Source organism: Toxotes jaculatrix, chromosome 7 (genome assembly GCF_017976425.1).
Source record: "Toxotes jaculatrix isolate fToxJac2 chromosome 7, fToxJac2.pri, whole genome shotgun sequence".
In the NCBI taxonomy this organism is placed as follows: Eukaryota; Metazoa; Chordata; class Actinopteri; family Toxotidae; genus Toxotes; species Toxotes jaculatrix.
This window is the reverse complement of record NC_054400.1, coordinates 5,250,871-5,322,959: the sequence shown is the minus strand read 5'-3', so window position 1 is coordinate 5,322,959 and position 72,089 is coordinate 5,250,871. Positions and strand designations below refer to the sequence as shown.

Sequence of the window (72,089 nt, the reverse complement as noted above, 5' to 3'; positions counted from 1 at the left end):
ATGAAAGAATGAGGCTTTGAAATCCTTGTAGATGAAATGAGAAGTTAAAACTGCTGTGTGTGTGTGTGTGTGTGTGTGTGTGTGTGTGTGTGTGTGTGTGTGTGTGTGTGTGTGTGTGGGTAGGAGGACAGTGGGGGGTGGAAGTGCCTTGAAGTCCCACTAAGCACAGACTTTTTATTCCTACTTTTGAAGTCCAGAAGTCTCAGCACCTTGTAATCACTGAGTCATTGGTATTGATCAACAACCCCATTAACAGTGTCCCCTTCAACATATGTTACAAACATTTGGCGCAATGGGGCAGTAAAAACCGTTCTTATCGCCACTTAAAGGAGTTTTCATTTGTCTGAAAGGGGACTTTTACCAGTGGCAACGCCTGCAAATTAAATAACCCCAAGATTATGTTCTCTGGAAAATGAAGATCTCAAATGCAGGCTCAGCCTTAGTGGAAAGTTGGTGAACTAACTGGGTGTTCCTTATGTGAACTGCATAAATATTAAGTTTCTTGTCCTCAGAAGTGTGTGGCAAAATGTTGTGAATTCGACCTGTCAACACCTTCTGTAAAGTATTATTAGAGATGCTTTTTTTACTCCTCTGAACTCTGAGGTCATGGTAAGGGCTAGAGATAATGACGTCTGTGATATTTTAAGTCTATTCTTAAGATTTTAGTATTTTGCTGTCGGCTATTGTCCGTAACATTTATGATGAAAAGGGAACATGACAGTTGTTCTTTCTGTTTTTGCCCCTGACGAACTATTCTGTCATGCATATTGTTTGAGCAGGACTCAAGACATTAACATCATGTCTGTCATGCAGCAAGGCTTGACTATTTTGTAAGAAATGTCCGTCAATGCCTGCTTCACTTGCATATAGAAATCAACTGATCTAGCCATGTTTTTCTGCAAAATCCCTCCGATATCAGTCAGCTTATAGTCTCATAGCTGTCTGTGTGTAATAGCTCGGGCTCAAATAGGGGTAATACATGCATGCCTCTGAAACAATCAGTCTTGTTTATCCAGAGCCCTTGAACCTCCGGGATCAGAAAGTTTCTGCAATGAATTCTGATTTGCTAAATCCCTGTCCAATAAATTGCCTCAACTCTGCACAAACATCAAAACAAACTCTCTCTTTTTGTGCCACCAGCTGAGAATAACAGAAAGAAATGGTTGGATGATAGAGACATGGAGGATTCGCAATTTGTTTATTAATATCTCTTTCCTTCTCACCCTGTCTCTGCTTCCCTCCCCTTTATTTCCCCTCTCCTGAAAAATCTTTGCATCTGCACTGCAGAGCTTGCTAACTGCGAGGGAACAGTAAAATTTTGATAGAGACCTTGCAGGGTGCCTTAGCAGGTGGATTCATTTGAAAGTTTCCTTGGATGAGTCTCCTGCCACACTCAAGAGTTATATTTGGTGTTAGTGAAATTCTGTTTCCTGAATGTCTATGAAGTTGTTATAAGGAGACTGAGCAGTGTGGGTTCAGAGCACGACTGAATAATTTGTATCTCAGGTGCTCATTGAAGTTCACTCGCTTGGCTGGAGTCACAGCTTTGCCCGAAGTGTAAAATCTCAGTTTATGGTGCATCTGTCCTTTTCCAGCCTTGATGAAAGTAGATGGAAAATGGAATTAAGAGTCAGATTTAGGACTCAGGAAGTGATTAATTGCTCAAAACCACAGTTGCTGTGTGGACATCTGCTTACTTCTTATTGACTTTAATTAAAATGATAAACAATTTGTAATGCAAATATGTATCCCTTTGAATTTTGGGGGCAATGTAAACTAATTTGGCTGGACACATAGACTGACTGTGATCTGCTAAATAAAATAAATTCTACTAGTGTCTGTTTGACTCAATGGATGAAAACAGGACAGTCTACATGCCACGCTCTGTGTGTTGTTGAAATATTTCAGTCTGGACTAAGGTGGTGGACAGACCAACGCTACCAGCCCTGAAGGCATGTCCCTACCGCAGCTAAAAAAAGACTGAACATCCAGTCATGGGGTGTAGGATTAAGATTAAAATGTCAATATTTAGCACACAAGCTGTGATATAAACCCTACTAATGCTGTCTTTAACTTTCAGTAACAGCCCTGCCATGCAGGAACTTTCTAACAACTTTGAATTCTCCATTTTGTGCTTGGTTTGATCTTTTGCTAGACCCTGCGTGTCAGATGTTTTGGATGGGATTCAACAACCTTTTTGATCTGAAGATGGCAATGGCTGTACATAGATGTAAAACTTCAGGAAGAGCATATCATTCTTATTCTCATCACAACACTGTTTTCTTTGAACATCCTGGGGAAATTTAGCAAAATTCTTCTTATATTTTATTTATTTTTATTTTATTGTATTTATTTTATTAATGGTGTCTAGATACAACACCTTAGTAGATTAGATAACACTGAAGAAAAAATGCAGTTAAGAGGAGACACTCTGGCTGTGAAGTGATATACTGCATATCAGTCCATACAAACCTCTCAGATTACGCTTTTTAATCACATATCCACACCAGCAGGGAATTAGGCGGTGGATCTCATTGCAATGACGAAGCATTACATTAGGACTTCAGTTGGATATTCCATCACTAAATTTCCCCATTGCTGTCCAGAAGACCTCTCTGCTACCACGTTTATCATAACAGCTTGAGAGTAGATGACCCGCCAGATGTTTGTAATCTCACACCGAGAAGCTTGTGACTGCGGTCGCAATCAGATAAGGGAACATAGGAAGGGATTATAAATGGTGACAGTGGGGAAAAGGCTATAGACTCCACCATAATCGCTGATAGATTGCAAATGTCCTCTTTTACCCCCATCACAGGCTAGTCAGTGTATGCACCAACCCGATATCTGAAAAATATGCCTGTTTATTTTCCAGTTTATTTAAAAAAATACCCCTCGTGATTATGTTGATGTAGCTGTGAATAAAGTGAGGGAATTTAGAGCTCACACACAAGGCGCAAGCTCATTCCTTCTTGCTAGTTTGTAAGGCTCCATTGAGAGTGTATGGTTGTGTGGGCAGGTTAATGATATCAGCTTGAGAGTAGTTTTTAATCACGAACAGAGTAATGAGATAGGTTGGGCTGGAGTTACTCCAGCAATAAACAGCATCACCAGTCTCTCCCTCCCTGCCTACCTCCCTCCATTTCTCTCTTTCTCTGTTTTTCTTTCTACTTTCTTCTTTGTCTAAACCCAGGAATGAAGAGATTTAGGAGAAACGGAGCGACGAACGAGTACACAATGGTGCAGATTAAAAAGAATCAGTCATATTTACAGGATTGAACAGCAGGACAGATTCCCCCTGTTGTGAGGCACTAGCAGGTTATTGGCAGTAGAGGAACAGAACTGAGATGAAAAATACCAAAAAATATTAATAATAATAATAATAATAATAATACACTTACAAACATGTCCTGACTCTCCTGATGGAGAAGGCTTTGTCTGCATGTCCTAGATCAGACGTGTCCAAACTGTTCCACAAAGGGCCGTGTGGCTGCAGGTTTTTGTTCCAACCAATGAAGAGCACACAGTGTGACCAATCAACTGTCTGAAGACTGAGATCAGTTGATTAAATGAGTCAAGTCTGGTGTGCTGCTGCTTGGTTGGAACAAAAACCTGCAGCCACATGGCCCTTTGTGGAACAGTTTGGACACCCCTGTCCTAGATTAATAAAAATTAATGACATTAACAGGATTTAAGATTGAAAAAATAAAGTAAAGCTTTGGTTAAATGGCTTCAAAAGATTAAAAAACACTGTCATTTATTCACAGAATTATTCATAGTAAATAAACAGAAGAAAAGAGATCCATTTATCTTTTTACTGTTTTGTGACTTTACAGCCCTGCAGTGCTTTTCTTTTTCTTTTTGAACTCCTTAGTACTGAAGCATGTTTCACTCCATTAGAGAGTGAAAATTGGAGCCATGGAAGTGTAAAGAATTGGACATCAGTCCCCCTAAGCCCCTGAGGTACATCAAGAAATGTTGGCTTGCCAAGCTCACCCAGTAAAGAGCATGTTCTGCCCGTGAAGATGGCTTTCGCAGTAGAGAGTACATTAATGCAACATGTTACTCCATGCCGGCTGAGTCCCGCGGTAATATTTCATCCTCTAACTTACAGGTTTGGATGATGGCTGGTCTTAATGAAAAGACTCACACGTTTCAATCCAGTAGACCTGTTTAAAGAGATAATCCGTGGCCTTTTCGTAGAAATAACTTATTTTTGCACCTCGCTATCGCTGACTGAGATAAGGCTTAGTGATTCAGCCCATACATAAATATAATTTATGAGTGCTGTAGCTTGGCTTTTTTAAACATCCAGTGATGTTAGGCAGAAATAGTGATTTTCACAGTAAATAGCAACTCCAAAAATGAATAGAAGAACTGAGTTTTAGGCAGGAGCAACTTAATAAGTCCTCCAACTTGAACGATCATATAGGTTGCATGCCCTTACCTTCAGATATGACCCATAGGAACATAATGGTGGCTGGTGTACCGGACAGCCATCGTCATGGTTACAATAATACACATGGGGTTCAGACTGTGGAGCAGTCATGGACAAATGAAATAATACTATCACACAAGAAATTAACAGTAGTCTCAAGTGTGTAAACCCTATGTTTTGTTAACCATCCATCCACATCAACCTCCACCTAACCTCCTCCTTTGCTCCTATCATAATTACTACAGCTGCGAGAGGTGACCCAACCATAAAACATAACTATGGATCGTAATAAGCTGCTTGCACAGATGACCTATGGGCTTGTTTTTTTTCTTTTCTTTTCTTTTTTTACAGGACTGTCTCGTACGAGCAGTGATGTGTTTAACATCCGTTCTTCATTTTTACAGTTTAGTAATGGGGGCAAAAAGTGATGTGGCTATTTCCGTTCCAAACAAAGGAAATATGTCATGTTTACATGCTTTAACGATATTGACAGGCTAATATAAAGTCTGGGAAATTCACAATGTCCATTATGTGAAGAGAAAAGACCCATTAGCAGTCTGTTAATGTCAGTCACTCACCCTCCGTTGCAGTGATTGACTTTTGTTTCTGTCAGCTTGTAAATGTCAGTGGTACACATGCGTTTCTTTTTTTTTTTTTTTTTGTCCTTTGTAAAGTTTCATTAAGGTTTTGTGACTTTATCAGCTTTCATTCTGTGCCATATTCTATATTCTTCCATCCTCCTTCCAGGTTTGGTTTACAACTGTTTTGGTTTGTTGTTGATGCTACGCTAAAAAGAGAAACAGAATAAATAGATATTGGGTTATATAAATAAAATTGACCTGAAATTGTAAACAGCATCATAAATGAACTAAAGATAGATGTTGGGACTGGTGATAAAAAGGAAAATAGTGTAAATTGGTGTAAATTCTGGTTCCTGAAACATGTATTGAACTTTCTTCCTGAGCAGACATGGAAAGTGTCACAATGGCAGCAGGAAAGGGCATGTTGGACCCAAACGCAGACACACAAAGGCAGGCTGATGCTGTGAAGACACTTCAATAGATAGAAAACCGCTTACAGGCAGATGGGTGCATGAACAGACCAGTGAGTAGCTGAGCAGGCAGGCAGGCAAATGAGCAGGAAGAGGCAACAGGAAACAAAAACTCTGGAAACTGGCACAAAGGAAAAACATTAGGAAACAAAATCAGGTCGCAGATGCACAAGGAAACGCTCAGGAACAAACACAGACAAACTGACAAAGAGTGAGGGGAGTACAAGGAAACAAGGAAGGCAAACAAGGAAACAAGGAAGGCAAGGGTAATTGGGATCAGGTGAAACTAATCGGGACAGGGCAGGCAATCACACCGGTGGGAAACACACAAGTGTTGGAAGTAAAACAACCAAAGACACAGGTGATTTCAAAATAAATCAGGAAGCACAGAAAACATTTCCAAGAACAAGAAAATATATGATCACAGGTGCAGGGCAGGACTTAACACCGTCACAGTACGGGGTACACAAGTCATTTTATTTGCAGTGCACACCTTCCCAACAGTACTATTAACACCAAAGAAACTGTGAGGAGAGGAATTAAAAAAAAAAAAACAAAAACAAGAATTACAAATTCATAAATAAGTACATGAATATACAGATTATCACTTTACATTCATCCCACTTGGTTTGAGTTTGTGTGTTATGTCATGGTGGATTAGCCGCTCTGAGTGCTGGTTGGTATTTTTCAGAAGGCGTGGTGTGAGTCCAGCTCTTGGATTGTGGACATTTAGTTTGGAGCAGATTATGTGATTGTGTGTGTGCTGTTGGCTTTGTGAGGATAACCACACATCAGCACAGATGCACGAACTGGATAATGTGAAGCACCCTGGGTAATGCACTGTGTTTGTGTGTGCACGTGCGTGCGTGCGTGTGTGTGTGTCAGCATACTTATCCAATAGTGGTCCTTCCTGTCATGACACACTCACCAACAGTGGACCAGTGATCCAACAGTGTAACATGGTCCAACAAGGACCAATGCAGGCCAGAGCCTCTGGAGGCACATCATTATTGTATATCATAAAAGTAAGACTGCTTTGAAGTTTTGAGGTTGTGGGATTAATGCTTGGTGAATTTTGAAGTCTAAACACCCAAAGCAAATATTAAAAAGCCCTCAGAGAGAAGCTCCCAGAACGATCAGTAGTGTGGTTGGTGCGTTTGTGACCATAAGGCTCCAGTCGGGCATCGTCTAGTTGAAATCCTGCCAGTTTTCATTACCTGGGGCATCAAATCCTATAGGTAGATAGGCAGATGTTGGCCAAGATTGCAAGTCCTGTCTTAGCAATTTAAAAACAAAAATTAGAAAAACAGTTTTACACTTATATTTTGAAAGAGGAATTTTTTTTTTTCTTTCTCATTTTTTTCAAAATGTCCAGCAGTTAGTCCACCAGACAGTGTGTGTGCGTGTGTGTATGTGTTTATGTGTGTGAGAAAGAGACCAACTGAGACAGAAAGATGCAGCTTGTGTGGGGGTAGCTTTATAATTTTTAATCATATTAAGTTGGATCATTAGATGGACCCATTTACACAGTGCTTTCATGAGGTGTATGGGACCAAATCCTATTGGATATTGGCCTAATCTACTGCAAAAGCTCTGCAGCTTCCAGTTGCAGCTTTAGTGGGAACTGTGTGTCCCTCGGTGCAGGCCTGGGTATGAACATACGTGCAGCATTAATTTGGCTGAATTAGGATTGAGAACAAATTGCCACTCTACATTCCCAAATCCAGGCGTGATTCAGAAATAATGAGCAGCTCAGCCCACATAAATGGTTCACGAGATTATCCCCCTCTGAATTATACAGCTCACCTCTTTCCTGGCCAGGAAGACCAATGGTTTCATAACATACAGACTTATCATGGACAAAGCAAGCCTAGATAAAGCCTTGGTGTGAGTCAGATAGCGCCATCCTCATCAGGCAAAAGGCCTCGGTATCGATGTGTATAACCATAAGTCTTCTCCTCTATGATAAATTTTGTGATATTTGGAGAACATTTTCCAAACTTGTGTCAAGTGCTTCACACATTCTGCATCATTTTCAGTGTGGTTCAAATATTGTAATAGCCCCATACATTTTGACCTTCCCTGGATGGTGAAAGCCTCATTTTCAGACCACTTCCATCTAAAATGCTTCAAGATTATCCCTTAGCAGCATTTCATGCTTTGATAGCACTAATGGCAAAAATAGAATCATGATCCTCATCGTTTAAAAGAGGATCAGGGGGAAGGTCTTGCTGATATGACTTTTGGAGAGGGCTCTTGGGGGCTAAAACCAATACAGTCACAATTCTGTAGTGGGCTCAAGAGACCACTGAAATTGGCGAAGGTCGGTGAGCCGAAGTGAGCCAGCATGCACAGTACCAGGCCTTGAGCAGCTAAATGGAGTTCAGCCATTATTAAGTCAATATTTACACGTGTTTTTTCCCTATAATGTCTGGTTAAATTTCTGTGACATCTTATTCTGTTGACATGGAGTGAATGCAACACATCTGTAAAGGTGTGTTCAGAGAGAACAAAGCCAGTTTTAGATGAGGTGCCATAGCCAAAGTCAATGGAAAGATGCAAGTAAACATAAGTAGGTGCAAAAAGACGACCCAGGTGTTGTGTCTGCAAATTATTTCATTGCTTTGATGAAACTACTCCATAAACAAAAGAAAAAAAAGAGACTGCTTCCTGGTAAGTTCTGAGATCAGTCAGAGGCTGGGCTGTCACACAGGCACACTGCACACACACACACACACACACACACACACACACACACACACACACACACACACACACACATACACACACACACACACACACACACACACACACTTTGCGAGTGTGCACTGTAAACTAGCTATTAAATTGCTGGCAGGCTTACATCTGTACAGTCAATATATTGGCTGTCTGGGGCAAGTAAACAGACAATAAGTCCAGTGGTGTGTGTCACGTTACCAGTGCGAGCTGTATGGTCTGAATATTAAACGGCAACATTTTAACATCAAAATATATGAGAGGATTTACCTGAATGATCTTGACTTTTTTCTGTTTGCACTAAATAGCTAAAACTGTGTACTGCTTAAATTAGAAATTGAAGAGGAAATTTTGGAAATCTAACACATTGTTAGGATTAGGGATGACTGCCTTCACCTTGTGTTTCTGCTGTGTTCCTCTTTCTTGTGTGTGCTATTTGTACCTGTATGTATGTGTATCTGCCTATTTGTGTGTATGTCTTGTGTTTGTCAGGGCACAGAGTGGGGACGTCATGGTTCCATCCAACTCACCTGCACACCTGTTGGGAATCCTGTCATCACTTCACCTGCTTACCGTGACTATTTAAGACCCGTGCCTCACGCCACTCTTCACCAGTTTGTCTGTCTTCATTAACGGTGGAAACACCGACTGACTTTGCTAAGTTTATTACTTACCTGTGTTGAGAATGCTCTCGTCTCACTCGTCTTGCTTGTGGATTACTTACGTCTGTTTGTCTTAGCTGTGCCGCAGGATCACTGGAAATTCACCCTCCGGCCTGATCACGCTACTCACTCACCCAAGTCCCTGAAACTCCTCACCCACATTCTGTCCTCCCCACACCTGGGGGGCCATATCTCCCCTCTCTCCAAGACCCAGTCAAGGCCTGCTTCCCCTGCATACCTGCCCACTCATAATTAGAGATAGTGACTCAGATTCTAACTATGGCAATAAACTGTTGAACCTTCCTTCCACTCTCTGTGTATTGGGTCTTGCTTTTGGATCCAGAGTTAATTGGTTAATTTTCAAGCAATGTTTACAAATGCTGTAGATGTTTAACACATCAAACACATATTTGAATGGATGATTCTTTAGATATTATTCAAAAAGATATGCAAAGCATGAATTATAGCATGAGTGTGCTGGTGGAGAAAGGTGAGCAAGAGGGGGAGAGGTAGAGAGTGACAGAAATAAATACAGAGCGATAGAGAGGGAATTGGAGTGAGATTTGAAAGAGAGCGTGATAGCGTCGGAGCGTTTAGTATGCAGAACGGAAGGCAAACACTTTTAGCCCCTCTGTTGAAGTCTGGGACTTCTCTGCAGTGAGCGGTCTAAACTTTCTCATATAAGCCTTTGCCTAGAGCCATGAACTCAAATATTTCAGTCACATTCACTGAAGCTAAGGAAAAAAATGCCTTATTACTTATGATCAAAGGTTGGTGTTTTCTGGAGGAGACATGGAGCGTCTGCTAGAATTTGCATTAGGAGTTGAAGGCGGGTCATTTTCAGTGAATAGGGAGACATCCAGAAACAGGCGGGGATTCGTTGTTTTCCTTGCTTTTAAGCTCACTTCCTTTGAAGAAAGTTTACATGGGTAAACAGAGCTACATGAAATCTAAATATGACTGTGAGGAATGAAGAGTTAAATCTCTTTTTCTCAGTTAAGTCAAACCACCATGTAACCTGTAACAAAAAGAAAATAAAAAAAAAACAGGTTGCTGCTGCCTTTCAATCCTTTAACCCAAGCCAAGATTTTTTTCTAACCTTAACTATGAACTTATTTCAATTCAAATCAAGCTCTTTCCCAAAACCTAGTCAAATCTAAATCGAACCAAATCTTAGCCGTGGCTTTTGCAAACCCCAAACGGTGATTTTTTTTCCATAATTCATTTGTAATGGTTTTGGAAGGCACTGACAAATGATGTCGTTCTGTGGATAGGGGCGTACTTCTGTGTTGTTCTGGAGGGCAGTTACGAAAGGCAAATTTTGTGGTTTTATTTGGAGGGCATGTTGTAGAAGGTAGCTGGCCCGTTGCCACTCTTTCCCCAATGCTGCCTGCACCAGGCAGATCCATCAGAATGCCCCAAATCCTCTCACTCCAGCTGCCATGTACAGGGCACACGCAGTCTGAGGAGGTGCACTGTTATTTCTTCGTGACATTTTGGCAGTTACACTTTTTTTTCACATGACTTTTTCGTGAGTGTGTTGTCACCAATCTTCACACCCTCACCCTTCAGCCAATCACATAGGCCCAGACTGTCAGCAGCCGTCAGCAAGCTCATATTAACTACAGCAACCAAAGAGAGATACCAGCCATTGTCTTTTTGCCTTTCTTGTTGCAGTGAAATAATGAAGAAATAACATTTGAGCTGAGTTTTAATAATTTAATGAACAGTTTCATAATGCATTGGTTAATTTATACATATGTTTCTGTATTAATATGATTATTTCATAATGTATTATTTATGCATTTAATATTTGCTATTTTGGAATTTCAGCAGCCGGGCTGTGCACTGTGGAACTATTACTACATGCTTTCTGAGCAAATTACAATAGTAAGCGTACAACTTCTCTGGCTGGTTCACATATCCTTGACTTTTCCATTTAGAATCAGTCAGTCACTGTTACTCATCCCCCTTCGGTTGTGGCAGTTAGTAACACCCGCCTCACCAATGCCCAAAAAAAGCTTAGGATTTCTATTACTCATTTAAAGCTCTCATGACACACTAAGACACTTCACTGTGTCATGAGGGCCCATCATTTTTTTTCTAAAACAATTGTAGTGGTGGAGGAAAACAAAATTTCTTCAGACTGTCAGTTAGGTAAGGGTGAATACTGGTTTCTTTTATTCAAAAGTATTCACATCCTGTAAATGTTGACCTCTAGGTGTAAAGCTACATTTTAGACCTGGCATCACTGAGGTACAGTTAATGGCAGTTGTATGTTGAAAGCTTGGTTCATGTGGATGTCAGCTGCAAAGTGAAGAATACCAGCTAAATGCAACATTTTATACGCTGATTATTTTCCTGATTAACCAGAGTTTCTTCCATATCCTGTAGTTATTTTGATTCCTTGCCAAGATGTTAATCCATGTTGTATCCGGACCCTCACTGCAGATGGAGTGCCCATAATTAGCTTCATTTCCCTTCATCAGTGCACAAGAAGGGTAAAACCGTTACCGAGACCAAGAAATACACTCTGAACGAGCGGTGGGTTTCAGTCGTTCCACCATCTGATGGTGAAAAGTTCTTGATGTCCTGCAGGAGCCTGCTGGCTCAGGTCATCATGTTTCTGGCCACTGTTAAATGGAGCTGTGGCCCCAGCATGGCACTGCTGTCAGACCTCACAGCCTCCGTCAGTAACTTTAGGGGCTTGTAAAGAGGCCAGGGCTGATGGGTTTTTAGTCTCCTTGGGCAGCCAGCTGGAAGAAAATTGGAATGATCCTGTGTGTGTGTGTGTGTGTGTGTGTGTGTGTGTGTGTGTGTGTGTGTGTGTGTGTGTGTGTGTGTGTGTGTGTGTGCATGTGGACTGTATGTGATGTGAAAGTATATGTGAAAACAAGACACACTTATCAACTCTGAAGGTCCAGAAATAAGGACATATACATATATACAGACACACACACACACACACACACCTACCTCCTATATGTCCTTGTGGTTTAGTCAGGCATTCCTACTAACAAAACTGGCAGTGTTTACTGGGATGGGAAGTACTAGTGTGAAACCAGCTAGGAAGTGTAGTCCAGTCCAGTTTCAGTTACAGCCCTGAGTGTAAAGGTTTTATCACATGTAAGAAACACTGCACTTATATGAGCATTTGTTTAAATATGACATGAATAGTTATTACAGCCCAAATAATTTTACCCTCTGTCTTGTGAGGTATAAAATAGCATTGCCATGGCAACACAGTGGTCTCATTTTTAAACCGTGCAAATTTTGGTCTTGCCCAGCAGTGCCCCACTATCAGGTGAAAAGAAGTGTCTCCACACATATCTTGGCTTTCTACATCCTTAACGGGCTGCATATACTCCAAAATGGACCTGCATGTTCTGCTTATACTGCGCTGGGTATCGGCATAGGTGGACGTGTTGTGACATGTTGTGACAAATTCACCGCACTTAAAGGGGTAAAGTTGATGAATGAGTTTGATGAGTTTAAGAGTATAGTTAGTCGTGATGAGGACCACAGCAAAGGGGGATTAGCATCCAAAGTAAGATGAGAAGTGCAGTTTTACTAAAACAGCCCACTTGAAACAATGCACTTCTTGTTTTTGGATAATCCTGAATTATCGCCATAAAAAAAGTGTCACCCAAGCATGCCTGCTATTGGCTAGCTCTGTGCTTTGGGGAAGAAAGGTTTTTATATATGTAACTATATGTAGTAATATATGTAACTATAACCATCATTTGTACATACCTCCTACTAACACAGCCACATTTCTGTTTTGAAAATATTTCCAAAATACAAAAGACATTTGAAACCAATCACACAGGAAAATCCTGAGAGAGATACATGAATATCAGGAATCTGCTGAGAGAATAAAGAGGTAAAAGGGAGGTGGAGAGGGACCATAAAAACTAATTATGAATGTGTGAATGTAGTGGAAAAGTATATACTCCAATCTGTGAATGAAATGTGATATACTCAAGAGGGTGGGTCCTTGTTTCTTGCCAAATTTTCCAAATGTTATTCATGCTAGGAGGAACACTTGCCTCCTCTCAGCGTGAGCCTCTTTTTCAAAGTTTCAAATCCACAGGCCTTGTGTTGCCACCATGAAAATGCTTAAGATGATCAAGCTAATTTAAAAGTGTGCTCATGAAGTCAAGCCACTTCAGAACACGTTTACAGGAGAATAATCCTGGACAAGGACTTTAATCATAGAACACAATGGTGATTCCTTCAAGTGCACTAGATTAGATTTTATGTATGCAATAGCATAAACAGTGACTTCTGTTATGTTAAACAAAGCAGCAGGGATTGATTTAAAATAAACAGAACAAAATATATTATATGGTGGATGGTGATAAGGTTTAATCTGAATTCATATCTTGTGTTAAAATACACCTTGCGACAGAAATATATGGGATACATACAGTGCTTAGCAAATTAATTCGGCCATTATGATAAAAACGAGAAAACAAATATTTTAGAAATCTTTCACCATTATAGAAACATAAAAATGATTTTGGTAATTATCAGTGCTGTTAATTTAGAGCAGCTGTGCCATAATCCTTGCATTGGGTGGTGGTCTAATAAATTTGTTGAGCACTGTATGTATTTATGAGTTTTCTTGTTCAAGTATAAAATTTCATTTTAAAAAATGGATTCATGGCTTTAACACCCCACAGAAAAAATAAATAAATAAATAAATAATAATTGTTGGCCCATGACCCAAATTGTACTGATTTCTGTTTTATTAAGAATCTTTTCTAGAATTTATTATGCTGATATGGTGGTGGTAATAATGACCTCAATCAAGCCCTTATCTATATGACATTCGTTTCAACATATGAATCGGACTCAGATAGGGAGTGTTTTTTGATAATTGCCTGAGCAGATGTACATGAGAGGTTTGACTGAATCAGACACAATTACTGGCATCCTCTCAGCCTGCAGCTGCTTGTGTCTCAGCAGAGGGTAGTGGGACTCTGTTGGAGGGGAACTGTTGATTTTTCCATGTTGATTCCTACCCAGGATCAATACTTTCTCAGGTCCCCTTCAGTCCTCTTACTTTACAGGGTTAATCGACGACAATAGAGAGCTCTGGGAATTTGTGGAGACCCTGCCTTCTAATCCTTTCACTTTGTGCGAGATAAATTGAGGGCTGTTGACAAGATCTTGACTTAATTTGGTGCAGAATATAAGTCTCTGCATTATCCTGGCCTGTGGACACACCACAGCATGGACCTACCACAGACAATTCGTTCCTTGACAAGGTGACATTTCAAAGATTAAGATTGTTTTGAATTCAGGAGTTTTATACTGTATTTTTTATGTCAAGAAAGCAAAATACTACTTAATATGATGCCTTGAGGGTCTTTCAAAGCCCTCAAAGTCAAGGTTGTGATGTGAAGAGTCAGTTTTTGAATATTCCCTCAGCATTTTCATACACTCTTTAATAATTCACTCAAAATTATGAGGAATGTGGCAGTGTTTGTAATATACATAACTAGGTCTAATCGTATGCAGAATTTTGTTAAGCTGCCTGGGGCATTTCATTCAACATCATCATCCTGCATGTGCAGCACTCACTTAAGACTTGTAAATGTACTGCATGGATGGATGTTGATGTTGACCTTGTTTTAAATTGCATATTATCGCATAATCATTGATTGTTTTGATCTTTCACAAAGCCTTAGGAAATTGCACCAAGAAGAGGGGTTGTAACTGGTGAAGATCAAACAGAGGCCTGATAATTTCATTTCCATTTGAGTTATTTTTAAACCGATGGTTCCTTGACCAATTGAAGATCAAAGTTAAAACAGGTGGCTACAGCAGTTGAAAAGTAGAGGTGAAAAGTTCAAAATGTATTTCAGTGAAAGGGTAATTTATCGTTGCTCTTTATTTGACTTCAACTGAGCTCATGCAGGTCTTCTCGGCAGCATCTCATGCACTCCGATTCCAACATCCTGAAGAGGCTGAGGAGAAAACAAACAAAATCTGGATGCCTGAGGTTTGGGATGAGGCCAGATTTGACAAAACAGTTGGTCATCACTCTCCCAACAATCGTGAAAAACAATGAACACGCCATAGTGGGTCCACCATCTGTTTAGGAGGAGGAATGTTGTTTGGCTCTCAATATGTTTAGTGGGACATATTATGAGCTGCTGTTACTGCTAAATTCAAAAGCATTTTGTAAATTCAAATGTATTTTGGTACTCATTTAGAACAGTTTTGCTGACACAATCTTAAAATAAAGTCCCTTCTAATTTAGTTTTCCTTCACCTCATTAACACAGTACACCAGCAATGGTGCAGAATAGATCTTCATGAGCTGGAAGTATTAAGTGCAAGAGGTCCGGTAATTTTCTTTGCTATTTTTCTTGAGATACTGGGGCAGCAATGAATTATTATCTTAATTAGTCAGTAATCTATTAATTATTTTTGTGACTACTCAGTGAAAATAGATAAAATGCCCATCAAAATTTCACAATAATGCGAAGGAAGGTCTTAAATTTACTTTTTTCCCACCAAACAATCGTACAAAACCTAAAAGCATTACATTTTCAAACCATAAAGCAAACAGAAGCAGCAAAACTTGACATCTGAGATTAGTGATCTGTCTTCTTGGAAAATACCACACAATATCAACAAGATCTACGAAATAAGAACTTTTATTCATAATATATTCATACTTGTACACAAGTAAAATAAAATGCATATCTATGGTTCCTTTGCAATCTCCATAAACAAACTGACAGCATTCTTTTGGTAAATGCTACCCATATACCCTTTCTGTCATGAAAATAGAACTGAAACAAGGGGAGGTAAAACATTTTTCTTATAAACATAAAAAAACGTAACATTACCCAACAAATGCATCACTTTGAATAAATAATGAGGGGAGATCGTTTATCTTCATTAAACGGACCCAACATTCTTTGTGTGCGCTCTGTCTCTGATTTCCTATATTTGTTTTTTTTTTTCTTCTTTTTTTTTTCCATCTTCCGGTGGTCTGTCTAAGCAGTAAAAGCTTTTGGGAGGGGAAAAAGGGAGGAGTCCAAATTGTAGCTTAGACACAGTACAGTTAAGTACATAGAGAACAAACAATTTTGGGCACCAATTCATTATATACATTAGATCTGTAGTGTTCTGTAAAGGCATCCATTTTGTTAAATGTACTCTAACGTCTTCATTATTGTTTGTCCTCACCCATGATGGGTCAACGAGACTCCTCGCTTTTCAGTCACTGCCTGTTGGAGATGTCACTGCATCCTCTGTATCATTGTCATGAGCATCAACAATCTTGAGTCCTGTATTCAGAGCGTGATCAGGAGTCCTAAGACATGGCTAGAGATATCCAGATCATGGGAATGAAGAGAAAGCGAAACACTTGCAAAGTAGAACCCCGGCCTTTGATGCAGTGGGCGTCTGATTTGGGCTTTTTGGAACACTTCTTTTTCTTTTTGTTTGACGCTGTAGATGATTCCAGATTGTCTATAAGGTCAGGGTTTAGATTTTCCAAAGACTTGTCCAGGTTGTTGGACAAGGTTCCAAGTGGTCCATCATTCTGCTTGTTCTGGGTCTCGTTTTTTGTTCGTTCCGGCTCCTTATACTTAGTCTTAGACATGTTCTCCTTTTCCTTGAGGGGGTTGTTAGTAATTTGGCGGCTCTTGCCAGACAGAATAGAGGACTTGTCATTATCTCCAAGGCAACACCTGGGAATGGTGTCCCCCAGAGGATTTTCGGTGGAAGGGAATTTCCCAGACTGTGCCTTGGAGCTGAAGAGATTGGTCTGGATTTGAGGCGTTTCCACACACCCATCCAAGTCTTCACTTTTCAGACGTTTCAGGTCCTTTCCTGCCAGGAAATCAGGAACATTGCACTCCAACTCAGAGCTGGAACCTTTGAAACGTTTGAACCACTCCCACAAGGTCCTCGCCCGGCAGTCACAGATCCACTGGTTGCCATTTAAACGCAAATACTGGAGGGACACTAGTGGGTCCATGGTCTCTCCCGACAAGACAGTAAGATTGTTGAAGAACAAGAATAGGGATTTCAGCTTACCAAGATCATTAAAAGCCCTGGGTTGGACATAGATAACACGGTTCTCATGTAGCAGTAGTCGGTCAAGATTGATTAAGCCTCGAAACATGTTGTCCGTTACTATTTTGATCTTGTTATTGTGCAGGTAGAGATAGGTGAGGTTGGCAAGGTCCAGAAAAGTGTCATCATGCAGGGTTAGAATGTTATTGTCCTGCAGGTAAAGGTACTGTAGGGAGAACATTCCTCGGAAAACCCCAATGGGGAGCTCTGACAAGCCACATCTGTGCAGGTGCAGGGTGTGCAGCTTCGTTAAGCCCCGGAAGGCTGTAGGGCTGATGGTGCGGAGGTTGCTGTTGTCTCCAATGTCCAGTTCCTCCAGTTTTTCCAAGCCGTAAAAGGCTCCAGCCTCAATGTAGCTGATGTTGTTGGAGTAGAGCCAAAGAACAGTGAGATTGTGGCAAGAGCTGAAGCTGGTGGACCTTACCACCGTTAGCTTGTTGGTCTGGAGGAATATCCGCTGGCTCCGCACTGGGATCTCAGTAGGGATAGAAAACAGTCCTTGTTGTTGGCAAGCAACAGTGGGCCTGGGCTCACTGTAGCACACACACTTGGCAGGGCAGCTGTCAGTTTGAGGCACAAGATTCAGCCACATCACCAGAAACAGGAGTCGCCCCCCTAAGGAAATAAAAAGCAATACAGTTGATTAGTAAATAATGTATGTAAAAAGTCAAAGTCAAAGTTCTAATAGTCACAGAAATCTGCAGAAATGGATGATCTCAGGTCTGGATGTAATTTACACAAACCTTTTTAAAAAAAAATGAGAATTTGATTGATGTAGAGCATATGGTTATACTATCAAAAACTATAGGGGAAATAAATGTGTAGTTTTTGGGTTTTATTATGTTTTCAAAACAACCATTGTTTTATTATATGAACAACTGTTAATTTGCTAAATTTAAGGCAATGACAATGCGCACAGTATCAAATTACAAAACAGACAAAACTCAAAAAATCACAGTCACTGTCTTGCATAAACTGTAAATTTTAGTGCATTACAACAGAATATGGAATCCTTATCATAACAGTGATTCAGCATGTATTTTAACAGTGATATTTTTTGTATCTGGGGACACATCTCCTCCCCGCTGCCTCTGCTGACATGAAAACCTAAGCAGCTCAAGAGAGCCCTGTGAAGGAAGACTCATTTAAAATTGGGTGGGTGGCTTTTATGTGGAATTAGCTTGCTCTAATAGGGCGGACATAACTAACGGTGTTTCAGCATTCCTGAGGTTGACATTTAGCCTGACACTGGGAGATAAGCTTCCATGCCAGGCCAAGAGATTGATGCCTGGGGCCAAGGTGGAAAGAGGGTAGACTTTCCACTGTTCCGCCATGACTGAAGCATTTTTTTTTTCTAAGGGGAGCATGAAGATGAGATATACAAGAGGTGTGGGAAGCACTCAGAGGAAGGCTTGTAAGATTCTTGTATGTGTTTGCCCTGAAGGCATCCATGTTTAAAATAAGGCATATTCCGCATTTGCTCGCATTAATTATTTCTGCCTGTCCTCTGCCATGGTTCAAATCAGTTTGCTTCACAGTACCATGATAAGTGAAATGGACTGGATTACTTCATGAATGATCACTTCTGACATTACACTGATGCAGGTACAGCTGAGGTGAAAATGAAGTGCATCTATAGGGGCTCACACATTCCTTCATGTAGAGATGAAAGTGTCAAAGTGTCACAGGAATGTCTGGTTTCAGCATATAATGACAGGTACTCTTCCAAATCTCTGAATACTCTTCAGTTCCTGTCCTTACTGAGGATTTCCAATCTCTGCTTCCATGCACATGTGAGGAATCCCAGGCTCACAGGCATGACAGGTAGTGTGGCTCTGGAAAAATGCATGAGCCTTACTCAGCCCTTCCTCCGTCCCCACTCTCCCTCTTCTCATTCCCCTGCAATGTGTTTTGGTGCAGCTCATCTCTGGACCTTGTTAAACGGAGCTCTGGTGTGGCCTGACAGCAGCCCTCTGCTGCACTTTCCCTCCAATCTCCCTGCTCAGCCGTCAGACTGCCACCGGAAAGCTGTCAAGACTTTCCACTCTTTCTGCATCGCAGCACTTTTCCCTAAGCACTGCCTAACAATAGCAATATTTTATCGCACAGCGCGCTTCGTGTATCTCCTCTGCCGTCTTCATTTTTTCCCCCTCTGCTGTCTATTCATTAACAGGCTATTTTCACCCACGCGTTGCATGTCAAAGCCTGGTTTCCTCAGCTCTCGGCATATTATGTCTTGTCTTTGTTAGCATCTGTTGAATGACAGAATAAGCCCCACAATGTCATCAACTCCATCCCAATTATTTTCTGCTCACTAACAGCATCTTCACATCTGCACCGCACTGATTACATTACCATATGTTATAAACATAAATCTGGGAGTAGTGGCCTCCTGACGTCTTTGTATAGTTTCACTCTTTCATAATCACGTTTCTGAGTAACTAGTATGTTTCTTCAGTTAGACCTCTCACTTTCCACTCTAGAGACTTGTGCTGTATCAATATACAGCTGATGTAAGACTTGTGTTCACACTATTGATCAGTCAACCAACAATACTGGTCTTTCCACTTTTATTTTTATCGCTACTTTGTTTTCTTTGCTTCAAATCTAAATCAAAGATTACACCAAAAGCTACTAATGTTTGGCTGTTTGTCCTCAAAGCTGTTGTTGACACAAACTTTAATATCTTAAAATACGACAAGGTTGTGGAAAAAAAAAAAATCCATTCCTTATCGTCTTCTGCCAGCTTTGGTTTCAACACTTAATCTTCCCCTATCTGCTGTGTCAAAACATGGCTCTGAGCACTGCCTTCCTGTTTCATTCCTTGCCAGTGGCCTCTCTTCTGAGAGCTATATTATTATACAATAGCAATCATCACTCTGTTTAAGAGCAGGCAAGCCTCTTTGTTTCCTCCTGACTGACACTGTGGCCCCTTCAGCTTTGAGTAAAGTACATCGCTTAACCCACCCCTCCTCCTCCTCCAAGACAAGCACTTCTATTTACAATGGGAGCCTGACAATATATGGCAGGTTAGAGAATCGCCAATGACCAGTATTCTCTGGTGATGCAGCTTCCTTGTTTGACTAATTAAATTGTCTGTCAAAACAAATTCTCCAAACTCATTTGATATAGCTGAGGACAGTCTGGTTAGAGCATTAAATTGGGCTGATATTGGTCTTCTACCAAAAATTGGATATTGGCCTCTCAGTGTCCCTTGCTGGTGTCACGCAGGTGAAGATGTGATTTTATTCAGCCAGCTTCAGGCATAACAATCTGTAAGACCTGCAGTGAACCCTGTTAACAACTTACCTAAAAGGATTTGGAAAATATGGATTTCAGGAACGTTTTGTCAGCTAACAGCAAATTAAATCCAAAAATATTGGTATCAGTGCTCTAGTAGAAACCAAAGGACACTACATTCAGTTACAAAAAAAGAGAGTTGCCCACAAGAGTGGTATGAGTGGGCGCAGACAGCTTTGTTTACTTGTTGTATGAGCATAACACTTAAGCAGACTCCTTGCTCATTTGCATGTGTCCCTGGCATGTCTGGAGCTCTAAACAAACTCTCAGTGCTTCTTTGCCTTATAGTGAAAACACAACATACATTTAAACCCTTCCTCATGCTGTGAAACCCGCAACAAACACAGAGGGCACGTCGGGACAGCAAATTCAGAGGGCCTCCGATTCATCACGGTGGCTTTACTTTGAAGGGCTGGGGATTGGGCAGGGACGGCTAACATGACAGTCTTATCCCCTTGGCCCAGAGTGGAAGTGATGTCTCTGTCAGAGATGAATCACAGTAGTTCTCCGGGGGGACCTCCTGGCCTCTTTCTGAAATCATACATTATTGTGTTGCTCAGAGGCGGGCCTGCATTTAATATAGTCATGATCCCTTTCTGTAAGGTCATGTATCTTGTGTGAATCCATCCATGCATGCATAAATTGTTTTTATATCATGTTGAAATGAATAACCTAGAGAAGCTGTATAGGATATGACAGTTGTATGAAGCCCAGTTTTAGCACAGCCTATGTAGCTATAAATTACTTTGCAAGCTGAGAGTAATAAAGGGTAAGAACGCAGTGGCAGAACAAACTCACAGAGATTACATTCTACCTCTAAGAACAGATGATATCTTGTTTTTTCTTTAGAAAGTGCTACTTTTATGTTGTTTTAAAAATCTTTTTTAAACTGCTCTTTGACTTCCAGCTTGGCATTTATTGTATACCTTCATTGGACAGGCTGACAGTCTGGGACTCCACTCCCACCTTTTTTGATTCAGTCATTATAGTACTGTTTTTGTCTGTGCTGAATTTGTTTATTTGTTCTCTCTCACAAGCCTATCATCAATGGCTGACTATTCTGCTTCCGTCTGCTCTCCCATCTGGCGCTCATTGCTATTCTCCACTAGAAACATGTGGTCAACCTGGTTGTCAAGCTACATGCTAATAGTGAAATGCTTTTAAATTTTGCATAAAGCAGGTAGTTAGCTATGTAAAAATGTTTCTCACTGGCACACACCACCAGAATGCCAGCAATTTCAAGTTCAGGGCCAACCTTGGTGATTTTAATTGGTTTATGACAAACAATCCTGAATAGTTCTTCACCAAGGATTTTCTCAGATAAGTGTGATAAAACAGATAAATCAGACTGAGGCTTCATTCATGTAGACACCGACACAGCAGCCAGCACTCATTTGTGAGCCACAAAATGGACTCTACAAATGGAGAAAATGAACATAGGCTCATGTTCTCGGCTCATGAGTGATTCATCGAGCCTTCCCTTTTGGCTCTGATGGGGTTTGAGTGAAGCTGTCCTGGATGTTAAGCAACTAATTACATGTACTCTTGTTAATGTAGATGAATCCCTTCTCATGTAACTTTTCTGAGTACATCATAAAATCAGTACTTCTACTTTCACTTATGTAGCCTATGGCTACACTGTCATGGCAGACCAGGAGAATATTCCATTTAAGTTTGCTTTGAACCTCCTTTCCCTCCTAAGCCTGTGAAAAAGTTTTATTACAGAGAGGAAATGGTCTTCACTTTCAAGAGCATCAGAGAATTGCAGAGGGATTGGTTGGTAAGGCATATTCATATGGAAAAGCTTGTGATCAGAAAGCCACATTGACCCTTTTATGGTAAGTATATTTACCCTGTCACTGAGAATATAGTGTTCAAAAGAGCTACTTTTCTTCTTTTACTCGGTTTTCAGTGCAGTTATTCTTACTTCTGGGTCAAGTAATGTTTCTACACTTGCACCTTCCAGTTCTTTTTCAATCACGATGCTGTCTAAACTCACTTCCTATTGCTGTCTTAGGCCTTATGATTCTGGTTGTAAATTTTACTTTTGATTTAAATAATAAGTAGATTTAATGTTTATTATTGAAAAAGTTGCCCATCTTTCTGTGTGTCAGTGCAGACCTGATTCATTTTCAACCCACCTCCCAGAAGAAGGCACACACACAGACAAAACAAACACAGACAAGCACACAAAGCCAGATTTGTGCTTGCCCTTACAACATTGATGAACCAGATGCTATGATCTTAAATAAAGATGCACACATCAGATCAAACAGGTTATTTAGGACATGATGGACCAGTGAGTCGAGCTGGAGTCCCTTGGCTGACCATGGAGTGTTGCAGGGGCATCAGTGGCAGCTTCAGCATGTAGACGAGGACACAATTAGAAGACGAACAGGGGGGACAGATGAGGTTCTGTTTGACACACATCTGACACAGCACTTGCCCAAGCAGATGGCTCATGAATAACTGAAGGAAGCGGAGGTCGGCTGGCAGAAGGAAAAACAGTCTGTGTATGGAAAAAGATGGTCTACATAGACCTATATGCATGTGTCTGCACATACATGGAAGTCTCTTCCTGTCTGTGGGAAAAATTAAAACAATACCAATGCACATACAGTAAATACATCTAACTTGGCATAGCTGTGGTAGGCAGATACATGTCATGTCATACTACCGAGAAGTGACAGCAGTAACAATAGGGAGTGGGCTGGCAATATCCTGACGGTGAGAGAATGAGCTTGCAATCAGAGGGCTGTCAGATCGAATCCCTTCTCGCCTGGCAAACAATTGGAAGCGAAAGTGGAAGTGAAGAGTTCTCCATTGCAACAACTGCCATCAAATTACCATCGACCCCTTGAGTGATGCACTGACCTCCCAGCTGCTCAAATCCTTGCACAGTCATTCAACACTGTGTTGTGCTCAACATCTACTTTGTGTTGTTGCTGCATACAGTGATGAAAAGTAACTAGATAAAGTGAAATTGCTCGAGTACTATTATTAAGTACAATTTTTAAGTACTTGCACTTTCATTTAATGCCACTTTTGAGTTCTACTTCATAACATTTAAGCCAAATATTGTTTTTTTTATACCTGACTTGACCTGCCAGCTATAGTTAGTTAGTTATGTTTTACATACAAACTCTATCATCAGCTTACAGAATATGATAGAACATGCAACATGCTGCTTGCACATTAATTTTCAGTAATAATAAAAGTGACATTCTGCCTGTATAATGGATACTTTTGATACTCTGAAAGTTAATACTTTTCAAGTAAGATTTGGGTTGCATAAATAAGTATTTTACCTTATGGTGTTGCTACTTTTACTAAATATTACACTTGTGATTCAGTATTGCACTTGTATCAAATTTGCAGCGAGGGACTAAGAAAAAAATAAATATATATATATTAAAGAAAAGAGCAGTCAAAGTCAATGCAGCAGGGGCTAAGATATTCTGACTTTTAGTCCCCAGATCAAGCTCCACAAACGATTGATCGCACACCTACCACTGCAAATCGATAACCGTCCTTTATTAGACTCTTCCTGCCTGGTAAAGGCCCATGTCTTTCAAACACCATGCTAGGCTTTCTGTTACAAATTTGTAGTCTAAAAGCCGAGGTTGAGACACTCAAGCAGTGTCACCTTTTCTCAGACTTGACAAAGCTCCTCCAGAGCCACAAAGAATATTATTCAGCTGTTTTTACTGGCTGTGTAGGACTCCTCATGACTATTAAATAGTCCATGACATGTACAATAGGGGCAGTGTCCCTTTAAGTAAAGGATGGATACTTTTTACAGCAATGACTGCATATATGGGCAGAACTCCTGCAACTATCAATCAACTTAGTTGCTTAAATGCAAATGCTTTTTCTTCTAAGTTGCATTTAAAGATAGCTGAAATAGAGTTAGGTTTGCTTAAATGCCACTACAGTGGATTAATTGTAGTGGGGTGGCATAGTGCCACTAGATTACAGGGCAAAAATGGCACATTTCTCACAACTCTATTGTATAGTTGGCAGCAAACCAAGTCGCCCTCAATGCTGCTACAGCTCACTATGAAATGTTCCACAGAAGGCGATGGGAGTCAAGTCTACCCGTAAGGTTTTGAAGAATGGCTCAAATACAGCTTTGTGCCCGCCTCCACATGTCACAGACAGGGGCAATTTTCACATGCGAAACCATGTAAAATGAATAATTCAGCTAATGTAAGCTGAAAATAATGCAGGCATCCACCGAGCATGAGTGTGTGGGGGTGTCCAGATGTACTCCTCAAGTCACAGAGGAGCGAAAATTCGGAATGCCCTACTTTGAGTTTAGTGCCATGCGGGCTGCCAGTAGTGCAGCCAAGCCTTTTTGCTTAACAGAGTGTATAAGACTTTATCTTATCTACACATGGCTGGAGAGAAAATAAATGAGGGTAGCTGCTATTGTACATGCCCCATGTGTCTAGTTGTTGCTTAGCTCTCAGGCAGACTTTAACACAGGTGTTAACAACATTTTAGGAGGCATCCTTTTTTTTTGTTTAAGACAGAGCGTGCCATCATCCTCTTCAGAAGATTGTATGAACGTCTATGCTGCAAAGAAAAACTGAAAAAAAGATTGTGGTGTGGTTAATACACAAAAACCCCACCCGCAATCCCACATTATCCACATAGAGGAACGGATGTGTAGTATTTTGAATGAGGTTCTTACATTTAAGGTGTTCTTGAAAAAAAAAAAAAAAAAAAAGACATGATTCATCACTCCCAAAACTGAGTCATGGTCTCTCATGCAGCTCCGGGGCTCTCACATCAACAATGTGAAATTGGTGAGGATTGCGAGTCCTCACCGTTAATGCATTGCACTGGCAGGAAAGCAAATGAGGCCTAATGAATCACTGCTGTATTATCTAAAAAAGATAATGGCCCCAGTAAATATTGGATGATAGCTTCATATAATGCTAACACCTCCTCATGTGAAGTATCAGCTGGAGAGGGAGAGAGCAGTGACAGCACCTACAGGCAGCCTCGTATATTTGGGCATGTGACGTTGAGAAAACAAATTGAGGTGGTCTGAGCGGAGAACACGCTGTAATGGGTGGTCACACAGTTTGATGCAAGTTTGATGTCACTGTAGCCTTTGTTGTAGGCATAGCTGAGCTTTCAAAGAATGGTCTTTCTGTTTTCCAGGCCTGGAAGTAGAGCCGGTGCAAACATTATCCACTCCTCATCTTTCTGACAGCTTCATTACTACAAAATTCCCGTGTTTGGCAGCAGCGCTCTCAGACTGGCACTTGTTGTGCTTGTTGAAGAGAAATTAGCTCTGGATGAAGTTTTGTGTTTGTGTGTTACAATTGGGGGGAAAAAACACATCAAACAAGCACTTAATCTTTGACCAGTCTAGACTAAACCAAAATCATTCTGTGAGTAATCCATTTAGTTGGTTTGGAGAATTGCTGTGTGAAAGGAGTGGAAAGACTAGCTAGCACCTATGCTGCTTTGTTCTTGACATGGATGCTCAACTTCACCTTGCAAAGCCTTTGTGCTCAGGATAGAAACAACTGAAAGCACACACATTAGTCATTCCAAGGTTATGCATAGGTGAATGTACTGTACAGCACAGAGGGGTATTTTGAGCAGGTAGGTTTAGTCAATCATGTGAAAATGCAACGAATGATACGGATTCACTGCCTGAGAGCGAGAGGCAGTGAAAATGAGCCCGAGAATACTTCACAAGACAAACCATTATTGATCCCTTTTTACTGTCATCATATGTCATCTAACCTTCCTTAGGGTTCTCCAGTTTCGCAATATTGCACTCTGCTGGATTGGCCAGCTGACGATGCAGACTGCAAATGTGTCATCTGTAATCACCTCAAACCATGAGACCTGACTGAGACCAGGCGAGCCCAGAAAGCTACGCTTTAACCTGCAAGTGTGGCTTCAAAGAACCGCAAACATCACTGAATTCATCCTCACTGAAGCGCATATTATGCCTATATGTCATGGCAGGCAAACACACACACACACAGATCCAAATGTTTAATGTATAATGTATAAGCATGAAGTTGTATGCACTTCTACCCCACCATCCACACGTACAATTAGCCATGTCTGATTTTCCTGCCATTATTAAAGTAAAATAAATAAATATATAAATCCCTAATTATTGTTATAGTTCACACACAAAAAATTCAGACAGCCTGAATGACATGGCTCACCACGAGATGACGTGTCGTGCAGCACAGCGCTCAGCAAGCTGTTTTCTCTGATGCTTGCCACAAAGCGTCTCAGCTACCCCGTGACATATGGGAGAGTATTCATTTGGAGGAGATGAAAAGGGAATCACGTGGGATATACAGCCCTAAAAGTATGGGGCGTTTAATTGATGTGCGAATGACAGAGAGCGACGTTGTCTATGAAAGGGAAGTCAATGAGATCTCAAGAGAAAATAAAATGCGGCAGATACCTGGGACACGGTGGGCAGGCGGTGTCCAACCTGCAGTTAGTAGTGACTGACTGGTTTGTTGTTGTGCAGGTGATATTTACATGGTCTATCTCATTACATCAGAATGTCAGCATGTTTAATCTCTCAGCTCGTGTACAGCGCATTCAATTACTGCATCTCGCACAACATACATGCTCTGAAGTGCCAGCTCATAAGGTAGCCATTAGTTATCCATTATCTGAAACAATGACTGTGTAATTCCTTTCTGGTCCCTGTGCATGACTCATCAGACACACAGTGGAAGGAATACAGACACACAATGTGCCTAAAGCATCTGTAAGAAATTTCCGTGGAATAAAGCCGCCCTGAGACTAGCAGAAAATGAAAAGAATAAAATAAATAAACAAATTAGGTAGATCATTGTGCAAGCATTAACTAATTCTGGCCAGCTTTCTTGTATATCCATCTATTTTGGATGTGTAGGCAGCCCTGGAGGCATGTTGACCTGAAAAAGACAAACCTCTCCCTTCCTTTCATCTTTTGAGTCAGTTCCTGCAAGAAAATGTATTAGGGCCAATAACACAAGGCCTACTTCTGCTGTTCTGCCCTGTAACAAGAGATGTGTTCTCAGCAGTGTTTTGCTCCCATCACATTGGATTTTTTTTTTCAGGCCTCTCTTTCCAAAATCGTGTTGTCAGAGGGATACATTAGGATTTGTTGCGCAATGAAAACTATTGAAAACCCAGTAAATATTTGTGGAGGCTGCGATACTCTGTGTGAGCATATGTAGGTGGATTTTTGACATTAGTGAGGTATAGAATCTCATATCTTCCACTGCCTCCACATAGATCTGATTCATTCTCTATCCTAGACCTTCCACTTAAACCCGAAGCATGTGAAAACTTGCTTTGAAAACTGAATTTGGCCAGCCTCTGACTCAAACAGTATTTACTGTATATTTTAAAGCGTTGTGGAGAAAAGAGACCTTCTACTGCACTAGAAGGTCTCTTTTCTCCACAGCGCTTTAAAGAGAAATGACAACCTTGAAGCATTTTGACTGAAAATGAAACACCATGGAGTGCAGTTACAGAACTGGGTGATAATAAGAGGTGAATAACAAAACCACTCATTATTTGTAGAGCAACTGAAAAACTGGACCAGATCAAAAATAAAATAAGGTTAAAGAAAATCTACGATAATGCTTGGAGGAGGGGAGAAAAGCCAAAAAGTGACATGCCAGAGCAAGTTTCAGCACTTTCATATAGAGATTAAAGTTCTAGTTGTCAGGAAAGATGAGCAAGTTGAAGGAACTAGGATTTCATCATCTGTTGCTTTGAATCCTGTTCAGAAGACGATGGCCATATGCTCCTCTTTTTCATATTTTCTGTTGTAAATGTCATAAACCAAAACTTACAAGGAAAAGCACTGCTTGAGAATCCACAAGCAAGTCGGCCATCTTATCTTTCGGCAAGGGATCAGGCCCAACCTGACTGCAGGATCTCTGCAGTGCGCCACAGCAAAAGCACACTTAGCGACTTTGGAAGTTCTGTTTATCTCCCATTTGGATTCTGCTTTTAGTTTCAATGGCTAAGGGTTGAGGGAGTGGAATAATGGACCCTTTCATAAGATATATTTTTTTAGTGACATTCTCACATTCTCCTCTTTTCGCCATCAAAAAGGGAAAGGAACGGCTGCTTCCTAGTTGGTTTAATAAGCCCACTTTAGAGAGGGTCTTAATAGTGAGCACTCACTTCTTTGGAAGAATGAAAGGAGAATGACTTGTGCATTATTTACCACCCGCCTCAGTACCACCGCACCCTGCGCAGACAAAGCAGGCTACTGCAGGAAAATGGATTTTTCTGCAGCGGAGCTCCGATAAGAAGGATAGAGGGAGAAAGAATAGAAAACAGAAAATGAGGGGATGAATACAGAGAGACATTAGTACCATCCCCAGCCAAGCCCAGAATCAGTTAAATTTCTTCGCACCAGCTTGTCTGCTATCTGCTCCTCTTCCTCCCTATTGGCCTGATAAGGACAGTTCTTTACATCAGAGGCCTCCACGGATCAGTCACCTTTTTTACCGGAAAGGTCGAGCAATGGCCCAAAGCTCAGTTCATGCTGGGAAGTCATCATTCCTGTTCTTTATCTCCCAGGTGAGGGATGATCCAAGGCTGAGTGTCATGCCAGTCTGCCCCCAATATGCCCTGTAACCCCTTCAACACCCCTCTCACCTCCTTGGGCTGCAGCCAGAGAGATAGGAGGAGAGCTGGTGACGTATGAGCACCGTTTACACAATACCTCACGGCAAAGCGGCCATCAGATAAGGCCAGAGTAAAGATCTGGTAGTGCCAAGCTGTCACGGTGGTGCTGTAGTATCTCAGAGGCTGGTCGGGCTATCTTCTGACACCCCTCGCTTTTGAACAAGTGAACCACGAGATGAGAAGGAGGGATAAACACGTCAGCATATGGTAGCCACCTGAGACTTTCCCCTACCTCCTAGAAAACAAAAATCTCCTGCAATCTGCCGACATCGTTTCCTTGGATTCCAACACAGGTGTGTGAGTGTGCTTAATACAAAGTTGTGTACAATTGTATGTGTGTATCGCCGTTGTGCTATAGTCCCAAAACGACCGTAGCACTGTAAGTGATGCGCTGGCGCAATTTGAGTGTCACTGTACTGTGGGACGACCCAACTGACAAGACTTCCTGCTTTGGTGCCTGGGTAATGAGTCATTCCAGCCCTGGAGAAAAACAATCTGGTATTTTTAAACTGCATCCTTCAGCTGTTCCTTTCTCCCTGGAGCTCCAGCTTGTAAGCTCTTGGTGGATCGTAATGTGAATTCCATTTCTAGAGCTTGTGCTAATGGGCCTGATATGTCTGAATAATACAAATGCATTACAGTGCTTTTAATGGTACTTTTGGTCCATCCATGCCCCGCTGATTAAGACTTAATGCTCTGCACAATGCAACTAAATATATGTGTGAGTTCAGAACCTAACAACTAGACTGGTAAAATTAGTGTGTTATAAAATTATAAAACTCAAGCGTTTTAAATTCTGAAAAAAAAAGAATGCTAATAATGTTTATAAAATTTGAGAAAGCATCCTTCCCATCTACACAAGGATTTTGATTTCAGGAGCTAAACAGAGCTGACCTAACTTTTTTTTTTCCGCCTGTATCAAAAACTTAAGACTGTAATTGTAACTGTAATTACTAATTAGTAACTAGTAACTATAGCTCTCTGCTGGAGCACTCAAAAATGTAATAGAGTAGAATTATAAAGGAGAACAAAATGGATATACTACAGTTGTGTAATGTTAGTAAATATACTTTGTTGCTTCCAACCACTGGAAAATGTTACCATTAACTGGCTGGATAGAAGATATTTGATCCTGAAATTAATAAGACAGTTGTGAGACGAACCTTTTCTTGTCTATGTCCTGGTTTCCTGTTCAACTTCCACACTGTTAAAGCTTTTTGGTCGCTGTTCTGGTCTCATTTGTCGATATAATCCAGTCCGTGCTAACACCTCTAAGATATTGCTTGTGGGTGTGAAAAGCCATCAAGTCTTTCAAATTAATCCATCCTTTGGCTGATTATTTGTCTTAACATATATGGCAGGATGTATACTCTTCAGTCCATGTGATGCATTTGCCTTAGCTGGTGGTTTGTACGTGTGCCTTTTCACATCGTGTATATATGCTTGCAGGCTGCATGTGGCACGTGGCCCTGACGAGAAACAAGAAAGAAGCAGACAGCACAGAACCAAATCCCTCTTGATCCCCTCTCATATGAAAACATCTAAAGTCTTCTCTTTCTGTCTGCATTCTGCTTAGAGAGGCGCTAGCGCCGTGCCTCATCACCTGAGCAGCCATCACCTGACAGCAGGGATTTCAATCATTCTGCTGAGCTCGTAACCCTGTCTCTACCACCTCCTCCCCCTCACTCCCAACGCAGCCACTGTCATGCTAATTTACTAGTGCACACTGATGTGAGCACTCACGTTTTAGAGCTTTCTCATAGACCCCATCATGGGCTGGCAATTAAAGTTATGCATGATTTGAAACTGGAGCACAAAAGACGATAATTTTGCTCTCTCCTGGGGAGAATCCACTCAATCAAAGGTCATAAGACAACAGTGCTTGGTTATACACACGTGTTTTCCAGAGAGGAAAATAGCTTAGAGACAGATAATACAGAAAGCACGGAGAGCTACTGTAGCTACATGTAGCTTCACAGGTATACCAGTCCATTTCTACAGGGCATCTAGAAATAGCAGCTGTGCAACCACTGCAGTGGTTAACAATAGATTATGTTTGCTCTTCCACTTTTGTTGGCTATATCTATGGTAAACCGCCTCCGGTAAAGTAGAGTAAACAAGAAAATAGAGGGTCTGTGTCTGCTCTGAGCAACAAATCACGCTCCTACAGATTATCATTAGTCTCACTAGCCAGCAGAAAGCAAGACTAGAGGCTTGTTCCTCAATGAATCGAATACCAGATATGGTCATAAAGAAGAGCAATAAATCACAGTATGTTTGTATTTTTTATGAGCCCAAGTTAACCAACATAACACTGTAATTGGCTAATCTTGATTCTATATCCACAAAGCTCTGCATGGGCTTTTGAAAACAAAGCTGTATGCACTTTCAGAGCTCACCAGGAGCTTATGGAGTTTCCACACTTCCTCATGAATATGACATACCATTTATGATTAATGGCATTACTGGCTGGGCTAAGATAAGAGCTCAATTAGCTGTGTGGGCAAGGACCTTCACTCTATCTCCTGTGACTAATCCCATGGCTTTTGTTATGATCAGCAAGAGCAGAGTTTTAATCTTGGCTTCCAAGTGCCAGGCATTACCCCAGACACAACACTTTTTAAGAACACTCAAAAATGCACTTCTGCTGTGAGTTGCAGTGTTCAGCGCTGCATGATGATGGCTGCAATGTCACCAAATCTGCCAATGTCTGCCACTAGTGTGCTTTGGCAATGTCAGAGATGGCACTCATTGGAAATAAATTAAATTAAGTCTTTTAAGTGAAATGAATTCATCTACCTTGTTAATATTTTAGAAAGAGCCGCCTCCTGAGAGTTATCATCGGTGCTAAGCCCACTCATCCTCCCGAGGGATGTGCGCTGCCTACATGCTTGCACTGATGCTAGTTTCCTACAAATATATTTCTTGCTACTGCAGCAATGCCCGGGGACTTTTGCTGAAGCCCATAATCTCTACAGAACTGTCGAACGTCTGTGAATCTCAGACTTCTATAGTACAAAGAGGCCCCCTAACAAAGCTCTGAATATTTCACAAGTTATCCATTGAAAACAGTCAAGGACAATCCTTTCATTCTTACAGCGTTAATTTGTTGTAAAAACTTTTAACAAGCCATTATGAGGATGCTTGATTAAATATTAAAAGTCATACAAGGATAAACCTTTCAAAGAACAAGAGGGGATGCTACAATATTCAGGGAAGTATAGCGATGACATGAGAACTCCGTGCATAGTACATGATATAGTAGTATTTAATTGTGCTGATAAGACTCGCACAACAGAGGAGATCTATTGTGGTAGTCATTTCTGCAGTAAAACCCATCTTGCATGATGCTGCACTTTGTAGCACTCACCCTCTGCAGGGGAAAACGTAGCGCACCATCTGTTCCCCGATCCCCAGCAACAAACAACAGACAGACCAGCAGACACAGACATCACTCCCGCACCAGCAAAGAATTGTGGGAAACAGGGAGGCAGCTACACAGACGCAAGGCAGCTAAATGTGGGATGAAAGCACTCATCAGCTGCTAGGATTTGATCAGGAGGCCTGAGCTGACACCGCACTCCCAGGAATGATGCAAATTGAGGGAGACACTGCAAAGGAGCCGCCGTGCAATGAGAGAGGCGGGATGGCAAGGGAGCAGGAGAAAGGGAGACGATGGGCTGGGGCAAGAGCCGAAGGAGAGACAGAAAGAACGAGAATGTAGTCGCCATACAATGAGGGAGCCTTAACACAGAGTATAAAAGCAGGGTAGAATAGAGAAAGAGAGAAAGGCTAGTATATCTAAAGAGACAGCCTGCACAAACGGAGACTTGACAGGGTATGTAGAGGGTGCAGGGAGAAAGACAGAAAGAGGGAGGAAAAGAAAAGGAGGGAAAGATTTGGGGATGCAGTCCATTTTTAGATGCCAGACGTCTAGAAAACTTGCCTCAATCAGAATGCTAAGTAGCTCCACGAACATTATTTCTGGATTAAGATTAATGTGGGTGGCTCACCACATTCAAGCCCGCACCCAAACAAATACAAACAATGTGTGAGTTCAGTCTGTCACAGGCATATACTACTGCGAAGCAAACACATACACACACAATCTAAAGTGTTAAAGGATGGAAGAGGAAAGAGGAGATCTAATTGCCAAAATATGCTATGGACATGAGAGAAAGGCTTAAGCTTGCCCCCTAGTGTTCATCCCAGTCCCTGATGGCATCCGAGCAGCACAGTGCAAAGGATTCTCCATCTTAACAAAGTATTATGTCTGTTATTATATCCTAATTTTAGTAAGTATTAAGAGACAAGCACAAAAAAGGCCACCGACAGGGTGGTAATAATATTTGACCTGTTTTTCTTTAACCAAGTGTCATGTTCTTGATTTTAATGCAGCTATCTGCTTTTTCCAGTCTTGTTTCTGGATGCTCATTTGTTTCTTAAACAAGCAGAGCTGCGCTGGGAACAATGTAAGCTCTATTTGGCCTCACTGGGGTTAAACCTTAAACCCTTTTTTAAGTCTTCAGTGTTACTGCTTTCACTGTTTTGATAGAATAATTTGCATGTACAGATCTTAAAACAGCATTTGTCCTATTTCAATAATTACTGTATTTGGCACAAGAATATATGTTGTGGCCTGTGGTACTTATAAATGAGATGGGGACAGACAGACAGACAGACAGACAGACAGACAGATAGATAGATAGATAGATAGATGATGAATAACAAAGCAGTCTGGTATCAAAGGCTATGAAAAAAGAATGTCCTACAATGGAAAAAAAAGACAAAAAAGTAGACAGCTTCATGACTAATGGTTTATATGCCTGTGGATCGACATCAAAGTCAGCACTACGTTAATAGAAGGATTCATTATTTGAAAGATAAAAAAGAATGCGATCCATTAACTAGACCTTTTTTCTGCTTGGCTCTGGAAATTCTCCATTTTGTATTGCCAGCAGCAGATTTGATTTAATAATGTGCAATGATTCAACACTGAAATGCCAGCACCAGGCAAGCCAAATGAAGAAAACACACAAAACCATTTACATTTAACATGCTTGAACTAGGGAAATGACATACAGTTATTTAATAGAACTGAAATTGGATGGAGACCCTGCAAGATTACTATGACTCAACAACCATAATCATGAAGTTCGTGAAAAATAACCCAACAACTAAATTAGAAGGTACAGTAAAGTTTGACTGAACAAAAACTAGTGTCATGCAACATTTCAGCGAGGTTGTCCTCATATTTAAAAAAAGCTGCCCCATAGGTCATCTGTGCAAGCAGCTTATTATGACCTATAGTTATGTTTTGGGGGGATCTGGATGGCTCCACTAAAGAAAGGACTTTGACTTGAAAGACTGCTGTTCATTTCCCATGTGAAACCAATAAAAAGTGTTGCCTTTTTAACCGTGATGTTGATGTTACACAACCTTAACTGTGTTTTTATTATTGTAACCATGACAACAGAGGTCCTGTAACCTTAAAGGAAGAACTTATTTTATCCCAAGCCACAATGTTTTCCTAAACCTGAGCGAGAATTTTGTGCCAAAACTGTGCCATAAGCTTAACCACGCGTTTATTGTTGAAACCACGACAAGGCCGCACTGAAAAAAATGTTTCGTTGAATTTACTCAATTTTAATGTTGAAAGTGGTTGCATGCAATACATTCATCTAAATCTAGACATATTTTTTAAGTTGGCTGTACTTGATATTTTTGAGTAATTTCAAATAAATTATGTAAGTAGTTTCAGCACAAAAATTCTGAGTATTTGTTACTCTGATTTCCTTAGTAATTCTAACTGAGCCCATGTTTAATTTACTTAAATTCATTATGTAATTCATGTATTGTGGTTAGCTAATTTGTTATTGTGCTTTAAATTAAATTGTTTTATTCTACATATGTATATATTTTGATTCAATTCACAATTTATTTAAAGCAATCAAAATGCAGATGTGGGGGTGGCCGAGAAACCCTGTATACAACAATGAGTTGTGGCAGACTGGAGCAATTCCCAATTCCATTTTATTTGAAAATAAAATGGAGTCTTGTTCAAAAACTCCACAGTAAAAATGCACATTGGGCCAACCAGAAAGATAAAAGTAAGCAAAAAGGGGAGGGGGATTTCTCAAGAGCACTTCTCAAGAAGAATCAAAATAATACAGAACAAAAGAATTTGCTCTAAACTGCTTTTCTGGCTATGCCCTTAAAGTTTGGGCCCATGGCAGGAGCTACAATCTGGAGCGGTGTTCAGGAGCTGTGCTTCTCTCCTTTAGGCTCCGGCCACCACAGCCTCCTCACTTTTATACTGGTGGACTGCACCAAGAAATCAATATCAATTATCTCTTCCAACACACTTACAATAATCCCAATACTAAATAACATTATCAAATAGAAGTTCAGTTAAACTTACTTTAAAAACACATATTTCTTTTTAAACAAGATACTTATGCAGGTCATTTCACCACAAAAGACAAAACACCCCTCCCACTCTACCACACTTGGTTTCTTCCCCTGTGAACCCCCCTATTTAACCAAATGGACCGCTCCAGCTCAGGTTTGGCTGTTCCTGGTCTGACAGAGGAAGAAGTGCAACAAAGGAGACAGGTCAACAAAATTTAAATTCAATAAATCAAATACACAATCACAGTGTGACTTCTCTCCTTCACTCCCTCCTCCAAATGTTCATACCACACACATCACCACCAGCACTTCACACCAGGATCAACATTCTGATAAAATCTACCTGAGAAAGAGCACATGTAAGGCACATGTGTAGCACATGTGCCTTACTTTAGCACACGGGGTCTCCCTGTGACAGTAGCATAAAACAATTTAATTATTTTGATTCTTCTTGAGAATTTTTTTTCCTCTTTTTTGCTTACTTTTATCTTTCTGGTTGGCCCAATGTGAATTTTTTACTGTGAAGTTTTTGAACAAGACTCTAATTTTGTCAAATAAAATGGAATTGGGAATTGTTCCAGACTGCCACAACTCATTGTTATATACCAGATTTCTCGGCCACCCCCACATCTACATGTGCATTTTGATCGTTTTAAATAAAATTGTGAATTGAATTAACATATTTTACACAATGTAGAATAAAACAATTTAATTTAAAGCACAAAAACTAATTATGTAACCACAATATATGAATTACATAATGAATGAAGTAAATTAAACATGGGTTTAGTTAGAATTACTAAGGAAATACAAAAAAGTAACAAATACTCAGAATTTTCGTGCCGAAAGTGTTTATATAATTTATTTGAAAATACTAGTACAGCCAACTTAAAAAATATATCTAGATTTAGATGAATGTATTGTGTGCAACCACTTTCAACATTAAAATTAAGCAAATTCAATGAAACATTTTTTTCAGTGCGAGTACACCTGCTGCCACAGGGGCACTATTTCAGGAGGCGCTCCAGTGGGTTTAACCAGAGTGTAGGGACAAACAACTCAAATGGTCGCTCAGGTTGGAGAACTTTTTGTATCACCATAAACTGTGATCATCTCTTGTGAGAAAAGCCTGCAGAGAAATATCTGAAGTGCTCTTTGTCTTCATGCAGTCCATTGCTTTCTTTGTTAACCTTTTCCATCTGCCCAGGCAATGTCTGTGCGTGTGTGTGTCTGTCTGTGTGAAAGGGCATATTCATGAGAAATGTTGTGTCCATCCTGTGCACCAGAGAGAAGCTCTTAACTGTTTTTGTTTCTTGCTTCTCTTTGTTTTGAGCCAAGCTTTGCAGTCTGACAGCTCAAATCTCAGTAGTCGATGGTATAAAAGGCAAATCACAGCAAATTGACTGTAGCAGCTTAACATTTATCAATTTAACATGGTTATCAATGGTGTTTTAAAAACAAAATATCAGTCAACATTGTCAATTGTCCTAATTAAGGTAAATTCCTATAATCAACACCTTGTCAAGGAAGGATTTACTCTCTGGTAAGGTGATTACATTTGCAGACAAGAGGACAAAACCCTGATCAATAGTCCATTTGTAAACAAAACAGTCACTTGAAACAGTAAGTCAAGTTATGAGATGGCAGGGATCTGGTGTAAAAAATACAATGTACCTGTTTTGCTTTATACCAAGAAACAATAATATTAATAATAATAATGAAATATAATAAAAAACAATTAATAATAAAAAGAAAAAAAATCCTGGCAGGAATTGTATCAAGGTAAAATGTTTGTTGAGTAATGAATACTTTCTCTACTGATTAATTTGCCGAATGGTCCAATCTTTCATTTTCTTTTTTGATTGATAAATTACAGTTAATACATCAAAACTAATGAGAAATGCCTCCCACGGGTTTATGTCTGATAGAATGTCCAAATTGAAAAAAAAAGATATCCTGTTTATTAACTCATATAAAAATGAGAAAAGGAACAAATCTTCATATTTGAGGAAGAACCAGAGGATGTTTGGCATAATGTGATATTTCTATTATATATTATCCTATATCAACATATATGCATTTGAGCCTGAACGGTGCGGTGTTGTTACTGAGTTACTCTGTGGTGTTTTAATTCTACTTCTTCACTTTCCCAGACTTTGCAGACTGGGAATCGTAACACTGGAAACCCTGACTGTCTATAATTCTGGCTTCCAGTCAAAACTCTTGCTTCTTGAGGGCAGATTCTTGGTTCGGGCAGGAAACAACTACATGCAACAAAAGTCTGAATTAAAACAAGCTGCTTATTATGGCTGTACGATTTCACAATTAAACTTCATCTATTCAAAGTCGTGTTAGGTTAAATACCAGGATGAAAGACATTTGTTAATGAGTCTGCTGGAAAAGCAGTGTCAAAATGTAGAAAGGACTATGAAAGATGACCATGGTCACAACATAAAACAGACAGCCTTGGTATCGTACATAGTGTTTTAATAAATCCTAATCAAAAGTTGCTAATTGATTTCTATCTCACACTTTTAACTTTTAGTCTTGTCTCTTGTCTTGTCTCCTCATTATGATTTAACAGGGCATAGAAAAACAACACTGACAACCCCTTGATATTTCGACCTATTATCTAAGCATTTCTGCTTCCTTTAGTGGAACAAATTGGTTGCCTTAACCACGACTCCCTCGCACAGTGCAAGATACAAAAGGGGAAAGGGTCACAAGAAGAAAAGCACATGTTTCTCACAAAAGAAAGTGTCTAATTCAGTGGGTTGTTCCACAGTGTTTCCTCTGCTTTTTCACTTGAGAGCTTGTTCCTACATCAGAGATGATAGGTCAACACAGACCTGGACATGAAGGTTGCGACCTAATGTCTCTACACCGGATCAGTATGACTAAAGGCTCCTATATGGACAAGATAAGCACCTGCCCTTTATAACTGAAGTAGCCTATTACATGAGGTTGTACAATCGCCTCTGTAAAGGCTGCCCTCTGATACAGCCAGCAGAGCTTAGGAGTGAAAATGCAAAGCCATCACCTTATTGCAAGGAAAGAGAGACTTTGTGGATTATAGTTTTTAATATTTTTTTTTTTCCTAAACTGAATATCACAGCACAAAGCAGGGATAAGCAAACAACAGCAGGAAATCCGCTTGTACTTTTAAATGTACTATCAGACCTGTTTGTGTTTGAAATAGTTTCGTCTTTGGAATTTCCATGTGTGCATAGGCAAAGGGATTTATTTCTCTGAGAACTCTGCAGGATTGATGCTGACTGCAACCTGACCAGCTACACATTATCGGCGGCAGAAAGGAGCCAATAGCCAGGGTGAAAAAAAAGACTTAAGATCAAAAGCAAACATCAATGGACTGTTGTCACCTTAGCTAATGCCATTATTCAAACTCCAGTATTTTCTGTTCTGTCAATAGGATCTGGCACTGAGCACTAACAGTCTGCTGATTTCTGCCCTCTCTTCAAGACTAATATGCCACCATTAGAACTTATCAGATGGGACCTTACCTTAAATCGACACTTTGAAGATCAGGGCTGAGGTCACCATTTGGAGTCTATTCCCTAAAAGAGCTTATACTTTATCGTGAGTAGTGAGACTAGACACACTCTCCAAAACGGAGTCAATAAAGTATCTGCTCATCAGGAGAGCGTGGCAGCCTGAGAGATGAGACCACATCAATCATGTGGACTCGAATAGCCACTCTGTGGCTCAGATAAAATAGGGAGTGCAGACTGGCGGCTCCTTAAATAGGAACCAAAGGAGCCAACTGGAGACCTTCTCCATCCCTCTTACTTGGAGCGAGGTCAAGGGGTCATTATACCCTCAAGAACTTTGGGGGGTTTTTTTTTACAGCTGGGTTGATTGAAAACCAAACACTTTTTGAATGACAAAATGAGCTTGCCTCCTTTTTGACTTCATTTTTTTTTTTTTTTGACTAAAGTCAAGCTGATTTGAAGTGATTTCTCTTAGCAAGATTTGCCCAAACCTTCAGGAAAGAAATCAAATGCCAGGCACATTCCTGAATAAAAAGGAAGAGATTAAAAGACTAGTTCACCCGCCCTCCCAAGGTAACTTCTACTTCCCCTCAGCCTTTTCATTGTCACGTCTCATTTCTGCCATAACAAACTTTGCAGAAATGCAAAACGAGGTGCGTGATGAACCCAAACCAGCTCTGGCACCAGGCTCCCCAGGGCAACTTCAGAGCAGGCAAGTAACAGCAGCAGCAGCTGTTGTGTTCTGGCACCTGTTGACTACAGATGTCACCGAAAATATGAACACGTGTCTGTGAGCTACTTAGAAGCACACTGACTTTATATTACTGGGGAATCCGGGAATTTGTTTTGAGGAATATTGTTGGTGGTGTGAATTTATTTAGACAGAGGTCCCATGCCAGCTTCTGACATACTTTCCCTTTCAGAAGCATATTTTGACATTTTCTGTCCAATATCGAACCCTGCAGTTAAACGCTGCCATTTGGTATTTTACACAAGTCAAGTCAAATCTTTTTACACTGTACGTTTACTTTAAAAAATACCATCTTCATGTTGTGTGCCATACCCTTTCTAGTTTAGGATTTCAAGATGAACCAACAGTTACTATATGCAATACTGAATACAAGAAGAATTCTGGTGTTTACTCAGTGAGACGACTTCTAAAGCACCAAGTCCAAAAGCACCACAGAGACTGTGTCAAGGAAAAGTAAGCCCTTCAAGATTAAAAGGTGTACTCCACTAATTTTACTTAGTGATGTCTTCTGTGGCAAAAAAATAATCCACGTTAATGATAAATGATAATTTTTATTTAATTGCTATTTTTTATTTATAATAAATATATATTTTTTTTTATTTATAATAATTTTTTTTACTAGAAATGCTGACATCTGATGAGCTGAGGTCTCTAGGGATAGTTATGGGCTCGTTATGGGCTTTTATCAGTTATTTATTTATTGCCTGATGTTTTATAGACCAAACTAGTAATCAATTAATTGAGAAAACAATTTTGGACATTTTTAACATTCTCAGTGAAACAAATTTAATGCACCAAAGGTAACTGCTCGAGTTCTGGGAACACAACAACATTGCTGCAACAAAGCTTGACAGGGCAAGGGAGGTCAGCTGAACAGACAGGTCATCAGTTCAACTGGGGATAAAATCAAAAATGCGCATACTGAAAATATCTATATAAATCCCTTAATGCACCTAAGAAATGTATACATGCATGTTTCAGTTTGAACGGTAGATCAAAGTTGAACCGGGGAGATGGTCTTTAAACTTGTTTGGATGGACATTCTGGACTATCGTTTTCACCGTTTGCCTTGCCCGTGTAACCGTCTGACTGCTCATGTGCTTTGCTCCATTTTACTTTGCATTGTATCGTAACATATGACCAAGGCTATAAGGGCCTTTGAATACCACCCCTTATATCTCTGCCTCTCCTCAATGCCAAGAGGGTGCCAGCATCAGTCACTATCTGTTTTCATCATCTTTTGTCAGACAGATAACCCATCTGAGCATCTCCTCAGGTATCCACCATGTTACAGTATGCAGCTAATGACACAAATACTACAGACACCCCTCCATTTATCTTCTTACTACCATCATTTCTAAGTCAATTAGCCTAGTCAATATGCTGTGTCAGTTATTACCCACATTATACCATAGGCAAATTACTTCTCTGTAGTGCAGACACCAAGGTGAAGGTAGTTGTTCAGGAATCACAATGACGGATTGACAGCACAGAATGGAAACAGCCTCCGTGTGGTGATTCATGAACGCTTTAGGGGGAAAGTTATATGGAAACAGGAATATTGTGTAGGAGGCATCATTACATGAAGATAGTGAAGTCTGAAGTTGAAGTGAAGATCCCTATGCAAAGTAGTAAAAGAGAAACAAGAACGCAGAGGACAGCATTAGTATGCATGCTTCCCCTCTCCTTCTCCGTCTTTCTCAGTTCCCAGAGTTCTCTGCTGCAGTCTGATCTTCTGTGCCATCACCAGCCCTGCTACATCATCTTCGAAGATCCTTTATTCCCTGTTTTATCTTAAACATGCTATGCCAGTGACAGTGATGTCGCATGGGGAAAGAGCAGCCGAAATCTTCTTCTGAGAAGCTACGGAAGCTGTTGTGACATTCGATCTCCAACATTATGCTGCCGGCTGGCTCCGCGGAGAAGGAAGAAGGATGTATACTCCTGCCGAGGGGACATGGTTAAAATTTACTTCAAGTTCTGAGATACAAACACAGCAGAAACTTTCAAAGAAATGCGGGGACGATGAAATATATATGGAGCCAGGGTGACAGAGAGAGACGGTTTTGTCTTGCAGTCGCACTGCTAGATATATGTTTTGTTGTATGGTGGCAGTCAATCCAGAATAGGGCATTTCCATTTCCCGGCTGATCTGAATAGCCTATAGAAAGCCTGCCCTGACTTATATGGACTTTATATAAAACCTCTACTTGGTATTCAGAACAAGTTGCACTTGGCTTGACTCTTTTTAATTTCCACACCACATTTGGGAGGCAGCATTGCCTCATCAGAGGCTCATTTTTTTTTAACAAACTGAGTGGGGAACAGCTGCAAGTCTGGAGTTTTTGTTGCCGACATGGAAAACAGTCATTAGAGCAGTTACTTGGAGTGTTTGTGGAGCCCATTTTGTGTACCAATGAAATAGCAGTGCCACCTGGGAATCCAGGAAATTCACAAACCAGCTCGCCCTGGTAAATATTGAAGTTCAGTGTTATTAGAGTGTTATTAGGTGTACTACCTGTTGCCATCGCCAAACATTCAAATAATAATTTCTCTAAACAAGCAAGAAAATTAAAATACAGCTCAAAGTGCCCCATTTAGCATGGCTCAAATTTCATGCACATTTAATCTTGTTCAAGTTGAATGTTAATGAACCTGACAGTACCGTGATTGAATTATTCAACCTGTAACCAGCTTGTATGATTTAAAAATATGTGTCATTTGTTTGTTCTTCAGTCGCTCAGGATTTACAAGAGTCTATCAGTATTTGATATGTACATTATGGGTTCACATGATTTGGTTTAATGCGATAAAATGTGGTCAGAACCAGAATGGGTTTTGGGGACCTGAGATGGTGCAGTTAATTCTGAGAGCTGCTGTCTTTCATGCAGATCAGTGTTTCCAACCTGCAAGTCTTCCTCTTTGATTTTTCTTCCTTCTCTTCCTCCTTTGTGTCTCCTTGATATTTTAGGTTCATTTCAGTCGCATTGCATTTTAATTTGGGCTGGCATCCTTGAAATTAAAGGAAGATAAAAGGGAAACTGGTGCTATGTTAATATCTCTTTGAAGATGGAGTCAATCTGGCAACAGAATGCCTAGCCCTTATTTTCCCTTCCCTTTCCCTTCTTCCTGTATTCAGCACAGTGGATAAGAGATAACTGCAGACTCAGCTTACAGCTTACCTTAGGTGGAGGAACTCTTAAAACCCTCTGCTTTCATCTCGCTCCTTGTGGCAGAAACCAGGCTTTGTTTTGTCTTTTTTAATCTACATCTGGACACTGAATATTTATCTATGTAATTTCTACTTATTCCTACATCCTTTCCTGCAGAGCAACACAGACTGCACCAGTCTGACTGGTTTTTCAAAGGTATAGATTAACCTCCACCACAGACAGTTTATATGATGGAAATGTGTGTATATCAAGTAAGGGAGGTAAAACACTTTCTGCTCATAGGCTGCAGGCTGTTGTCAACCACTGTTTCTGGAATAATGACTGCACAGTAATAACGACTTCGTGTGTGCAGTCAAAGCCATTATGCAAGTCCTTCATGCATTTAACCTGCATAATCCTCCATTAGAATTGCAGATAATGAAAATGTTGTAGAAGTAGAAACAACCTGGTACATTGCCGCACAAAACTCAGTTAATCGTCAGACAATTTTATGTAAATTCTGATGATGTAACCTATAATTTTTCCCAAGAGTTACTCTTGAGAATTGTTCCAAAGTGAGGCAGAGTTTCAGCAAATGCCTCAAATGCCTAATTCTACTGTTTTTCCACCTCTAACTCCTGCAAGTTTGCATTTATATCTAAACATTTTCTTATCATCACTGGTGCAAGCAGTACTGCATGAATGCGGGTGCTTAGAAGTTGTTTCACCACTTAAGTTAAAAAGAATCAAAGTTCCTCTCATCTAATTCTTCCATTAGCACAACATTTTGTGCACCTCTTTGTTTCATTACTGACACAGATTTGTTCTGCGGATCCTCGAGGAGGGCTTTTGAAATAAAAACTGTGAAGTGTGAGGAGCAATCCGCCGAGTTTTGATGACACCCGTATCAGCACTCTGCACCCCAGCCTCCATCTTGTCTTGTGTAAGAGCTGGCGAACACGTCACGCTGCGACTTTAATACCCAGTTAATTACTCTCATCTTGACCTGCCGGTAAAATGAGCCCGGCTGCCACTGCCACCCTTGTTTCTGTTATCTGTGCAAAAATGCATTAGCGTGTGCCCCCTTTAATGGCTTTAATTAGTCGTAAACGGAGCTGATTCTCTTGTTAAGTGGATGAGGATTCGATACTGTAATACAGTCCCAATATGCACAGCTCCAACTCTATCTCACTGAGAAGGATGTGCACAGGAGGATAGTTTGCACAGCTATGGCAGAGGGCGGGCTGGATAAGCCCATTCAGTAATAAAGAAGGTATCACATACTCCAGAACTATATGAGCCAGTACTCACTCACAGCTGATATGAAAAGGACATAATTAGAGTGCTGCTGTACTGACAGAGCAATCTTTGTAGAGGAGTTGTTTCAATGGCGGTTACATAATGTTAAAACAAGTTTTCATCGGAGCAGATGAAACATCAACAGGGTCTATTGTCATCGGAAGGAGAGGGAGTCATTGTCCTGTCATAATAAAGCAAACATATCCTTAGGATGGGTGTAAAGAAATAAGGATACAGCAAAAATGAAAAATAAATAAATAAAAGCTACAATAAGCCTTCTTTTTCTCCAGTCTGAAAGACTAAAGACGTCTGAAATGATACTGCCAATACAAACACATCATTGTTATTTCAGCTTTCGTTGACAATGTTTGCCCAATAAAAGCTTCCCCAATAAAAACCCTGCAGATTCAGTAAATGAGTCTACTTTGAGGAAGGGAAGCCCATAAAGTCCATGTCAGTAAACCATATCTGCTTTCATCCGCTCATCTACAATAAAGTTTCCAGTCTCCAGTCTCTCCATTTGCTGAGTAATGCCTTGCCTGGCCAGTGATGAGGTGCAGTGCTCTCACACTGGAGGAAGCTAATGGCTGTTTATGGTTTCTAATGCATGATGCTATAGCTTTTGAAATAACAGGTCTCTATTACGGCATTGTGTGCAGATAGAATCCATTGACAGGAAGTACTGTGATACCACAAGTGACCTCCTCGATTTTCTGAATGTAAATGTCTTAACCAACTGTTCTTAATGGAACGGTACCTCTACGTGAAACTTGGCTACCTGAAGGATGTGCTCAGATTTATAATACACCTCTTTAAGAAGCAACAGACAGGAATCCTCAAAGTTTTTATCCTCTTCACTCGAAGCTCCTCAATCAACAATCAAGAGCAGGAATCAAAAGGATCTATAAAAAAAATCTGCTGACTTCAAAGGTTATATAACAGAGATTCTTTCAGAATTTCTGCAGCGGGACGACTTGAAAATACAGATTACCAGGTCAAATCAGATCCAGATCTTTAAGGAAAAAGATAAAAAACAGCAATAAAAAGCATGGAACAATAAAAATAATAATAATAATAATTAAACCACAGTTTAATTGTCAGTGTTTTCTATCTTCAGAATAAGAAAATACCAAATGATATTTTATTGGCTGTCTCAGAAATATATTTTATTCTGTTAACATTAAATCTAAATTCTGGATGACTTTTGAAGGAAAAGATTTCTGTGTTTCCACTAGTCCAGTAAGTGAACTCCTGAGGGTGATTTTGAACTGCTGATCAGATTCTACAAAGTTTCTAGTCCTAATTTCACCGGCATGATAGAGTAGGCAACAATAAACAAGAGAAACACCTGGGGAGGCTCAGATGTCCTTAACTTGGAGGGGAAGGTATTCCTATTTCATGGCTGTTTCTCTGCCGTTAACTGTAGGAGATGGGGATGTAACATGTACTCACCCCTCCTGAAAATCAGGTCTGCCTCTTAAACCTTGTGTGAGTCAGCAAGCAGTAGGGGGTTCTAGCAGCCAGTGTGTGTGTGTGTATTTGTGTGTGCACGCGTGTCGAGCTCATCCCGCTTAAGTGTGTATGAGCTGAGACGAAAAGTGGAGGAAGAGTGCGCTCCCTCTCCTGTCTCATATTTCTCTGCGGTGTAATGTGCCGCCTATTCATGCAATGCCTTTTAAAGTCATGGTGGGAATCGCTTCACAGTCAGGCACGAAACTCAATATGCTAATGCCTTCCATGGGAGCGATGGAGGGGGAGAAAACATAACCTGTCAATTACCTGCGGCAAAACCACTGAAAGATTTATTGAAAACCACCAGAAATTTCCACAAGACAAAAGAGCTTAAACATGCAATAGATCAAAACACAAGTCATTAGTTGTTTGACTAATCACAAAATCATGTCAGTAAAATTAACCTCCTCTGACTTAATGACATCAAGTTGAATTACATTATGTTTAAAGAAGCATATGGCAATTGTATCTTCTTCAATTACGTCTGGAAAGTTCCAGGTGGAAATTTCAGGCTTTGATTTATGCTAACAGAGAGAAAGCTTGATCTGTCAAAACTCATTATCCAAGCAAGTGAAGCGGGGTCTGTACTTTTCATGAGAGAAGCAAAATGTGTAAATACAGCTTGGAAAGACAAAAAAAACAAAAAAAACAATACATCACAGATAAACCAGGCATCTGGAAGGCACCGCTGTAACAGCCAGCTTCCTTCCAGTTGCGGCACAGTTTCGCTCCCATGAGTACCCAAAGTTGGCACACAGAATCAGAATACCATCAGAACTGGTTTCAGACTATTTCGTTCCTGACACAGACATCATCAAGACCCCTCAGCATAATTTGTTTACAGCTCGGAGATCGAGTGTTGGCAGTGCTCATCTCCCTCACTGGAATAATTGCTGTGATGATAGGCTTTGCTGGGAACACTTACAGGCATGTGAAAACAAGCACCATTTCTGATTAGAGGTCCTGGAAACCGAGCCAAGGTGACGTGTCCACGACAGCGACATACCCCCAGTACAATCTTTTCGCTCATCAGTTTTTCCTTTGTGATCTCCAATCCTGAATGTCAAAGGGATTCAATTGGAATTTTTTTTTTACACAGGTCTTCCGCCTGCTCTAATGCGCTTAGAGCCGTGTCAAAATGCTGCGCTGCAGGATTTAAATGCTGTTGCTTCGATCCCGCACATTGTCCTGATATAATCATCAGCAATATGGATACATTTCCATTTTGAGACTATGTCACTGATTGATCTAACACATTAGGAAGAAAAAAAATCTATATTTTCTGTTCTTGACACCCAGTTTAAATCTTTCTTTGGAAAAATTGTCTAGGGAAAAGGAAGTGATGCATTTTGTGATTCTAGCAGCAGCATTGATGGGAATGAAGACAAAAACCATGATCATTTATTTGCCGCAGTATGGCTGAACGGACAAAGATTATTATGAACTACTGAAGCTGATAGTTTAAAAATGAAAATACAAAGATCAAACTCAGTGTGACCAAGTGTCAAAGCACTACTAAAGCACAAAAGTTGTACTCAAAAAAAAAAGAAAAAAAAAAAGCCTAACATAAGGGTAAAAACTAACTCGACATACTGTATACATCGATTCATGACCTGAGTCTCGAATGCTATTACAGCCTTCTATGGTCTTCTGGTTTGTTGGACTTAAACCCATGGATAACATATGGTCCAGCAGTCCATATGAAAGTCATCAGAAGAGGAAAATCCATGTCCGCTACTCTTCTGCTAGTCACCAGATCCATACTGAATCCCCCTCCACCATCATCCCTCTATCTTCTCACCCCTCCCCACTGCTTCCCCTGAGCCTGCAGATTACAGATATCATTATAATGGACGTCCTGGCAGGCTAGCTGCGGTCACATTTAATTTGCCATGGCCTGACATCTACACAAGATAATCAGCATTTACACCTGAGAGTGAGGACAGAACGATGAGCAACAGTGTGTGTGTGGATGAGACATTAATAGAATTAGGGAGAAAAGAATGACCAACACAATGTAAGAGAAAGCGGGAGAGAAGCAAAGATTGTAAAGAATCAGAAGGAATATGTATTCTGCACACAATCCACTGGGACAAAGGGAGAGTACCAATGAAGCACACTTGTCAGATTTGCATTTTAATAAGAGTAACCTACTTTAGGCCCCTGAGATCCCTGAGAGCGAAACCTGCTTCACATGGACGTCCCTGAACACAGATGTTACATCTCAGCTTGGACAGAGTTGTCTTTCCTTCATACTGTATTTTGCTTTGCCAGGGCAGCCCTGTCCAATTACATGCAGATAAACAACAGTGTGTGTTGTTCTTTCAAAGTGAAGGTTATAGGGCACCCCATTGTAGCAGACAAGTGGGATCGTCATTGATTCCACTTTTATGCTTGTGAGTATGTTTAGAAAGTCTTACTTTGCTCCTGCAGCAGCTGCAGGATTATGCATTCCCTGCTCGACAGATCCTTTTACGCCCACCTGCAGTTGAGGACATTGATTTGTGTATGAAAGAAAGTTATATCTTCCACCTAAAAATTGTGGAATTCTTGTGCAAAGCCACCAGAACAGGTATATATTATATATGTTTAGCACCTACCGAATGAGCTTTCACATCTACAACAGATCAATTTCTCCTGAGCTGGGGAGTGACGACCTATTTCCTTTGAAGGGCTCCCCATACATATTTCAGATGTGAACTACCTACCAAGCTCAGAGAGAGAGACACATTACTGTTGTGAATGTATTGCAATGTGACGATATGAAAGTGCAATCTGTCACTTTTTTTTTTTTGAAAGGCTTTGTTCTACTTCAATCTTTAATGGAAGTGTGGCACAATGTAAAATTCAGGATTCTGTCTATCATCTATCTTTCTTTCTATCTATCTTGACTCACATTCTTCTCAAAAACAAGAAAAAATGCCGCCTGTCAAAGAAGTCACATATTTCCATTTGATGTTTGAGATATAAAAAATACTGTGTTTGGAATAATAATTTGTCTGAAATGTTTTTTTCCCACAAAAACTTTAATTATGTTGTTAAATATTCTTGAAATTACATCCATTCCTTCTGTCTCACTGAAAAAGACTATCTAGAAATATATTTTGTTGATTTCAAAAGTTTAAATGCTGGACGACGCAAGATGTCTCCTACTTCACTCCTACTGCGAAAATCATGTGTGTACGGACGTGTCTTAAGCTTGGATTTAATGTGAGCACAGATCAACTTTCCCATCATTCTGCACAGTGAAGGTCAAACACCCAAATGACGAAACAAGGAGCAAAACACATTTCTGAGTGGAGTGGAAAAATCTAGAAACAATATGATTTGTCTTGGGGAAAATCTGTCAAATAATTCCTCCCTAATGGCAGATGTGTTTTGCTTTGTTTTGTTTTATTATTTATTTATTACATAATTTGATTTTAGAATGTAACAGTGGAGTTATAATGTCAGAGAGATGGATAGATACAATGGCAATTCAGCATATTCCACCTATCTAATTTATGGTTTGTCTAGCCTTTTCTTTCTGAGTAAGCCGTCCTCTCTGTCATTAAATGGGCTCCTTACTCCATCATCTCAAGGTGCTTTTTTTTTCTTTCACCTCACACTGTAGAACTACCTTTTGAAAGCTTGCTAAAATATGCAGTCTCTCAATTCAGCATAAAGTATTTGTCCTTCACATAAAAAAACACCCATATAAGCAGCTATTTATGCAAGTCACAGAGTCCTTCTGAAGTGGTCCTTTAGAACTTTGCCTTTAGTGAAGATAAATAACAAGAAGAGTAGGATCCAACAATGCATACAGTAGAGAAAGGTGACCCCCTTGGCTTAATCGCCTCAACAATGTGGTGCCAGGATTGAGGAAGACACTGCATCAAAACACCAACTCCCATCTGTCGAGTTTGCAAAACAATCACAACCACAGGCAGACTCACACAGGATGATCTGAAGGATTGTTAGGGACTCCATTTTGTGTCACGTTAATGAGATCAACGCGGCTAAAAATACCAGAGAATATCTATCTGTCCATGGAGGACAGAAATCTGAGGTTCCACCTCAGGATATCCTCCCACAAAACAATTCAGTCGGACATTCACAGCCAATATTGACTGAGCACAGACTTCAGATCAGGTCGTATGTCACAGGTGTCAAATGTAGCTAATTATTTCAAAATGTCCTCTGGGTTCACTCTCCGGATCAGCATTGATACTCAAAATTTCAGCCTCCATTCAAACGTAAAGCCCTTTCTTGAATTAAAAACCAACAGCTCCAGAGATTTTTAGACTGCTGAGATGTATGCATGACTGAACAGGAACTTATAGGATAACATGACAATTCAGTGTTTAATAAAAGGCCAACACCTGAGTTCTACACATTACTGTTGTGAATGTATTGCAATGTGACGGTATGACAGTGCAATTTGTCACTTCATTTCTGAAAGGCTTTGTTCTACCTCAGTCTTTAATGAAAGTATGGCACAGCGGAATATTCAGGATTCTATCTATCTGTGCATGTGTTGACTGTTGATCTGATGTTAACCCTCCTCCTAACACTGTGATCAGTGACATCGTACTTGTGCTCACGTCTTGGATCAGTCAGCCACTTTATCTCTCTGAGTGGCACTGCAGCCTGCAAGAAGAGCAGCAGGGCAGGGTTGACTTATAAGGATGACAACGGCTCCATTCATGCGTCTAATTTAAGAGCAGCTTCTGCTCTCTCTAATTAATAATTTACTAGGCCATCAGTCAACCTCCCCAATGTGGCATAATCAGCGTCATCAACGTTCAGGCAGCTCGGTGCACACTTTCGCATCTACAATGGGATTAGAGCGACCATGCAACTTTCATGGATACACGGACAGAGAAGTGGGCGCTGTGAGTTCCAAGGATGCAGAGAGAACAACTGTGAAACCCCAGATTGACTGCGCAGTGGAGCGGAGTGAGATGGGCAATTTCGACAAATTAGCCTGCTCTGTTTGTACACGCAATGGAGCCGCAGCCGTATAATGTTATTGCCATGTTATAGGAATCAAGAGATGCATATTCACTCCCCTGGGTGGGCTTTCGTGTTTCTTGCTGGCTCAGCCGATCGGTATGTATCGTAGCTCTGATGTGAACGCAGCTCTGATGTAACCTTTCTTTTCATGTATTTTTTTTCTTTTTAATGGTTGGGCTTAAGCACATTGGAGGGTTTGCTCTGCTGTGTCATTTGTAGGCACCTTTAAAAGATTATGATACAGTGTGAAGGGATTTTTGTAAAAAGACATGAATAAATCCCCCCATAAAGACTCCACCCATCTCGCAACCCTAAAGGTGCATAACACCACTTCATCTGGTTTTCCCTCTTCTCCCACACTCTCCTCAGAACAAGAGCCACCACTTATCATCATTCATTTATTTATATTTATTTTAGGAGAGGAGTGTTGGGAGTTGGGAGGGAGGGGGGGAGGGTGTAAGCATCGGCAGTGTGTTTTCTGCTCGTTGTCCCTCCAAATATTCTGACAGTGCAATAATAACCCACAAAGAGGATTAAGGATTGGTAATCTGGGGGAATAGTGTATTCCATTTTCACTGCTTTCTGGATTTTTTTTTTTTTTTTTGCCCCTTAGCTTCCTCTGTATAAACAAATAGAATTTTACTCGTTTATCCACTTAGTTCCTCTGTCTTGCTGATTAGCAGTGAAGGGCTGGGAGACTGGGATAACCTAGAGCGGATGGTTCCAAGGATATCTGAGGCCAGCATGGCTGTGTGTGTGTGTATCAGTGGGAATCTGTGTGTGTGTGTGTGTGTGCGCATGTACTGTATAAACAAATGCAGTGCTACTTGAAGGGCGCGGCCAATTAAAAGAAGCCCCTGAAGGAGTGTGCTCATCAGGATGCAGTGAACATAGCAGATCCACTCTCAGATAGCCTGCTGCAGTCTGTCACTGTAACTAAGGCATTAATACCACCACAGCTCTGTAGCATAAAATATTGAAATCTTCATCCTTAAGACTTTGAGCAGTCAATAAGAAATACGATTCCGATGGCTCACAGGATAACAAAAGTATTTGTATGACTCACATTTTGTGCACAAACTCTTGCATCTTGTATGTGTTGGGACTGGTAATGCAAATTTAACTGAAGGTGAAATCATCATTACAAACCCAAATCTGTTATCACATAAGCTGTCGTGCTTTTACATAAAACTGATCTTCTTAGGATCTTAAGGATTCTTAAGAAGGATCTTCCTATTTTTTTGCTAAGAAACTTTAATTATGAATCTGGGTGAACGGGGTGAATGAGTTACTGGATGCCGATGTAACTGACTTGTGAGAGAAACAAAACTTAGTGTCATGCAGATAAGACACAGACAAGTGGGGCCAGGGCTGAATGTCTGCACTGGGCTGCACTGAGGTCTTGCGCTACCTGCTGTATTTGCCCTCACTGTCTGCAGGGTCCAGTATCCACTCAGAAGACTTTGCTGACTGCCAAGCAAAAACTTCTGTTTACATCTGTCCATGTGACTTGTTCTTGGGTAGCATAAAACTGAAGTGCAGACAAACCACATGTTGCACTCGTGATGGCAGTGTTGACTCCTGTTGACCCCCACCTAAAAAACTTCACCATCACAAATGGCAATAACCCGTTTGTGACCTTTATCGACCTCTGTTGGTGACCAAAAGGAATTGCAGCAACATGAACAGAACAGGTCTCTTACACAGGTAATGAGGCTTATTAGTCTTCATAGTTGAAAGGTCTTTCTCATAGCACCACCCTCGACTTTTGAAGACTTGGAAAAAGTGAATAAATGAGACCGGGGACACTGGAAGTGTCTTGAAATTCAAGCAGAAACCTAGAAATGGAAACCAATAATCCGTGCACCTGGCAGAGTAATCAATGAGTCATTTGTACTGATCAACATCTTTCCCTGCAACACATGTGATATATATGATATTTTACACTATGGGGATGTAAAAATCTTTGATATTTCCCCTTGAATAACTCTTCTCCTTGAAGGAGAAGAGTTGTGTATTTATTGGTCTCGTTGCTGACCTTAGCCAATTAAGAAGAAACAAACCTTAACTGGAGCTCACAAGAATGTAAACAACATTCCTCACTGAGTCAGTGATAGGAAAAACCTGCACCTGCTAATTATGTTTCCCTCATTTTGCTGCATCTCCCATGCAGATGGCATACTGACACGCGATGAAAGACCCTGACCGGAAAACACATGGTGGCAAGTCAGACAAACGGGAGGCATGAAAAGTTGCATAACCTTCACACTTATCAATTTTACATGCATTCTTTCTTTCTTCGTCTTTCTTTCTCCACACTGCCTCTCCCTTCCGCAGACCTCCCCATATACTCACAGAACACTACACCCACACACACATTATCCCTCGCAGCCATCACTCTGTGCTCATATATATATATACCCATACAAACACAAAGATGAATCAATTTCACATTCCCTTTCAGGATGCCATGTCTCATTGTGAATTTATGGCATGATGTCTGATCCCACCTAATGCTGCTATGCAAATAAGCTACCGTTATTGTTTTTTTTGTTTTTGGTTTTTTTTTTTTTGCATGCCAACTTTTTCTTTGTTGAGTTTTTGGCAAGGTACCGCCAAAACAATGGCAAAGTTAACTAATTGAGAAAATGCCTGCATTGTGTAGTGGTTTAAAACTCCTGAAGAGAAAGCTTTCAGTTCCACCATAATGGTTTTATCCATTCATTTGGGCTTTATTGGCTTTGCTTGGCAGTAGACAGGGAGCAACGGCCCCCCCGAGCAACAGCTTTCCCACGGAGGCATTTGATCATATGCTGACTGGGTGAAAAAGAGTGTAAATTAAAGTCCCACCTCACTCTGACACTTTAAACACAAGACACGACAGGCCATATTTTCTCTGCCAAATCAGGAGCCTGAGAGATGGATACCAATTATAATTGCAGCAGGAAAATAAAAAATCAGACATAGGTGTGTGTCAGGAGCCTGGTGCTAAATCACACCAGCAGTCGGATGATGAAAACCTGCCTGTTGGGTCTGTGGGACCCAGAGCTATTCTGTGCCAGTGAAGGGGTGTGCACTTGAATTTGCATCACCCCGTGACATATCAAAGAGAATACACAAGTAGATGTGCCTATTTGCATTTCACAACTAGGAAAATCAAAGTTACTCTGTGGGCCCACAATAATCTGCAGCTTTCTTACCATAATCCTGCAGTTTTAGCCAAGTAATGAACAACGTGAGGAAGAGGGAGTGTGTACAGCATGTTGCATAAGGACTGCGCGCGCGCGCGCGTGTGTGTGTGCTGAGTTAGTGTGTGTGCGCGCGGGGGTGGGGCAGGGTGGAGCTGAGGGTTTTCCACTAACTCTTGATGGAACAAATTGGATGTTCCATACATGCACTTATCTCGTCATGGCGCTTCTTATCAAACATCACACGCCATGTCAGTGCTATTCTCTCTGCACGGCGTTGAACATCTTTACACAAAACTGGAACGGGTACAATCAGGCTTGCAGGAACACTGGCACTGACATGCCAGGTGCTTTCTCCTCCCTGCCCCTCCTCCCGCCACCTATTCTTGCACGTACGCGCGCACACAAACACACACACATACATCCTTAGGCATACTCATGCCAAGAAATGAAATTCTTAGCCATTTCCGACGGGAATGGAAGAGAATTCCTCTCCTCATTAGAATAGCAACTCCAAGTCCAGTCGGGGAGAGCTACGAGGCCCAATTTCCTGTCACTTTGGCGGCACCCTGAGTGGGACGATGCCAAAAAAGCACCAATTATAAGCCAATGAGCTGGAGATTAAAGCGGTATTATTGGGCCGCCAAGTGGACCATCTGCAGACTTCATCAAAAGCTCAGCCTACAGCGTCCAGACGGGCTGAAGAGAATGCCCGGGTTAAGTTGCGATATCACGCAGAGCATATTGACCACCACAAACACTACACGCCTCTCACTCTCTCACGCGCGCTCGCTCGCGTACTTGTACACACAGGCAAAGAGAGAGAGAGCAAAGGGCAAGCACAAAAATCTGCTCTGAATTATGACTCAATTAAGAGCCACTGTGTCAAGGTCGTTTACAGCCGCAATATCCATAACTGATATTGACTTTGCTTGTTAGTCCGCTCCAAAAATAAAAAGAGTAATTTGTTACTGGGCAGATTAGATGTGTCGTTGCGCATATTGTCAGTCATATCCCAGTTTAACCAAAACCCCGGAGGAGCCAGCAGAGTAACTCCAATTAGGACATGTGATTTATCTTTGGCTGTGCCTGTTCTCCACAGAGCAATGACACTGCCCGATGTGGATTTTATCAGTGCGCAGCAGCCCAGCAGAATCACCGCGTCTGCTTTATGTGAAAACTTTACAAAGACGTCCTATTGTCTAACGTGTACTCACCATCAATAATAACGGTCTTCATGATTTAGATGGGGGTGAAATCCAGAAGCTGTATAAATCCAAGTAGAATGAATCCCAGCGTGTGCGGAGACAGATAGGACATCCGCTGTTTATTGCAATTATGGGTAATTGCAAATCCAGTGCACTGTGGGAGACGGACAGCCTAAAGCACCCCGGCACCCCTCAAACTTTAGCCGTAGGTCTTCCCGAGTGGGGAGCCACGTCTCCGGCTGCACCCAAGCTCAGTCATTTGGACGAGGGATTCAAAAATAGTCAGCAATAAACATCCAAATTGGGATCACAAGACTCGACAGACCAGTCGACACCTCCCCAAAATATAGGACGCGCAAACAGCTCCGGAGAAGAGCTCAAAGTGTTAACGCAGAAGTGGAGAATCAACGACACAGGCGAAAAAACAGAATTTGATCCATCTTTTAAAATCGCAGCACATATCCAGTCCGATCACTTGCACCGCTGTATATTTCCCAAGTACACAAAGTGTGTGGTGGATGCGCACTGGTGCGCGTCAGTGTGCGTTTACCACTGGGAGGTGGAAAGGGAGGGCGGGGCAGCGAGGTGCGTTTGGCGGAAAGAGAGAGAAAGAGGGAGAGAGAGAGAGAGAGAGAGAGAGAGAGAATTCAGAGATGAATGTTTTATGGGTCTGTATCCGGCTGCAAAAAATATTCCTTTAGAATCTCAAAGTGGATTTTTCATTTCAGTGAAGGCGAAGCTAAATTTTATTTATTTATTTAATCCGCTGCATTTTTTCTGCCTGGTTTCACGATACCTAGCGTTATTCATAGAAAATCCCTGACACAAAGACAAATATATAAGGAAAACACGTAATTCTACATAACTCATGGACTTTCAAAATGTTAAGAGTGAAACCACAGACTTCATATAAAAGGAGTGAAACTGAGACTTAATGATTTATTCAGCCAGACATTTCTTGCAGCGCAGGGCTGCGCTCTAATGAATGTTTTATGTGCAGGGGGTGGTGGGTTGGTGGTGGTGGGTGGGTGGATGGGTAGGAAGGTGACGTGAGGCGAATCTATTTGGATCGGACACGGCCAGGCACGCACATGCATACGAAAACACCCCCAAAAGACAGGCGAAGAGCCAGGCCTGCTGGTGGGACCCGCGCTTCCTCCCGGGGTATGGACAATATGACTGTTCTGATGTCGTAGGCGGAGTTGTTAAAAACAGACAGGAAAAAAGAGGGGGAAAAACAGTGTTCTGCTTGGTTAACGGGACAGACAAAATAACACGTTAGATCCTCAGACCTGGAACTGAGATCCTGAGACCTGGAACTGTTACTATAATATTCACTGGATAGTTTTTTTTTTTTTCTTTACATCAGCTGCTAAAAACATTTATCATTTTATTTTCCCATTATAATTTATTGCTCATCTTTAAATTGTTTTCAAAATTACTTTAGCATTTTATACTGTCATTATTATTAAAATCATTATCTTCATTAAACACAGGCAGATTGTTTCTATCTCTTTTCTTCACTTGAAAAAGCAAAGTGCCTGCAACCACATCATTTCCATACAGCGAATCCGACAATATACATTCATTATAAATGCATGAATGTGATAATGGCTGCTTTTGGGAAAAAGAAAAGTTAAAAAGCAAAGACACACTCTGGCAGTGCTACTAGGGCCGAAGAGCAATTCACCCTCGCTCTGATCTGCAGCGATGCTGGGTTTGCTGAAACCCAGGAGGATTGGATTCGCAGCAGCGTGGCTTTATCTTTAGGTACCACACGCCCCCTACCGGGGAACAGAAAAACAGAGCTTCAGCATCATGGACAGAGACAGAGGAGCCTCATCTGTGGAGGATGATGCCCCTCTCGCCCTAAGAGACAGGGAGGAATCATACTGCGTATGTGTTTATAAGCTCCAGATGATAAATTATTGAATTCACAGTTGAGATTATATTGTATATATTCATTACATTTCATATAGAGTATTTCCATATGCTGGCATGTATATTCATAATGAAATATGGGAAAGTTTCCAAACTGCACACTAAATCTTTCACTTGGAATAGGAGCTTAGCTTTCAGTACTAGCTTGTGTGCATTTTGAGCCACATTGGCACAGGATCAAATGCCTGCGTTAATTACAATATAGTACATACACTGAGACAGAAAAAAGCCAAGAGATTACTATAGGGAGCAGGTGAATGGAAACCACAGCCAGGTGGGTGGTGTAGCGGAGTGAAATGGAGGTATGTGCAGCAGACTAATCCCAAGCTTACAACTACCACCAATATTGAATCACACCATCAGAATATGTCAGTGAGCCATTCGGCTGGTATTTGCTTAAAGCAGAGACTGGCAGGGCCAGATGGCCAGTAGAGACACAGTCCAAAGCCGCCAGAGCAACCCGCTGAGAACGAGGTCACCCCGAGAGAAAAGGAAATGCTGTCACCTTTCACAGTTGTCTCTGTCTCTCCCGCTTTATCCGAATGCATCCATGAGGATAAACACGTGTGTCTGCATAATCCGGTCATGTATTTTTGCGCTGTTTGTTTGTGTACCCTGGAGTGTACTGTAACAGGCAAAGTAGCATTTCCTGTGTTGTATTTCATAAGGCTTTTCAAAAGAGAAAAAATAATGACGAGCAGTTATCGCCACTACTGACCCGAGTGGAGGGCAACACACAGTATACGCATTTAAATGCTGCTTTTTCTAACCAAACTGTTATATTTACTGCAGTCTATTGTATATCCTGCTCAAAATATCGATTTAAGAAAATGTATTCTGCAGTAACCCAGTTCTGTAGACATGTTTACATCCTTGCAGTGAGATAACTTTTTTTTTTTTTGTATCTGGTGAGTAACTCTCAGCTTAAAACAGAACCATCATTAAACAGACAAGAACACGAGTTGCATAATAAAAAAGGATCTTAATTAAGTCACAGCGTACAGTGTTGACATGATCACAAAAATTGGCCACAACAAGGCATTCCCAGAGTATAACCCTTCCTAAATATATCCCCAGCAAGAAAAACACTCATTTGGCTCACTGGTTAAGATGTCTCCTTGTGCCAGGAAGTGAAGGGTGTACTGTAACTGATCACTATACCTCCCCCAGCTCATTATACAACATGCCTACTCACTCCTGAGTCCCCTGCTCATTCCATAATAGTATATCACAATGATATGCGCCGGCAAGTGAAAAGGACACAGGTAAATTGTCATGGGAGCTTTGAGGCTGCAGGCCTTCCACAACCAGCGACTGTAAATTAACTAAGGGCGGATCATTGCCATGCGAATGGGAAAAAAAGGAGATTGGGGATCTTTAATTCATGACAGTAATGAAATGAGTCAAGCTGTTGAGTCTCAAAGGCAATGGATCCCTAGGCTGAGGCTCTACTATTCTTTTCATCACAAGTCTGAGGGATCAAAAGGAGAATGAGGGCATAAATGACTTCCTTTGGTAATGGGAAAGTTAGCTGTCCCACTGCCACAGTAGCTACAGTAGAGCTGGTGTTAATTGCAGTACATGAATGAAAGCTACGACTTAAGACTTTTACTTAGTTTAGGTTATAGAATAAAGAGGCAGAAAATAATGTTGGGGGTTGGTGTTATCGATACTTTAAAGGTCACGAAGGTACCTTAGGGCCACCCATCCATAAATCCAGCATACACTCACATCAGACATGATTATGGCATATTCATTTTCCCTCCTGGGCATTCTTCATCTTTTTCAAAGTCCTCCAAAATTTCTAAATATTCAAGAATGGTGTAAAAGATGCAGGCATTTCACTTCATAACACATCCTCTGCTGCATTTGGCCATTGCTAGTCCATAACTGAGTTGGAATAGTACATTTGTCACTCCAGGCAATACCAGTCTTTTTACAACTTTCTACACAAACACGCAGCATGGGGTGGGTAGGATAAAGAATGCTTGAATTTAATAAAAGGAACAGAAAAAGAAAAATCAAAAATCAGTGAAAAAAAAAGAGAGAAAATGCAAATGCTCCTTGGGTGGAGAATCCCTGCTGAAAGAGTTCCACAGTATGTTTATGAAATATGATAGGTAAAACAGGTTCAGAGCATTAATTATTTTATACAGTAATAGCTGGAATAAGAGTTATTTTTATTGATCTTATAACTTTGCACATAATTTTAAAAAATGGTGGATAATTCCTGTAGGGCACATTAAACAAACAAATTATGTATGTAAAGAATGCATTTGCACAGAGGGGAGGTATGTAAAATTAACAGAACAGAAATATAGACATACACTACCACTCTAAAGTCATGTACACATATAGAGTATGCTGTATGTGTGTAATTACTTGCTTTTTTCAATCCATTCATGTCAGGGTCTCTGCTGGAGCCAGGGCTTTTATTTTGAAGTTTATTGTTTTGCTTACGTTTTAGTTAACTTCCTGTTTTATTTTGTTACTCACTGTTCTCCTCTCGTTTCAGGTGTCTTGTCTTCCCCCGCCTCGTGTGTTCACCTGCCTGTGATTACCTGCTCTTCCCTAATGTGTCACACCTGTGTCCTATTGTCTTCCCATCCCTGGTGTATTTAGTGTGTGTCTTTCCCCCGCACTTGTTGCCAGTTTGTTTTGTGTGCCTTGCCGCAAACGTACCAGCGTATCATAGCTCTCTAGCAGCCTAGTTGTGTTTTTGGATCCTTGCTCTGTTTTTCGACCTGTCTCTCGCCTTGCCCTCTAGTACTTTCGCCCGTGTCTTCTCGTGCTTCGACCTACGCTGGATTACTGGACTCTGCCTTCGCCTGCCCCCCTTGGTACCTCTGCCCCGCGGACTGTCTTCCTGGCTACCGGACCCACTGCTGCCTGATCCCTCTGTGCTTTCGCCTCTACTGACTGCTTGCCTGTGTACCGATCTAGACACTATTAAAGGATTGTGTTTTGAACTCTCTCTGTGCCTGGTCTGCACCTGTGTCCGCCACCCCTCAGAACAGTTCAGGTGGATGCCTGACATTACAAACTGGCCACCATGGACACAGCGGACCAGGACGAGGTACACGCCGCCCTGGTTAATCAGGGCGGCTTGATTCAAGACCACGCGGAGTGGCTAGGCAGTCTACAGCAGGGAATGTCCGACCTTTCCGCCAGGACCGAACACCAGATGGCGTCGTTCGGCGAGCTGCTCACCCAGCTGGGCCAGCAGATCCAGCGGCTGCTGCCGGCTACACCACCTCCGCCTCCTGCCCCAGCTGAGATCGTGCGGCCACCTCCGGCGACGCCACCCAGCTTCGCCTGCCTCACTCCACCTGAAAGGTTCTCCGGGGAATCCGGAGACTGTCGGCCGTTCCTCACCCAGTGCAATCTTCACTTCGAGCTCCAACCGCATCTCTTCCCGTCCGAACGATCCAAGGTGGCCTACGTCATCTCCCGCTTGACCGGGCGGGTGGAGGCATGGGCTACATCTGAGTGGGAGAGACGCACTGCCATCTGCGACTCCCTTCCAGCTTTCGTCGACGCCATGACCCTCATCTTTCAGCATACCCGGCCGGGAAGAGAGGCCGCCTGCCACCTGATGAGGCTCCGTCAGGGAGATCGGAGGGCGGCTGACTACGCCATAGAGTTTCGTTCCCTGGCCACGGACAGCGGGTGGAATCCCCCGGCGCTCATGGACGCGTTCGTGCACGGTTTGTCTAGCTCCTTAAAGGACCAGCTGGCTCCGTTGGAGCCACCCTCAACCCTGGATGACCTAATTGCCTTAACTATTAGAATTGACAATAGACTGTTCGACAGGGAGCAGGAGCGGCGCGCCGCTTCTCGCTCCGAGCCCCGTCAGACAGCCAAGACGGTGGCATCCTCTGGCTCACCCCACACCTCTAACCCCTCTGTCTCCTCAGGTTTTCCGCCTCCCCAGATGAGGACCGAGGAGCCGATGCAGCTGGGTCGTAACCGGCTCACGGAGAGGGAGCGCCAGCAGCGGCGGCAGTCAGGTGCGTGTTTCTACTGCGGCCAGGGGGGTCACCTAGTGGCGGAGTGCAGACTGCGCCCAAACGCCCCCGCTCGTCAATAGCTGTGGGCAGTTTGACGAGCGGGGAGGATTCGCCCACTAAGAAGAAGTCTTGTTTTTCTGTGGAGGCGGCAGTCTGCTTTCCGGGGGGCTCTGTTCCTGTTTCGGCCCTAATTGACTCCGGGGCCGAACAGAGCCTCCTGGACGCTGAGCTGGCCAGGCAGGCAGGCATTCAATTGGAACCCCTGGATCATCCCATTCCCGTCACTTCCCTGAATGGCCGCCTAGTGTCCACAGTTAAGTTTCGCACCGCACCCGTTCACCTCATCATTTCTGGTAATCATCACGAGCACCTTCGTTTTTTTGTTTTTTCCTCCCCCCATAACCCTGTAGTTCTTGGTCACCCCTGGTTAATTCTCCACAATCCACTCCTTGATTGGCCCTCCAACCGGATCACCGGCTGGAGTGATCACTGCCACGCCGCCTGCCTGCGTTCAGCTCAGACTCCCGGGGGTGATTCCTCTGGCACGGTGGAGACGCCGCCCGCACCTGACCTCTTCAGCGTGCCCCGGGAGTACCACGACCTAGCTGCTGTGTTTTGTAAGTCCAGAGCTCTGTCTTTGCCCCCTCACAGACCCTATGACTGCCCCATCGACCTCCTGCCAGGGGCCACCTTGCCTAAAGCTAGGCTGTATAGCCTGGCTAAGCCTGAGCGGGAGGCGATGGAGCAGTATATTTCGGACTCTCTGAGCTCTGGCATCATTCGGCCCTCGTCCTCACCTGTGGGGGCGGGATTCTTCTTCGTTGGTAAGAAGGACGGCTCCCTCCGTCCTTGTATTGATTATCGTGGACTAAATGACATTACAGTAAAGAACCGCTACTCGTTGCCGCTGATGAACTCAGCATTTGAAACACTGCAGGGGGCGCGGGTGTTCACCAAGTTAGACCTCAGGAACGCCTACCACCTGGTCCGTATCCGGGCAGGTGACGAGTGGAAGACGGCCTTCCGAACACCGCTCGGCCACTTTGAATATCTGGTGATGCCCTTCGGCCTAACAAATGCCCCTGCAGTGTTTCAGAACCTGATTAATGATGTCCTCAGGGACTTTTTGCATCGTTTTGTGTTTGTTTATTTAGATGACATTTTAGTTTTTTCTCGGAGCATCACCGAACATAGGCGGCATGTTCGGTTGGTGCTCCAGCGGCTGCTAGAGAACAAATTGTTTGTTAAAGCCGAAAAGTGTGTCTTTCACTCACCTTCTGTTTCGTTTTTAGGTTTTGTTGTGGCGGAAGGAGAGGTGAGACCTGATCCAGAGAAGGTGAGGGCGGTCCTCGAATGGCCTGTCCCAGAGAACCGGAAACAACTGCAGCGGTTCCTGGGATTCGCTAATTTCCTGAGACGCTTCATTCGGAACTACAGTGTCGTGGCCGCCCCCCTGACGGGTCTCACATCCCCTTCCGTCCCCTTCGTTTGGTCCCCTGAAGCTGCTTCTGCTTTCAGACAGCTGAAGGTTTTGTTTACCTCCGCGCCTGTCTTGGTACAACCAGACCCCTCCAGCCAGTTCATTGTGGAGGTGGATGCCTCTGACTCCGGGGTGGGTGCAGTGCTCTCCCAGAGGTCCCCTAAGGACGGGAGACTGCACCCATGCGCGTTTTTCTCCCGCCGGTTATCACCGGCGGAGCGAAATTACGATGTGGGAAACCGAGAGCTACTGGCAATTAAGTTGGCCCTGGAGGAATGGAGACATTGGCTGGAGGGGGCCTCTCAGCCCTTCGTAGTCTGGACTGATCACAAGAATTTGGCCTACATCCAGACTGCGAAGCGGCTGAATTCTAGACAGGCGCGGTGGTCGTTATTTTTTGGTCGTTTTCAATTTTCTATTTCTTTTCGCCCTGGCTCCAAGAACACCAAGCCTGACGCCCTCTCCCGTCAGTTTGAGGCAGCAGAGGTCACTCCCTCTTCAGAGACCATAGTGCCCCCCTCCTGTGTGCTTGCCGCCCTCTCCTGGCGGATAATGGATGAGGTCCGCAACGCCCAGATCCAGGAGCCTGACCCCGGAGGGGGACCCCCCAGCAGGACATTCGTTCCCAGGGCCGTCCGCCCTAAAGCCTTGCAGTGGGCCCACGCAACCCGTCTCACCTGCCACCCAGGGGCCCGTCGGACTGAGTCATTCCTTCGCCGTCGTTTCTGGTGGCCCGGCCTGGCTAAGGACGTCCGGGAGTTTGTGGCCGCCTGCCCGACCTGCGCCTTCAATAAGGGCAGCAACCAGCCACCTGCAGGCGAACTTCACCCTCTGCCAGTGCCGGGTCGCCCCTGGTCCCACATCGCCCTGGACTTTGTAACTGGTTTGCCACCCTCTAAGGGTAAGACTACAATATTGACCATAGTTGACCGGTTCTCCAAGTCTGCACATTTCATAGCCCTGTCCAAGCTTCCATCAGCCCTAGAAACCGCACAATTACTCACCAAGCATGTTTTCAGACTTCACGGAATCCCACAGGACATTGTTTCAGACCGTGGACCCCAGTTCATCTCCCAGGTCTGGCGGGCCTTCTGCTCGGCATTTGGGTCCACTGCAAGCCTTTCCTCGGGGTTCCACCCACAGACCAATGGCCAAACTGAGAGGACCAATCAAGATCTGGAGGCCGCCCTCCGATGCGTCTGTTCCCGCCGCCAAACCACCTGGAGTGTTGACTTACCGTGGGTAGAATACGCACACAATTCCCTCACCTCATCTGCCTCTGGTCTCTCCCCGTTTGAGTGTGCACTAGGTTACCAACCCCCTCTGTTTCCTGAGGATGAGGCCGAACTCTCCGTCCCCTCGGTACAGCATCACTACCGGCGGTGCAGACGCATCTGGAGGGAGGCCCGGGCAGCCCTGCTCCGCTCGTCCGCTACCAACAAGAGGCTGGCTGACCGACATCGCTCCATGGCTCCAACCTACTCTGTAGGACAGTCAGTACTCCTCTCTACCACAAACATCCGGCTCCGCACTGAATCTAGAAAGCTCTCACCCAAGTTCATCGGACCCTTTGAAATCATCAAGATCATCAATCCCGTCGCCGTTAAGCTCCGTCTTCCCAGAACCATGAGAATCCACCCGGTCTTCCACGTTTCTCAGCTTAAGCCACACCAGACCAGCCCGCTTCAACCCACCTCTGCACCACCACCTCCTCCTCGCCTCATCGACGGTCAGCCAGCCTACACTGTACGAAGACTTTTGGACGTTCGGCGGCGGGGCAGGGGCTTCCAGTACCTGGTGGACTGGCAGGGATATGGCCCCGAGGAGAGGTCCTGGGAACCAACATCACGGATTCTGGACCAGACTCTCATCCGGGACTTTCACCGCCGGCATCCTGAGAAGCCAGGAGGTGCGCCAGGAGGCGCCCGTTGAGGGGGGGGTACTGTCAGGGTCTCTGCTGGAGCCAGGGCTTTTATTTTGAAGTTTATTGTTTTGCTTACGTTTTAGTTAACTTCCTGTTTTATTTTGTTACTCACTGTTCTCCTCTCGTTTCAGGTGTCTTGTCTTCCCCCGCCTCGTGTGTTCACCTGCCTGTGATTACCTGCTCTTCCCTAATGTGTCACACCTGTGTCCTATTGTCTTCCCATCCCTGGTGTATTTAGTGTGTGTCTTTCCCCCGCACTTGTTGCCAGTTTGTTTTGTGTGCCTTGCCGCAAACGTACCAGCGTATCATAGCTCTCTAGCAGCCTAGTTGTGTTTTTGGATCCTTGCTCTGTTTTTCGACCTGTCTCTCGCCTTGCCCTCTAGTACTTTCGCCCGTGTCTTCTCGTGCTTCGACCTACGCTGGATTACTGGACTCTGCCTTCGCCTGCCCCCCTTGGTACCTCTGCCCCGCGGACTGTCTTCCTGGCTACCGGACCCACTGCTGCCTGATCCCTCTGTGCTTTCGCCTCTACTGACTGCTTGCCTGTGTACCGATCTAGACACTATTAAAGGATTGTGTTTTGAACTCTCTCTGTGCCTGGTCTGCACCTGTGTCCGCCACCCCTCAGAACAGTTCAGGTGGATGCCTGACAATTCATGCAAATAAAGTATATTTTAACTTCAACTAGTATCGTACAGGGCTCGTGTATAAATAAATATGTATGCATGGATAATAATCCCATGGAAACAGGGTTAAAGGGTATATTACACATGGCTACAGGAGAGTGGGAGCAGGTGCTGGACACCAACAGAGAAATTAGTTGTAATCAGCTTTATTACTGCTACGACCTAATTATATCTTTGTGTATAGTTTTGTAATATTAGGTGAAACACTTTCAGATTTGGTAAAATTCTACTGATCGTCACACTGATAAGGCAACATTGAGCTGAAATTGCCCTTGAGGAGCAGAATCCAATCAGAGAGATGTGTTCCGTCACAAGTGCCATTGCTCTTTGCATCATCCATTTTTTTCCTTCTATTTTTATTTTTTCGCTTTTCCTCTCCTTTCTTCTCTAAACTTGCAGGACAAAGAGTTCGCTGTGCTCTCCTAGCTCTTGCTCATTAGGCCCGGGAGTCAGATATTAATTCTGGCCTGGGTGAAAACCCTGTTGCCATTAAGATCGGGTGACAGCTCATTTTCCTTGGTGGCCTGCAGAAGACAATAGCAGTGATGGAATTGTTTTTTTCCAGTCTGTAACCTCATTAACTCATTGGAATAAAGACAATGTGGAGTTGTTTGCATTAAGCTGTAATTATGCTGATTCACTCACTTTCTCCCTCTCTCACTCACTCTCTCTTCTCTTTCCATTTGCCATTTTAATTAAATTCTCCTCTATTCAAACACTGACAATGTGGACTTGCTTTTGACTCATGAATTAACCACCTACCCACCCATCACTTCTTATATGGATCTGAGTGTCATGTGTGAGAAGAAAACAAAAGGAAAGAGGGAAGGGAAGGTACATGGTAATGGAGGGCCACATGCAAACATGCCATACGTCTTCACTAGTCATACATTACCTGGCTTGACAAGGCTACATTACTTGAAACTGTCACTGGGTCGGAAAGGACAAGCATGTGGAAATTTATTCTCCTGCAGCTTCACGTGCTTGGTGGCCTGACCTTGATTTTTTTTCTTTCTTTTCATGTGAGAGACAGAAAAGAGGGGAAAAAAAGGAGAACGATAGAGAGAAAGAGTGATGCTTGGATGAATACAGGCTTTGTGCATCTGTCTCATGTGGATTTGATTTGGTCTTGTCTACTGGGTGATAGGGGCACAGATAGCAGATGTCAGCCAAGACTTCTTCCTGCTGCCTTTTTCAGTCCACAGCAGTGTAACCATGCACAGTATCCCCAAGAGATAACCATACACAGATTCCTTTAGAATCGGTTCATGAACATGTAACCTCATCATTTTAGCTAAATGATCTCCAGCTCAGCTGACAGAGAAATATGGCTTTGCGCTTCATGTCACCTGAAGCAAGAAAATCATGATCTTACCTTTTGATGCCTGCCAGTAAGAAATCACAAAAAAAAAAACAACATACAAATTAGAAAACAAATTAAGGATGCTGGTGATGGTAAGATCTGTGAGTGTAAAGAGATTAAGTACGGCGTTAAGATCTTAACAACTCACAATGCACCAGTAATAGTGCTCTTGGATTTGAACCATTGTCACTGGGAGACTGTGTTACCTTGGTTCAGACTGTATGTTAAGGACTTGACCAGAAAAAACAATCCTCTAGACAAGTATTTTGTAAACGTGAAATGTGCCAGGAAAAGTAAACCAGATGTAAACCAGAAAAAAGTGATGAGGACATGAACAAATGAAAATAGGTCACAACTGAAAGCCTGTTTTGATTGGACAAATTGAGAAATCTTTCAGGAGGGTTCACAAACTGAAATAACTGCAGTGACAAAACACCACATTAATTACTGTGTACAGTTGGTTGTTCCCACGAAGGAGATAAAAATCCATCCAAGTAATAAACCTGTTACTAGGGACGTACAAAAGTTATAAACACAAGGAAAGTGGCCTTCAAAAATAAGGATTCTGGGGCATTTAAACAGGCAGAGAAAGAGCTGGAAATTAGAACGAGGGAAACAAAATTGGCACACAGACGGCCTCTGGAAGATGCCTTTAAAACCAATAACCACAAAGGAAGGATGTGGGATACCATGGAAACCATGACTGGAATGTGTTCTCCAACTAAACCTTTCGATGACAATGAAGTTCATCTTGCCAATCATCTAAACACTTTCTCATTTCACCATATTTGAATCAGATACTCAAATACTTAAAACTATTGAACCTTCAACTTCAGATAGAATTGTCATCACTGTTGAATATGTCAGAAAAACATTTCATTGTAGAAATACCAAGAAATACTAAGATACAGGGTTTTCCTTTGCAAAGTGGTTGGCGTTGGTGTGGCAACCAATCTTTCAGGTGTCCGTAGACACAGACACTGTTCCTCTGTTAGGAAAACTTTGCATGTAAAATCATTACCCAAAATTCTATATCCAATAGAAACTGAGGACTTTAGACCAATAGCACTTACCTCAATGATTATGAAATCTTGAGAAAGAATTTTACTAATATCTTGTTAGTACAACAAAAGAGAAACTCAATCCATACCAGTTTCTTACAAGCAAGGTCGTGGTACAAAAAACGCTGTTGCCTCTCTGGTTCTTATTTCTAAACATTTACACAAACTCAACACATATGCAAGAGCTCTCTTTCTAGACTTTTCATCAGCTTTCAACACAGTACAAACAGACATTTTGGTGTCTAAAATGGTCCATTGGGAACTGAATCCCTATTTGATCTATTGGTATGTCTCTTTACTCACTAACAGTGTGAGTCCAAATTGTAAAGGTGAGCAAAACTCTTTCATCTGCCATCATGACCAATGCTGGGGCTCCCCAGGGCTGCGTGAGTTCAGCTACGCTTTTCAATTTTTATACCAACGATTGCTGTACAGATGCGTTAAATCAATACACCCTAAAGTATTCTGTTGATACAGTTTTAATATCTCTGTTAAGTAACTCAGGAGGCCCCGAGCTGTAGCAACATGGCATGAACAAAGGGGTTGAGCGGCGTGATAGTGATGCTCTGGAAAGAAAGAAGAAAACAGAGGAGGTTGTATTTGGTTCACCATCTGACTTTCATAAAGTTCCTGTTGATATCCACATCAAAAAAATCAAGGGGATTTGATCATATAAATACTTGAGTGCAATGATAAATCATCTGTTATCTTGGAAAGAACACTCTTAATTTGTCAGCAAAAAGGACAAAGCAAACAATTTATTTTCGCTGATGCCTTTTCTTCTTTTCTTCTGGGTTTTGAGAATCTGTGACTCACTCTCTGGGCACTCTCTGAATGTCTGTACAAAATTTGATTGCAATCAATCTAATAGTTTTTGTGATATTACCGTCTGGACCAAGGTGGTGGACTGATCGACCAAAGGACTGCTGTTAGCATATTTTGAAATTGAAGCGTTGGCCTGACGGTGGTGCTTGAAAACACATAACTGAGTGTCCAAAATGGTGATGTCTTGGTATTGACATCTATGGTCTTGACTGACTGACAGGCATACATGCATAGTAATTGTCCTTAGGCCTCCCTTTGTTGCAGGGCAGTAATTAAACACCATTTTGTGAGGGCCATTTCCACAGGTCCTAAATTTTGCGCAAATCTCTGTCTGCTGCTCTCTAAGCGTTTTGTCACTTGAAAGACTCTCTTAAATTCCACATTATTTATTCATAAAGGACAAGGATTTATTGGTTTTTATTTAGGAGTGTGTGGTCATTGCATTTTAAAAACAGGCAACTCAACCGCCCTTAACGCTTCCTTTATGTAGTCTGCTTTGTGTTACTGTGTAACAGCCATACATCAGAACAATTTGTCCTGACCTGCCCTGAACAAAGCAACAACTCAGAACAATGGACTCTTACATAAAGAGGCCATATTGCACTCCCTTGGATTCCAGGTCGATGCAGGTCAGATTAAAAATCTACAAGGTGAACTGACAAGCACCAGCTGAGACACTGCTCTCTCAGTTCCTTATTTCTTAAGTCCCTCTCATTCCAGATTATTTAGGGGGTCTAATACCATCACCACAGTTGATAAAGCCGATTACACACTGTCTCTAAATGGAATTAGGTAATTTGCCTCACTTCATTCAGTGTAATCTCAACCACCAAGATCACTTCAACCGTTTTCTCACTTGACTCGATCTTTTTCTTTTACTATTAAATTTGGAGCCTGAAGCCCGATCACTTGGGGATATGCCAAAAGTGTGAAGTGAATTGAGACACAGTGGCTGGTTCGGTTTTAAGTGCAGAAGTCACACTCACTACGTACTATAAATGGAAAATGGTTAAACACAACGGCTGCCTCAGTTCCACACATCGAATTATTCAGGGAATCTGAGCTTTACCGCCAAATTCCTGGCTGTTTTGGGGCTTGTGTTGTTCACAAGCTGAGTGAAGGCAGATCACATTGTAGTTCTGAATCAGATTGGATTATAAGCTTAGTCTATTTTTTCTGTTCTCTCATTGTATTAGTCTTGGGGAAAAGCATCACAAGGAGTGCAATGATGCAGTGCTTTTTCCCAGCACAATCAGATTTGTTGTATTTCTCATGACAATTACCGTCTAAAGTCATTCCCTTTCAGTAAATGTTACACGATATACCACAAAGTTATTTCAGAGAGCTTTATCAATTGATGATCTTTCAATCCACTGGGTTCAATATTAAAATTCAAATGCAGTCCCTGACCACAGTTACTGAGTTTATGATGTGAAATCATATAATGAGATCTTCTTATTCCCTGGATATATAGATGGTATCATATTATGACATCAATAATGTGTGGCATACATGTACTGCACAGCGATAGGCTGAGATTGATACAGTCTGATGGCATGTCCATGTTTGAATTTAAATGTGGTCCGGGGTTAAATCTTTCTTTAATATGATTTCCAGTGAGATATTGAGATTCTGTGTGAATGTATAATCAATCTCACATAGAATCTAAATCTTTTTTTTTCTCTAAGCTTACAAAAGACGATAAGACACGAGCATCAAGATTGCAGCCCCATGGCCACTAAAAGAATGACCCTTGCACAATGATTAACCACAAAGAACATGCTATATTTCTCAGATCTCAGATTGTCAGTAATCTGCCATTCTGGCTTGCACAACTATTCATTTCCTTTAAAAATCATCTCTGCCTGCCAAAAAAAAAAAAAGAAAAAGGAAAAAAAAACTCTAAAAGCCTCTTAGCAGAACATATAAATATACATCGTTTTACTAGAAATACAGTGTAAATCTTCCTTATCCATTTCACAGGTACTCTGCTCAAATGAATTACAGATGAGGCAGTCCATTTGATTTAAAGAACTTGCTCATGTACACAGGGCTTCAAAGTAGCCTTGAGCAGGAAGTGAAAGAGTAAGCTGGGTAGCCCTGAGCATGGAAGGATGCATCTGCTTACTTTGCCTATGAAATTGATGGAAAATCACAACAGGTTTAGCCTCAGGATTCTCTGCTTAGATATCCAAGAAACCGGATGATGCTAAATCCAAGGTCTTTTTTTTTCTAATTCAGTTTTGGTTTAAAGTAGCAGCTTACTAATGTTGGAGACTCCAGTTTGCACTTCACACCAGGCAGAGCTAATGTCCTTCCCAGTGGGCTTAAGCATCTATCCAAAGACTCATATGGCTATCACATTAAAACCAATACACTATCCACTCTAAGTGAAATAATGACTCCTACCCATGTTAGCATGATCTCTCTAGGAGAACCCGGTGCTCTATCATCTGAACGCAAGGCACTCATGAGATTAGTGCTCAGTGCAGAAATTAATGAACAATGGATTGAATCCATTACATTACTCATAACAGGCACCAGGGGAGCATGTATGGACAGACTTTTGCCAATTTAACACACACACACACACACAAACCAATGACAAACAGTCCAAATATACTAGGGTCAGCTGGTAGTCTATTGTCACCTCTCCGTGTCCAAAACATTTCTGAAGAATTCACAAGTGACTTAGGGCTCACGTCAGCCTGTGACATGTGTCCTGTCACATGTCTTGTAGTCACAGATTTGACTCCTGAACCTGCCGTCTGAGCACCAGGCATCACACACTGTTGGGCCATTTGAAGAAACACAACATCAGTACGTGTGAAATTCGAGCAATATCAACCCTCAAGGATACATATTTCTGCACTTAAAGATCATTACTGCTTGAAAGGATGGTACTGATCATTTGATGTATTAAACAAAAAAAAACCAAAAAAAACGAGATGACTGATTATGGTGGGCACACTCCCTTCCTTCATCATGTGTGACACTGAAACCCACGTCATAGGTGGAAGCCCATGGTGTGAAAGCCCCCTGTTGTAAATGTGTAGAACTGCAAGGATGTGAACTAATGTGTTATTGGTTGTTTGAAGTTTTCTTAGTGGAACCTAAATAAAATAAAAAGTTCCAATAAACATGGCTGCCAATTAGACTTGGAGTGATCACAGATATCATGGGATGATGACGGATAAGGCGGTATCGGATATGGCGTAATGAGCTCAAAGGCCTGATTTTATCCTGCTTGTGTAGAAGATCTGGGCAGATGCCTCCATACAATCCCATGACAGTTCTAACAGCTCTCACTTTGTCTCTCTGCAGGCGTCTGGCCTGGGTTACCGGCTATCTCTGCAAAAGGTCAGCAGAAACCCTCAGGGCTCATAAAGACAGGCCAATTAACACACCCACACTTGGAAACCTGCATTATTTATTCAGGATCCCTCCTTAGGATGAGAATGGGAATGAGGGAGGAGGCAGGGAGGATGTAGGAAGAAATGAGGAGATCAATGGAAATGTGGAGTTTAATTACCGTCAGCTCGGCAGGCCATCTTCACAGGACAAAATCCTTGGCAGGGGCTGGTGGAAACAGACCGGCAGCACCCGCAGCCGTATCTGTGTTTCTGACATGTTTCACTATTCACAGTGTTGTTGTGTTTAACAGAACTTAGATCAGGGTGAGAGCAGTCCTACTTGACAAGGCCGACGCGCTTTATGATGAATAATGAAAGAAGTGTTTTCGTCAAAAGCCCTTAATTGGCTTAAAGGGGAAAAGCATTTGCGTGCAGTTGGAA

General features: G+C 41.9%; 1 protein-coding gene across 1 annotated transcript; it reads right to left on the bottom strand.

The window, feature by feature from the left end:
• Positions 1-15,677: 15,677 nt before the first annotated feature.
• rtn4r (reticulon 4 receptor) lies at positions 15,678-55,469 on the bottom strand. Its single transcript, XM_041042436.1, has 2 exons — positions 55,015-55,469; positions 15,678-17,604 (listed from the first exon to the last, which is right to left on the bottom strand). Exons 1-2 carry the CDS (start codon positions 55,034-55,036, stop codon positions 16,223-16,225), a joined length of 1,404 nt encoding a protein of 467 aa, XP_040898370.1. The 5' UTR covers positions 55,037-55,469; the 3' UTR covers positions 15,678-16,222.
• Positions 55,470-72,089: the final 16,620 nt, after the last annotated feature.

Coding starts and splice junctions, on each gene's coding strand:
- rtn4r (XM_041042436.1), bottom strand. CDS start 55,036: ATGAAGACCGTTATTATTGATG. Junction 17,605..55,014: donor GAAGACCGTTATTATTGATG/GTGAGTACACGT, acceptor TTATTTCCTTAG/GGGGGCGACTCCTGTTTCTG.